Here is a 72,089-nt window from a genome sequence, read left to right as displayed (position 1 = left end):
CTAGACCCAGTCCCTTCCCACCCATTTTCTATATATAAAACTGGCCTGGCATATAATGAAAAACATTACCTGCCACCAGGGCACATAACTCTACCAGCAGCAGACGGAGGAGTTATGGGGTGCGGGCCAAAGAATGATCCAATTACACAAATAGTATTTTTACTCTGGAGAATCATTTATCATGGCACTCTATAGAGATAAATCATAGCGGCGCTTTGGTGTGAGATAAAATTCCCAGAAAACACTTGATAATGCGAGATAAAAAGCCCATCATGAAATAAGTGAATCCAGTCTTGCCGGATTCAGTGTGTATTTGTGTGTGTTTGTGCCTTTGAGTGTGCCTGTGAGTCAGTGTGTGTGTGTGTGGCAATTGTAGAACCAATTGCTGCATGTGCTGCTATGAGGTACAGTATATATAATAGAAGTAGACCTGGTTTCCCCCTTGAGATAGAGAGTAGGCTTCAGCTCAGTCAGTCCCTGGAGAATATCTGTGTCTTCTGTGCTGCTGCTGCCTCGTTCCTGATAAACAAACACACAAATGCTCAGATGCCAAAGCTGCACTCGTCAGCACCGGCCATCTATCCCACAGGAACCCTCGCAGTCACAGTCAGACTCCACTGGAAAACCAAAACCACCGGCGTTAGAACTAAATCGAACACAAACACATCAGTCATCACATTCACCCGCAATCATCTGTCTTCTCCTTTTAATGTAAACAAAGTGACATTGAGGATTTTCTGGAAACATCTGGAAATTACCGCACTCCACTGTGAAAGTTGACCGCAAGTCACTAGAGGGGGAAATAATTGCAACGCTATTACCCTCAGTTAATGGATGATGTGGCCAAATGAGAGAGAAATGACAGTAATTAGGTGAGGTGAGGTATGTCTAATGGCCGCATCTCAGCCATGTTAATGGGTCTAATGCACTGGAGGCTAATTGAGGGACCTTTGACCGCCAAATGCTCGAGTAATAAAGCTGTCTTGGTGCCCTAATCGATACTGACTGAATACATTGAAAACTGTGATTACGCGTTTTAAAATGGCGCAACCTGGGAACAAAGCCAACCTTCCCATATTTTGGCCTTTCACGGGCTGAATGGCAGATGATTTAAAGCTTTAAGTGGAGACATGCTGTCAGCGGGAAGGTGTTCTGCCTTCCTCAGCTATCAGCGTTTCAATCAAAGGCACGGCCCTCGTTTCCCCCTCACAAGGCCGCGCGCCGCCGCCCTCGCCGGCTCTGCGCCTCTTTGTCTTTCGCCCGTTCTCCCAGCAGGTAGCTGCAGCGCCCTTGGTTGAGTTACGATCATACCGCTATAATGAGCAGAAACTCAAACATGTTGAACACACATCATTCCCCGGCAGTGCTGGGGAGGGAGAGAGGGGGAAGGGGAGGAAGGGTGGGTGGGGGGGGGATTAAATATTCTGCAGCATGGTTCAGAGAGTAATGAAGCGGCTCCACAGATCCGCCACACACACCCATATCTCTGCCTAATGAATGAATGAGCCGCACCCAGCCAGAGAGGTGAAAAATGAGCCGGCGCTACGCAGCCCCTTAAGAGAAAAAATGGGATTCCTCTCCTCCGTCGCGAAAACACCCCACATCCCCACCTACTACGACTCGCCTCCTCCCCTCCTCCAGACTCTGATTCTAGTAGGGATGATTGATTAAACTCAAAACACACCCCCCTCCCTCCCCTCTAAACCCAAACCTCCAATCCTCTCCTCTGCTGCATCTCGTTTTCATTCGGTTTGTGCTGTTGCAGTGTGTTTGCGGCTTGATGCATTCACCTGCAGAGGATTTTACACGACCCGGGCACAACGCTGCGGACCGGGTAATCGCCAGTGAAATTAAGGTCTAATGACGCAGTCAAAAGGTTATTTTTTGACAGTCAGCTGACTCAGTACGTGCAGCAATGCCCCGAGTCATCAAAAAGTGCCGGCGAATAAGGCGCAGTCTCCGCCCAACATCGGGCTACTGTGGCTGTTTTTGTCAATTTCGTTTAATCAACACAATGCTAAAAAGCCTAAAGGGTAAAGTAACAGAAGCAGCCGACAGAAAGACAAAAAGGGGGGAGTTCAGCGTTTGTACGACCGTGGTCTTGAAAGTCAATGAATGCAGTGCGTCGGCCCCCCTCAGGCTCAGAGAGTGCCAAGATGCAGATCACAAGGTGCAGCTTCCCCCTCCCGGTGGCCTGCGGACGTCCCGCGTCCAGGTGGCGCGCTGCGTCTGACACAGCCTGGCACGCTCCTTCATGCAAAGCGCCGCTGCCTGGAAGCGGCTTGCGTACGTCGGGGGACAGTCGCTCAACTCTCAGAAACAGAAAAACAAACCGGTCGACCTGAAAACGGTTTTTAGCATTGATATCGGCCTTGTCATCTGGAGCTCAGGTTGACCCCCCCCCCCCCCCCCATCCCCCGCCGCCCCCCCCCCAGAAGCACATCAGTCTCCTCTATTCTCTCCCAGGGTGTGAGCCGCAATGTCAGCTGACTCACGGCAATGTTCTTATGCAGGATGAGGCTGCCGATAAGCCGGAGGGACCGCCGGGTCAGGAAACAAACACCGATGCCAACAGGATGTGAAAATCAGATGCTGATCTGCTATCACCTGAACGAATAAGTTTTTCCAACAAGGTGATATCTGTTTTAATGCACTTTTAATGCAAATCAAAACGTTCCCAGTGTCAAAAAAGCTGGGAAAAAAAAGAGACTTAGATGTAATGGTGTTTGAAAATCCGAGCCTATAAAGATTCATTTGCTTCATCTATCATCGGAAAACCTCAGGTCAGTTGTTAATATGCAGAACTTTTTTAATAAACTTTGCCTGCTGAACAAAAATCTGGAACATGTTGCTATTTTCTGTTGCCTTTGTAAGATATACAGTATATCCTGAAGAGTTTGTTTCTAAATCTACATTAACTGAGAAACTAATGTATGTATACAGTATCATGTTAACCTCAGCCCGCAGCTTTTTGATTGGCGTCGTGTAGAATTGACACATTGATCTGTGCGCGGCTTGATTGTTTTCTCACCGAGAGAACCGGAGTCCTCGGGTCGCCGTCTGCAGGACTTGAACGATCACAAGTTCACTTCGAAAGGTTAAGCCCCGGGGCTCAGAGGAGGCTCTTGGAAACCTCAGAATGTCCCTTATCAATTGTTTCATTGATCAGTATTGGGTAAGCTTACTGCATGAATAAACTGGCCTTTTACGCCAGGGTTTTAAAACTATGGGCTTTACTGTAAAATGTATATGGATGGGGGAGAGTTTGATCATTTATTTTCACTGTATGCACTGTATTGGATGTGCATCATTAGCCAAAGCTTTGTGTGGCAGCTACCACTACAGTGAAGGGAAGCTAACACAGTGTGTCGGTTCAGTCTGCAGGCATTGTATGTTGCAAAAAAAGAATTGTAAACCCTCAACAATACAGGTCTATTGAACTTTAACTACGCCTTTTATAACAAGTATCTCTCCTTTCCTCTCGCTCTCTCTCTCTCTCTCTGTGTCTCTCTGGTGCGGAGGGCATTTGATGGGATGTTTCTGTAAATTGGTTCGGGGAGTGAGTGCAGGTCACAAGTGAGGGAGATAAGGCCCGCTCACAGATGAGGCCATTTTTCACCTGAATGAGAGTGAACTTCAGGTCTGTGGTGGGATGTGCGACATGATTGGCCTGATGTGGGCTCTTTATCACCGCATGCTCCATATATGAGAGGAAACGCAGCTTCTGGACATTTATGTATCATATTTTTTTAGGACTGACTGACTGATGGAGCCAGTGATAGAACCTTGCTGAGGACTTTCTTTGTGGACTTTTCCAATCTTATTCCAGCTTGCATCAAAGGTGCCATCTCACACATTCTGATATTGAATGAATTCCCTTGATCATACTCCCATCGCACCACACATATTGAATTCTGATGATGTTATTGTGTGCTGCAAGTGAGGGGTGGCCATTATGTTTTTTTGGATGCAAATATTATTCAAATGTAACTCAATAGGGATATTACTCATTGCCCTGCTTTGAGTCAGTGTTTGGGTTGTACAAAAGATATTTTCAGGCAACTCTTAAAATCCAGAAGCTAAAATCCACATCAAAGAGCTAATCTTCATTTGTAATTTCATATAATAAGAATACCCATCTAAATAAAATATTTTAAGACTCTTGAAACATTAAACGACTCCCATTAGTTGATTAGTTAACATTACTGTTCTGAAGTATTCATTTGAGTCTTTTTGGGATATTGGCACAACTAGGTGGCATGACTTCTATACATGACAAAAAGCAAACAATCATGCTGTTATCTTGGACTGAGCAGAGGTAGATCAATACTGGAGGGTTGCAGTGGCAGGTGGGATGGCCATGAAACCGTCCCGTAACTGAAAGGTCACAGGCCCCTGCATCAGCCAATATGTGTCCATCAACAGCCATGTGTCTTTTCAAAGTGTCCTTAAGCAGGAACCCTTACCTGCTCTCTAATGGTAAGTCACTGTGGATAAGACCATTGACCATTCTTATCCAGCAACATTCATATTAAAAAAATGTATCGAAAATAAAGGAAAAAGAAAAAAAAAGTGAAAATGAATTATGCAATATCCACCGATGTCACGAAGAGAGGCCTGTCTTCCTCAAAAGAAGAAATGGTGGAAGAAAAAAGTTCATTCTCGTGCTTTGAACCTATAAACTTTGTATGCAGGGCGACAACACCCTTGGGGGAAGGACACAAATGTCCAATATCCGAATACCCAATCATAACCTCCAGCTTTACTGTGTGGCTGATGCATTTATATGACAGCTGCATCCCTCATTGTATACATAATATAGGGGTCTATAAGGGTTATGGCTGTGAGTCGCCGTAGCTCAGAGGATGAGCTGACATGCTTATCTATGCCTGGGCAGCCCTTCTCAGCAACACAATCACACTCCAATACACCCTGAATTACTCTGAACAAAACAAATGACTTTTACCACTCCAGGAGATAAGCAAAGGGGGCATGCGTGAAATAGACAAACAAACAAAAGGGAGAGTTAGAGGGAGCAGGAGAGTTAATCTTGGTCTGGGGCCGGATTAACGGCCATGCTTGCATTTTCTTGGAGAATAATTGAAGGGGTGCTGGTCCTCTGAACAACTCTATCCAAAAAGGGGGCACTTCTGGCTATGAAAGCAGCCGAGAGTCAATGAAGAGAGAAATAACTAGGAATAAAGAGGACAAGCTTTGACTGGTTGAGTCCACAACTTCATTTCATGGCCTGTGGGGGCAGCTGTGGACTTCTAAAATCTCCTTGGGACACAATGGAATAACTCCATGATGTCTTGGGACTATACACTGCATTCTCTTACAGTCTTGCTTCCCAGTCACTCAAAAGGATTTGCTTATCTATTTCCATTTCAGGAACACTGCTCATACTTCTTTGTGAATCGGGGTTCTTTAATTTAAAAAATATCCGAGTTTGGCTCAGTTTTAGGTGCCTGTCTGTCTACAACTTACTATGCACAGGAATAGACTTTCTTGGATTCCTCCCAGATTGTTAGAAGCTGTCTCTGCCCCGAGGTCCTTCAGAGGAACACTGCAGGACAACAAAATGGCGGCATCCAATCATCGCCTGCCTAGGCAGCCCCCGTTTTTTCAGTGCAACCACAGGAGGAGGCGCGCTGATTAAGATCGGGGAGTGCAGTGCCAGATCTTTCGCTCTCTCCAACCCCAAACAAACTCAAGTGCAGCTGATGGTTGTCTGCTCAAAGGAGGAAAGGAAAAGGAAAGGAAAGGAAAGGAAAGGAAAGGAGAGGAAAGGAGAGAGCGGAGAGGGAAGAATGTGAACCAATCTGACCTCGGCTGTTCTTGTTATTCTCTTCCCACTAAGCAATAAGCACAGGACGTCCAATTATTATTCATTTGTTTTGCAAGTAGAGACATTAGAGGAAGAAGAGGAGAAAATTAATTTCAATTCAAAGAAAGTAAACTGAGGCTGCACGGGCATGAAGTCAGTAGGTGCTAAATGACTGAATACTAAACACTAAGACGCTCAGATGAAAAATGATAACTGCTCAGGATTCCCTGACCCAAAAGGATATCTCGCTAACGTCATTCCTCTCTCCTGCTGTATTCCTACTCTCCCCTGCACTGTGGGACTTTGTTAAGCAGTCTCTTCATTAAGCAGCACACTTGCTGGAGCAAATCCTATTCCAATTTTATATCCCTGCATGCAACGAACGCAGGAGAAATTAATCAAGCGATGAACCGTCCGCTCACCTCCCATTCCTTTCCAGATGATGGAAAACAGAAGGAAAACAATTTTGTGTCTTCTCCTCGCCGCTGTCATAAATCAGAATGTGTGCCATGGCAAGTCACTGTCAGGCAGGTCCAGTGAGGTAATTAACACACTCATCGCCGTTTTCAACCACACCATCCCTCTTCAGGAGACACCCTTGGTTTCTGACTGGAGCGCAGCCGAAACCTAATTACAATTACCAAAACAGTGTCAACGTTCAGCACACTAAACATTTGAAAGGAGGCTTCAGCACTTGCTCACATTTGTGATGAATTGCCACACCGCCTTATTATTTAGCTCGGCATGATTAATGGGGAATTAAATAAATAAACTCGCCCTCATTGTTGTGCGCGTTGCATTCCTCTTTCTATGCGTGCCGAAAATAGGTTTGTAATACAAGATAATAAGCAGAATGAAAAATGCCCCAAATTAAAGAGCCATTGTTACGTGTGAACATGGACATTCGTTTTTTTTTTTGTGAGGAATTGAAAGCCATTTGGGAAAGGCGAGGCACAGCCAAGCGGAGGTGAGCGCTGTTGACGTCTGAACAATTGCTTGGTTGCTAATGACTGTGATTCCAGTTCCCTGGAGGACTTAATGCAGTTCAGTGTATCCAGAGACACGCGGCACCGCTGAGACGCCGGCCTTCTCCTGCGCTGCATATTTATTGATGATGCGGTCTGTTTCATGGTAAGCAATCTGGCCCCCGCTGACCTTGGTGGTGGGAACAACACACCGTTTCTGTCCACATGCTCATTTTGCGAAAGCTTTAGCACCCATCCGCCTGATTTATGAAGTCAATATCAGACCTTATACTGACTACACAGCAGGAAGCCCGCAGCACTGAATGGGAGACCTGATGCTGGCCGACATGAGATTCAATAATAGTCCTAATGCCACTAATTATGAATATTGTCGGCTAATGAGTAGATGAAATGAGAGAATTACAGTTCATCACTAATGAGTTCACCTAATTAGGTCATTAATTAACTCCCAAAGAGCTGCATTACGGGAGGAGAACTCTGCTGCATCTGCAGTTTGATGATGAGAGCCAAAAGTGGGTTGGAAAAACAGAGGGACACGCAAGAGGGGAACGCAGAGATGCGTCTGCTCGTCTCCACCCCGTCTTCAACGGGACCAAATTAAGGCGGTGATCGCACTGGGCGGGGCAGGCGGTCCAATCAAGGCCTCAGCCCCCCTCTCGCAGCATCCTGTCTTCTATCCTCACCTTAATTATCAAGGCAATGCCCCAGATGTACAGGCAATTATGCATTCAATTTCCTTTTAGATTAGGCTGCATGTAAACAATGTGCCAGGAGGTGGATGGCGTGGCCCCTTCATTTCTCATTTTAGACCCAGTGTTCATCAGCGCTTAAGATTGGTTGGCTTGCATTTAAATACTAAATATCAAGGGTAATGCACAGGGCTTTACCTCAAATGAACCCGGATCCAAGATTTGAATACCAGACTGGCGACCGCTAAGTGCTTTTTCCCTGAATACTGCTCAACTTATTCAGCATCCCAGGGGTTGCGCAGTTCAGACTGTTTCGCATGGAAACGGCTTTATTTTCCCTTTCCTAAAGCATCAGGATTCACACAGAAAATTTCACAGTAGTCATTAAAATAATGGCGCTGCTCAGACAACTGTCCACCTGCCAGTCAGGGAGCACGGTATGGAAATGAATGCTATAGACAAGTTTAGTGCTTACTTTATAGAACTCAGTCAGTCGAGAGTGAATAATTCATAAAGAAATGAAAGCATTCAATTGATTCAATCGCGATCTCAATAATATAACTCAATCCACATGAACACTGTTTCAGTGTGGCTATATTGCCTACTCTCTCTTCACAGCTACACTAAACCGCCACAACTGAATTGTTCCATAAAAGGTTCAAATAATAATCTTTTGCCCCCTCAGACAGTTCTAGTGGAAGGCCAGCTAATTGTCTAGGGACTCTGGATCGCCTCAAGGGTCAATGCTGTTCCACACTTTGTACACCATTGCACTCCCTTTAATTGAATTGCAGAAAGTGCAGTTAATTAAGCGATTAAAGCAGAGAACATGGGAGCTATTAGAGAACAAAAAGACCCCCTGATGGTGGACAGTGCAGCCACTGACCTCCTCTGGGGGAATCTGTCTCTGCCTCCACAACACTGATGATGCCGTTTGTAGGCTGCTCACACACTAGTTTGGCTTTTTATGTCTCGATAGATGAGGCACGTTGAGGCATGCATACTGCCATGGTTTCGCATAGAGCTGCACATAGACATACACAACAAAATGATCAATTGAAGTTGAAAAGCATACATTATTGAAAAGGTCATTCTGGGCTCAATTGATTTTCTAGAGATTCTTGATCCTTTAGAAATTGCATAGTCTGACCAAAATGACCTTTTTGATAATGTATGCTTCTCACTTTCAGTTTACCATTTCAACACAACATATGCTAATAACATACAGCATATTGACATGTGTTGTAAAGTAAAACTAATGCACGTGGACCCGAACTAGACACAGAGATATGTTGAAAACCATAGCCTTGCTGTCATTATCATATTATTTGTTTGCACATGCACCTTTTCTTTAATCGCAGATATAGGCCTCCTTTGCCTGCCATTAACATGTGTCTCACCAACATTAGATCATAGATCCAGACTGCTCTGTGCAGTTTATTAAAGTTCATTTTTTTCACAGTTACAACAGTTACTTCTTGCTGACATTTGGAGCCGCCACCATACAAATCTCCGGTATACACACTGAAATCTGGTTTATCTTTCCCTCGCCTGATTGCCACGTATGTCAGTTCTTCTCGTAATATAATTTCATCCTTCAAATTGGACAGTAAACACCTGCTTGATTTTTGCGCACTTACAAGTTTATTTCTGATTACATAGTTGCTATATGTGGATTGAAGACGCACTGCATTTACACTTTAATGTGACCAAATGCGTTTCAGATTAGATCTTCAACACATCTTGGGTGCATTTACACCAGGACTTTATGTGTTTCGCTCTCTCTGAGTGCAATCTGCTCACCCAGGGCGCATGTTAATGCCAGGTTTAAAAGGGGTCATTGAGCAAGACATTACGTGTGAGAGAGGAAAGTGGGCTAGCCGGGAGATTTCTGGCCTCCCTACTGCTGGAGAGGCACAGGCGTATGCACACACACACACACACACACACACACACACACACACAGTCTGTGCCCGTCGGCCTGGTGTCTGTCATCATAATGAAGTGTCTAGAGAGAGGCCGCGGTGCCATTAGACGGGCAGATGTGAGGGATGGAAGGAGTGACACCGGATGAGAATGAGGCTGGGGTGTGTGGACACCGGAGGAAGATGGTGCCGCAGTCTGGCACCGGAACAGGATCAAGCATGTGTCAGAGTTGAAAGATTACATCTGTATTCACTGTCAGCCATGGGAGCCTTCCATAGAGTGTGGGAGTGGGCGGGAGATGTCATCATACAGTAACTAGATGTAACACTGCAGCAGAGTTTTAAAGTATATCTGCTCTTATCATGACGTTTCTCAGGAGAAACGGCAAATATCGGATAGAAAGTCTTATTGTGGATGCAAATATTATAGAAAAATGTCATATTCTGAGTAAAAAGAGGAAAATCGAGTAGATATTTATGAGTTTCTTCTTAGCTTAGACTTGATGTACAAGATGAGAAATGCCATGCCGGATTCCCATTTTTTATGCTACAACACTTTTGCAACTCTCAAGCAGAGAAATGCAATTTAGTCCGACTCTGCTTGACTGTATTATAAGATGGGGAATCCCCATTTTTCAAGGCTCCATCTCGTCTCTTCTCTGATGGTGACTAATGCGACTTGCCCCTCATCCAATGCTAATTTCCCAGATGACAAATGCGCGTTTGAAACAAATTATATTTTTCACACAGTTGCCTCTGCCTGCCTCTTTAGCCGAGAGTACGGCGGCGGCTGATGCTCGCCGACTTGGCCGTGACTCGCCGGGCTTGAGTGACACCTGTATCATTCAGTGGAAAATTCTGTTTAGAATAAGGCCTGGTTTACATGTATAATTAATTAGGTTCAGCGCTCAGCCCGGGCATGGCAGGTAATCATGAATGCCAACTGCTGGTGCCTAAAGAGGAGTGACTTCGGGCCGACTGAATGAAAATAGATGCAGAGAGAAGGGTCTGGGTAGATAATGGAGTGGCTTCTTTGAAAAGAGAAACTGAAGTTAGAAAATGGGCCAGAGTTTTACGGCGCACAATAGCTTTTTTCGGGGCTCCTTCTGGCAGTCGTCCTCAACCCAAACGTCTCACATGACTGCGTTTCATAGATTAGACGCTTTCACCAGGGCTCCCGGGACGGTTTCGCCTCTCGAGCCAAGGCGTCTGAATGCGTTACGTGTGAAGGACATGTGATGAGGCCCACCTAATGAGAGAAAGGACGTGCTATTCATGTCGACTCCGAGCTCCGGCGCTCGGGCCTTGGCCTCCGTGCGACCGGGGCGATTCATTCTGCGCTCCCTGACACCTCCCCTATGACTGAGGAAGATGAAGGACTGCGTGTTGCTGCCAAACGGCCGGGGCTTGGAAGCGGTTCAGGACAGGTTCTGCCGGCGGACTGTAAAAGACTCGGGGTCAGCAGGCATGCATTAGCCTCTCGCCCACAGTCGCGCTCCAGACGGGCATAATGAAGCATCGTTTGCCCAGGCACAATCCCGGGCTTCGGCGGGGATTACTGCGGGCTTTCCGTGCGTTTTCACGGAAACGGGTAGGATTTAATAACGATGATTACCGGTTTAGTTCGGCATACAAATTTCAAAATTTGCCTTTCCCCTCAGTGTGCGTGGGATAAAAGGCCGAGTGTGTGATGTGACTCTCGATATCATCCGAGTGGGCAAATGTCTTACGGTTGTTGATAGTGGATATAAACCAAGGCTTGCATTAGAGAGGCTAAAAGCGGCATGCTCTACACACCGCTTGAGTTGCTAGAAAGTGTTTGACACACAATAGCCTTGCTGTCGACAAGCAGCTAATGGTGAGGGAGACCCGAGGGCCTAAGAGGGAGGCGCGGGCTACTAGTGCATGAGAATCCATTGTTACAACCGCTGTTGTACAAATACAGGGAAAATGTCCCACAGTTCTTTGGTCCATTTGCTGTGACAATTATTTACATCCCAGCATTTCCACTGCTTTCATCAGGGTGTGAAAAACCGCGCGTTTCCATATGAAGCCTTTTGGATAGAAACAATAGAGCTGCTTTTCTGATGGTAAGGAGGCAAAGGACGACGCGGTGGCCGGGCTCAAAGCGAAGAGGCCGAGGGCTGACGGCTACAAGGAGAAGCGGTGGGAGGTCATTTGCCCACGGCGCCCAACGCTCGCCAAAGGCCACAGAGAGCCCCGGTGCTCCTGAATAAAAGAGTCGGAGTGAACACTGCCCGGGGTTCGCCTGTGGACTTGTCCATTCCCTGGACTCTGGATTGATTTCCTTAGACACGAGTGCCTGCTGTAAACAGTTTAGCTGTTGTACTAATACGCCTCGTGCTAAAGCATGACTTTAATCATCTAGCTCCAACAAGTAAATCCCTCCTGCAAAAAGGAAATTCCCAGGTAGGTAGAAGTAATGCGATCGAGAATGCACTTATCTTTATTTTCCACCAAACAAATAGGTTAATTAGTGATCGGGGAGAGGCATGAGGGGAACATTAGATAAGAGAATCTAATTAGACGGGGTAGACTGCAATCCATGTCAACCTAAACAATGACCCCCGCCGAGTTCTATTCTGAAATGTAGCAGTACATTCAATTTCTTAATCAAGGCTAGATTATATTTTGCTCATTAACAGTGGAGTTATACAATAAAGCGAACAAGTTTTTTGGGAACAATACAAAATCCAGACAAAAGCTAATAAACAAGTGCAGCAAAGTCTTCTCTCTTTTTTTTTTTTTTATCACTGGCAATGTTATGCTGAGCCTGCCTTCTGGATCTGGAAGATTTACCACACAGTGAAGCACAGCTGAAATGAAGTTAAAAGGGGACAACATGGATCTCCTCTGCAGAGATGCCACCACATAAGTAGAGATATGCCAGAGCTGAGGGCGATATTCCACACCAGTTTCTGCTACCTTCGTTTTGAGCTATAAATTAATTTCTTTGAAAACAAGACTTGTTCAAGGTTACGGCTGCTTCTTTCATGAATAACAGACAAGTTATTAAATGACTGCAATGCCTGCGCAACAGAAAAACAGCCTACTCATAAAGGGATCGTTTGAAGTTGCATTGTGATGCTCTCTCATTGTTATTTAATGAACCCGGCTCATTTTTCCCGCAGCAAAATCCATTAAAATCAATCATTTCTTCCTCTTTTTTCTCTTGCTTTTTTGCTTTTTTTTCCCTGCAAACCAAACTTTGGTGTGGGAGATGAGAGAGAAATCTCTGAGGCTGAAAGAAAGTAAATCAACTAATCTAACCGTGGCCTTCATTCAGATCCAATTCATTACTTGAGCAGATTGGGTAGAGAGAACAGCACGTATACCAAAACGAGCCAACCAATCCACTCATCACCCACTAATAAACGCCTGTGCGTGTGTGAGAGGAGGAACCATTGAGGAGAGCTCGCATTCAAATCACAGCTGCCCGCTATCTTTGTTGTGGATGGCAAATGCCATTCGGATAAATGCTTGACACACATTGCCGTTTTAACCCAAATTACCGCCATGCCTTAGATCTCTCAATTGCCTAATTAATAAGGGGGGGAGAGTCTGAAGCCTTTCAAGTTCTGCACTTGAAACAAAGCCGGGGAGCGGCGCAGTGAATCTGTTCTTCGTTTGTGCACCTGGAGGGAGAGCTCCACTGAACTGGGTGGCAGAAGGAGAGGACGGGCCATCGGAGTGAAGCAGCCCCCCCTGCTGTTACTCCTTTCTTCAATATACCTAGCTCAATGATTCCCAGTGTGGCGTCCGAGGTTCCCAACGGTGCTGGAGGCGGTTCCAGGCGGATCCGGCAAAAGGAAGAATAGGTTAAGATAGGACAGTGAGAGAATGAATGAATACGACCGGGTCAGGCGTTCAGCTCCCCCCCACCTACTTCATAAACAGTTGGCCAACAGGCTAAACTCTCCTTTTTTAGGCGGTCGTGATATGAAAAGCTTTGGGAACCGTCTGCCCTCGCTGACAAGAGAGAGGGCAGCCTGTCAGGTGGGATTCTACCTGGTTAAACCCGTATATATATGCATGGCACTGACATAGGATTCACTTTAGGTGTGGATCCCCCCCACGGTGCGGATCAATGTCCACACCGTGGGGAAGAAGGGAATGAAAAAGGAGAGCGGAGATGAAAAGTGGGAAATGCGAGCAAGCAAAGAGAGGAAAGAAAGTAAAGGAAGAAAGAAAAAAAAATCCCAGTGGGTTTAGCAGTTTAAGAGGGTCTTTGATGTCTCACACTTTTTGCATTTTTCACTCTGTCTGTATAGTTACCTTCTACACCCAGTTCCTTTATATGCCCTGCCCACTTTATCTGAGACAGGGTACAGCGGATCCACTTGAGCTTTGCCTCAAAGAGAGAGAGACAGAGAGAGAGAGAGAGAGAGAGACTTGGGGGAAATTGAAAAGAGAATTAAAGCAACAGGAGCGAAACCACCCGGCCGCTGAAAGGGCTGAAAAGCAGCAATGTGAGAAACGGCAGGAATCAATACAGCGTTTCAACTTATCCCCCGCGTGGAGGTCCGGGGGAAGAAAAGATGACTGAGGAGCAGACAACAGTCTTAACGTGGAGGAGCGGCCGGATAATTGACGGGAAAAGAGCGCGGCCATCTAATTCTATTATGGGATGGTTTCCGCTGCAGACTGCTGTGTTTCGCAGGCAGTATCAAGGGAGAGGGGTGAAAGAGGAAAAACTCATCTTTCAAGGTGAATTGATCAAAGGAATACAGAAGGCCACTAAAAAAAAAAAACTTTTTCCGACAAGTTCTTAGACATAAAATAAGTTAGCATACAAGCTGCTGAGTTATAGGAGAAAACCCCCTTTTTTGCAGGCTGTTAGGATTTGGGTGAAATGTTAAAATTTAATCCTTGACAGTGTGTGTCAGTGTAACACCATGACAGGTATCATCCCTATAGCATAAAGTAGGGATCATTACATTATTACATAAAGTAGGCCTCGTGTGAACCAGACACAACCATAGAGTGGTGACAAAGTGGTGACAAAGTGTCATACAGAGAGACTTGCAGTGACAGAGCCTCTCTCTCTCTCTCTCTCACACACACACACACACATTCTCTCTCTCTCTCTCTCTCTCTCACCACCCTCACATCTTTCATTCGCTCCCTTCCATGCACAGCAAATGAATCCATAAGCACCATGTTGGAGCGCAGTGCCATTTTCTGCTGTCACCATCGTTTTATTCCCCCGTTAATATCCCCCCCCCCCCCCCCCCCCCCCCCCTCTCTCTGTACCCCTCTCTCTCTCTCTCTCTCTCACTCCCGCAGGCCTCGGTCGCCACATGAGCTCCACAAGCGTAATATCCACCCGCTCCTGTCATACTGCCTGGCATTTCATCCCCAACGTGGGGCAGGCAGGTATGGGCTGTAATTGAAATTCTGAACAGTAAAAGTGAGTGTGTCTGTCCATCTTTCTGTGTGTGCGTATGTGTATTGTTATATATACACACACCTTTACGTCAAATATGTGCATGTGAGTGCCTGCGTGGGTGTGTATTTGTATATGCGTGTGTGTGTGTGTGTGTGATGAATCCATCCCCACTCCCAGGCACAGGCACTCTATCCTAATAAGCCGGCTGAAACGTACAGTATGTTGACAAATATATGCGGCACCTCTATGGGTCATGCTGCTGACCTGGCTGGTAATGAGGAAAGAAAAGCATAGGGGACGAGACAGGGAGAGGACGGCTCTCAGCTCCAGCAGCCGGGCTGTGCTTCACACGGGAGCGAAAGAGAGGAGAGGAGCTCACATATTCCCCAGAATTCAACGGATGCAAACCTTTAGTCCCGTTCTAGAGTCTTTGGATGCAAAATGAGCAGTTAAGGGGAAAATGTGAATGGGGGAATTTTGCAGATGCGGTAGATTTGTGAGTTTAAGTCAGACACAGATTCAGCTTGATTGGTGAAAAAAAAGTGTGTCCTTGTTAGTGTTGGGCTCATTACTCAAAAAGGTAAGAATCAGAATCAGATTGGTTGGTGCAGTGCAATACACAGGCATTTAGACAGACAAACAAGCAGCAATCACGCTTTAAGGTATTACATAATTCAAAGGTAATTTCATTGCTTTAGTTATTATTCCCTGGGAGCAGTCATTTGTTACACTACTTTTTCACTACTTAAAATTGGCGATTGCATCCTCTCTTGCCTTGAAAAATCAGATTAAGTTATTTGCTTGTGTGTGTTTGTGTGTGCTTGTGTTATGTGTCCTTCTGTGTGAAAATCAACCAGTGTTGATGTCTAATGCTGTTTTTATCCTTTTGCTCGATAAAATCAAAGTAGTGAGACTCAGTGAGCATACATTTTTTCTGCCAATTCATCTACCCCAGCTAAATGTGTGAGAGGACGACAACTAATTATGATTAAAATGAAACGTGGAGGAATATGGCATTTGAATAAGTCAACTTCAATCTGATGACAGTGGAGGTGATAACAAAAGGTACGGCCTATCTTTGTGATTGGTAACTGCAACATTATTACTGACATTGAAACAGTTATTCATTACACTACTCATGAATGGGAAAAGGAATAATAGTGTATCAGAGTGCATCAGAGTAAGACACTGCCACTCTGCTCAACACTGGCTCTTGTTCTCTTGCAGTGGATCTTATTCTAACCACAGGACCACAGGACCTTCCCCGCTCCCTATCTGCAGATGGGGGCGACACCTTTAGGCTTCTGCTGCTCCTCTTACACACAGAGAGTGTGTAAGGGTGTTAAAAGCATGAGCTGGCTTTTAAAAGCGTCCGAACCTGACCTTGAAGCCATTAATGCACTAATTTGACTGATAAACCCCCCCCCCCCCCCCCCCCCCCCCTCGGGGCTCGTTATCTTCCCTCATTCCTTATCGGCCCCTGCCCACCTGATTGTTTTACAGCAGCTGGAGGTGTTGGAGGTGGAGAAGCAGGAGGTGGGACGAGGAGGAGAGAAGAAGCTTTAAATAGAAGCATGGAGTGAGTGGCCACAGTTATCGGTTCGCTGCACGCCGGCTGATTCCACAAGGTGCACCTTCCTCGCCATATTAGGATGGAGTAAGGATGGTCACCGTGGAAACGGTAGGTGACCACTTGGGCACACTTGTTGCTAATTCAAGACCGAGGTGTGCGAAGCTCTTAACTTGGTTCGCCATGAACTTGTCACTGGAGAGTGCCTATATTGGGTCACAAAGTGGTCTGTTATCTGGTGTGTGTGTGTGTGTGTGCGTGCGTGTGAAAGTGTGTGTGTATGTGTGTGGGGGGCTCAACGGCACAGTGCTGCCTGACAGACTTCCCTAATTGAAGGACCAGGAGGAGGAGAAAGGGAAGACAGATGCCACCGCCCACACGGTCACGCAGATGAGATATCGTCTGCCGATCATCATGGGAGCTGGGTTGGATGTGTGTGTGTGTGTGTGTGTGTGTGTGTGTGTGTGCAGAGATAGCAGGTTGCCATAGTGTATGATAAAAAAATCTCTTTTCTACCTCAAACGAAATCTCTCTCTCTCTCGCTCAGTGTCTCAGTCTCTCTCCCAGGAGGTGGAGGGGTAATTGGTGTTAAAAATAGTCTATTCTATAGTAGGTCACTATATCACACGCTGCTGCCTTAAATAATGCATAAATAAAGCCTGAAAAGGACTTCTAAAGACTCTATTATGGGTCACAGCGGTGGCCTAAATAAATCTCTCATCAGTTGGTCTACATTCACATGCCTGCTAATTGACTAATATTATAGTGGAAAGTCATAACGGCAAACACTTCCCATATACATAATGAGCGGATCTGTTATTGCAAACAACATTAAGGCTGTTCAGTAAGTGAATTGGTATGGCTCTGCTTGCTGGTTGTGTGTATATACCACACTCACTGTTCCTGTTTCACATTATTTCCCTCCAGACTTCCTTGTAAAGAAACCAAAAAACGATTTGCTGGCTGAATTTACACCAATATTGCCAGTCATGCACCACAAAATGCAAGTCAGTCAGTATAAAGTCAAGCACACAGGTTAAAGGTAAGAATAGAAAACCGCTCGCAGGCTTGGCTGCTTGTCAAGTGTGCTTCACACTGAGGTGAAAATGGCGGCGCTAAATGTTTTGAAGGTCACGCCTTCAAAACAATAAGCATTAGCAGTCAGAAACTGCGCGGCCGTAGAGTGCAAGGTCGGGCGCGGAGCATTTGTAGGCTAAAGCCCCATTTTATGGGGAGATGTCCTCGCATAGAGATGTCATCGCATAGTTGGGAGGTCAGTGATGAGTACAGACATAGCAAGAGGTGAGATGTGAATTATGAGAATGCCCTCCGGCCTGAACAGCGAAGGCCCAGAGCGAAGAAGCACACATGAAAAATAAATCTCTATACTATACAATTATCTATTTATTTGACTTTGTCAAGGCATAGAAAGACATCACTCCATCTATTGTGTTGTATCTTTGTACACCACTTATTTTTCAGGCACAATCCACTCTATACCTACGCAGTAAGTCACCTAGTTGTGTTGTTTTTTTTTTTACCTCAAACCCTCCTTTCGTTTGATTTCATTTGACCAGTGAAAGCAGCTTTGATTGAATCCCAGCCTCCCGCTTTTGAAGTGCATATGCTCAATTTCCATTCCATTATTGCTGTCGTCCGACGCTGACGCCACCTCTGCAGCTCTCCTGACACGCCGCTCCATTCAGGATGCGTCGGGCCGGTGAAGTAGCTCGACTCTCAAGTGCCCCTCGTCGCCTGCTCGCCGCGTAGCGCTGCAGTCGGAGACAAAAGAGCTCGGTGTAGAGTGCGGGCAGACAATACGAGCTGACATCTGCTTTTAGCATCGGTGCCATCCGCAGTGTTTACAGTGTGAATAAAGAAAAGGGCATATATACTGGGGATAGAAATGAACACTCTGCGTGTTATGTGCTGATTTCTTTCTCTCTCTATCTGTCTGTGTCTCTTTCTCTCTCTCTGCCCGTCTTCTCCTCTGAGGACACTTGAGCACGGCTATTGATCAGCAGGCAGTCTGACAGTTCAGCCCAGGCCATTAAGATTTGTGGGTGTAAACACTGTAGTAGACAGACGATCCCGCTCGTTCCTGTTGCAATAATCAGTTCCAGGCACAACTAATGGCTTTCTGTAATACAGTACAGCAAGACGGCATCAAAGTTTCTGCAGATGGACTCACTGACAATAACACAAATAAATATGGCAAGGCATTCAGACACACACACACACACACAAACACACACACACATGCACAATCACATTCAAACACACAGTCATGCACTGATGCATTTTCAATTCCACAAACACACAGCAATAACAAACAAAGTAATCAAACTGTGTAACATGAAAAACGCTGTTTTCCATTTTCCTAGTCGACGCTCTGTGATTGAAATGTCCCTTTAGAGGCATCTAACTGTTGACTTGACTCCCTCGGGCAGCTGCTCCTCTCAGAGGAAAAGACAGGCTGAACCATTTGCATAGCTGAGCCCATGTATGGAAATCAGCACTAATGTGGGAACGAATGCTCGTTTCTCAGCCGAGCAGAGAGCGTTGTTAGCAGGGACTGCCAATGGCGCAGGGAATAAAGAAGTAAGGGAAATGTACAAATTAAAGACCTTGTGAATGGCATCCTTACCTCCTGGATTTGATGCATTTCCTCTTGAAACAGGATGTTGGGACAGGACATAATGCAGTGAGGGATCATTCAAAAGTCTAAACCAATGGAATATGAGGGAGAGAAAGGCAGTTTTATTTAATGGGAGGGGTGCAGAGGGGTGGGATTGTTCATAAATCTAATGATTTGATTGGTTGGAAAATTTATATTTACACCTACTAGTGCAGCATGAGGTCACCATGAAAGATACTGTTTTCCAAGAAGTAAAAGTAATGGAAGTTAATTTCATGGGGACTGTAAGTTGCACAACCTCTCTGTCTTCTATATGTGAATTGTTACACTGATGGATTGCAGTTTTTGGTATCAAAATGGAAGCGAAATATATAGCTACTAAATGACCATGCGTAAAGGATGTCAACCTTATGACATCACTCCGCCCATCCCACAGTGCAACGTGCACCATGCAGCATTTCAGGTAAATTTATTTGGTTGTGTTTGTAAATCCCGTTCAGCACTCCATTTAGAAAAACTAGAGCATTCAGATTCCATTGGAACCAAGTGAAAAAACATTTACAAATAGGTTCTGGTGGCAGATTGAACAAGACACGGTGAAAAAGTACCAAATTATTGTCATCCAGATGCCTTGCTGATAAACCCGCTGATTAGCATATAAAATAAGAGGCTGCTCTAATTTATGGTCTGAGGAAGTTATTTTCCTGTGTGATGTGGCAGGTATAGCTTAATTAACAAGCAAAGCCTGTTCATTTGATGACATTTGCTCAGCTGCACCTTCTCCTGGGCCAAAGTGCCCATAGTTTGCTCTGAACACTTAGAGTTGGTGACACTCTGAATATTATATCCAGGGAATTCTGACAGTGTTTCTCAATTAAAAAAAATCCAGCTTGATGCCAGAGTGTGCCATGGCACTTGGAGCACAAATTTATGCAATGAGCCCACCATTTGTTTGCTTTGCAACAAGGGACAGGATAGAAAAAAAAATCCTAGTATCAAATCAGGAAGCTGTTAGATATGCACACGTTCAACTGGATACCATCAGTACCTGTTTGGTTACATACAGTATATGTAGAATTTCAGAGTGGTGGTAGTCCTATCTATAGAAAGCTGCAGCTAATCCCTTCAGGCATCAGCCACTCATAAGACACTCCCACTGTTACCTACGAAGAAGTTAAAAATTTGTTTCCCCAAGCGTCATCCTTGCTGATATGATCGCTCACATGGTCACAGGGATTCTACAATATGCGCATGAGATTAAGTCTGTCAGATATGTGACTAGACTAATTCATAATACATCTTTGCTATGGCTCTATGAATAATATTGAGGCACTGAAGCATACTGAAACAGTTTCCATTTAATCCTTTCTATTTGATTCATTAGGGGATAAGCTTTGCAGCACTACTGAGTAGAGGAACAATAAAACCACCAGCCATGATGAAGCAGGCTGAGGCTAGCAGGCTCCAGCCATGCCAGGCACTTAGTTATGCACCCATATGGAGAGGCATTTGTTGGTTGTTTTTCCCCTCATCACCCTGGGGCACGTTAGCATTAGCTAAACGCCTTGAAAGCAAATACTGACACCTCCCCATGCCAGTGCTGGGGCTCACATATGCGCTCCGAGAAGAGCCAGCTGGAGGGGAAAAACAGAGGGAGGCAATAAAAGAGGGAGAGCGGGATGGAGGGGTGGAGGGAAGGAGGGAGACGTGTGTCAGGTTATTGCCTTGGACACCAAGGAGCTTTAGCCAGGATGCTATGGTAACCAGATGGACTTGCTGTGAGGCATATTTCATATTTCACACCACACCGTCCTGTTTGTTAGGCACTACTCTGGAAATGACAGGGCATACACAACACACAGGGCACACCTGTGAGTGTGTGTGTGTGTGGACTGCGTACGCACAGCCTCAAACTGAACTCGGCCTCACCACAAACCATATGTGAGCTTCAAGCCCATCTCCCAGAGGAAAACAAACACAAATGGCAACAAAAGTCTGACACAAATGTTACCTGGATTTTTTCACTGGCACACTTTCCAATAACTACCAAGAATATCTCTTTCCGTGTGTTCCTCTCACTGATACTGACTCACCTCTGACTGGCTGACTGCGGTCTCAGTCTTGCCAACTTACCTGCGGCTCCATGTCCAGGTGGAGCGATGACGTGTCAGATGCCCAGCTCCTCCGCACCACAGTGAGAGACCTCTACCTCTCCGAGACACTTGGCAGGCCCGCATCTCTCAGACTCCCCTATGTCTCCAGACCTCTTAGCTAGGGATAAAAGCAGCCTTTCTGGGTTGGTTTCAGACGCTTCCCCCCTGCCTGTTTTCACTTGGCTGGTTCCACTGTTTACCACTCACATAGTCAAGTAATACAGGCAGGCTGGTGGCCAAGACACTGATCGCTAATGAGGGCTAGGACTTGGACTTACCCAAATTCTAGCTCTCCCGCTGGGGATCACTGCAGGCAGCCTCTCAGCTCTACCTCACAATCCTTACTATACTGTATTTCCATTCAAATCCCCTTTACTTTTCGGTCTAACCCTAACCCTTTTTTTCTCTCTCTCCCGCAGTGAGAGATTGAATATTATATCATTGTTGGTTGTCCTAACAATGCAAATTCCCTTGTTATGTGATCTGTCAGTGCTAACTCTAGGCTTCACAGAGAGACTGGAGCTAAGCACAGTAAGTGGCAAAATGGAGCCATAGAGTCAAAACAGCCATTTCTGTCAGCATGTTAGATTAGCAAGCTCTGAGATGATGCAATTTGAAAATGTAAGTGATATTATCACGCTACATTTGCTGACAGTTCGGCACAATGGGGGAAAATGCATATGGTGAGTGGCATGTTCCTCCTCACTTTGAAGAGAGGTTCTGTAGCACTGCTTCCTCTCACCATATGCTCCGACAGCTCAGTGCCATCCTGCAGGAGCCACCTCAGCCCTGCAACTCTGGAGACGTAGCTGACATAATAGCCCACAGTCACAAATGACACAAAAACCCAAATGAGACAGAAAAGCTACTGCAACAGCTTCTGGCTACAGAGGATTTGTGTGTGTGTGTGTGTGTGTGTGTGTGTGTAATGCTTTCACTAGGGTCCTAATATCTCCAAAAGAACAGAAAACTCAAAAGTAGCATCTTTTCAAGACTGTTTTCTGAACTTCAACGGCAATGAGCCATGCGTTGTGTTGGGGGGACGGTTATAATTAGTGTGCCTACAATGTAAAGGACTTACATAATAATCAGAGAACTCACAGTCACTCCTTTATAATACATTGACCATTTCACCTTTTGCAAAAGACATGTCTCCAAAGTAATAAACCAAGATTATTCTGATTCTTTTTTCTTTCCAAAGCTAATTGCCTCTCGACTAAACCTTGAGTCATAATGCATTGAAGCCACAGAGTTATAACACTATAATTGCAACATTTACCGACCAGACCCGCACGAACACACTATATCTTTTCTAAGCTAATGGAATGGCATACTTAGAGAGCCGCCTCTCAACAGCGTGGATGGATTGTACTTCAAGTGAAAATGTGGTGAAGTGCATGCAGAATCGCGGGGAAAGCAGAAGTACTTTTGTACCGCTGTAGACAAATGGATTTTTTTTTTTAAAAGTTACAGGGTGAAAGACAGATGTGAGTGAGGTTAAAAGAAGAAAATGAGAAAAAAGAGGTTGATAGAGGTAGTGAAGCGCACTGAAGCGAGGGTTAAGACAGATGACGTTAAATCATTCTCAGTGACCAGTGCTTTAACTCAATGTCCCTTTTGTCTCTCTCCTGAGCATAGTTAAGGCCCAGTGCATGACCTGCTCTTAAAAGGTTTTCATAACCAACTTAGAGGGTCAGCCATTGAAAAATGATAAAGAGAGCTGTTTTACTGTCAGCAGGGAGTAATGCCTGGACAATCAATAGGAATACCATCAACCATCTGCACACCGCCCTGTATCGATGTCAATTGTACTTCACTGGATGAAGATTGCACGGAATTGCGCGCCCCAAAGTGTTAAACCGTAAGAGCTGGCCATCGACAGCTAAAAAGCCCAGCTAAAAACAGGTTAATGTGACTAAAGTGTAGCTTAATGGACTTTCAGTGATAAATGGAAAGAGAATGGAGGATTTAAACCCCCATGGGTCAGCGAAAGACGCTTGGGCTTGGGTGAGGAAGGCTCGAGATTCATCATGGGACGTCGGCAAGGAACGACAAGGAGAGGCCATCAGGATCACTAGGGACCGGGTTCCCATGCGTTTGGGTGCAATGCTATATGGGCGTCTAGGGAAATCATGTGTGCATACCACAGCTATCTGACTCACCAACCTACACTGGCCTGGAAATTTCCATCCCCCTACGCACAAGTGAGTGATCTCCCCCTTAACAACCAAGACGTGGATCAAGGGAAACCGTAATGGAAGTGGTGGAAGCTGTACAGAACCTTGAACAAGCAAATTTCACCCGAGGCTGAAAATCCACATCCCATCAGAAAAAAAACCAAAAAAACAAAACAAAAGGATTACATGTGTCTGTTTCATAACGAGGATGTTTGGGAGCGTGTGTGTGTGTGTGTGTGTGTGTGCATGTGTGTGTGCGTGTGCGTGTGCATTTGCTGTTGCATTTTTGTCTGATTTGAGATCGGATCCAGACTGGACAGATGCAGATGCAGAGCGAGAGAGAGAACCAGAGAGAGGGAGAAGGCTCCGAGGCTCAGATGAAGAGCCTCTGTGCGGAGGCCAGGTGGCAGATTGCTGGAGTTGGGAGATGAAAGCAGGAGAACATTACTGATCTACTGTACAGTACACTGCTGGAGGAGATGGATAGCTCCCCTCTCGTCTATTTTCTCCCTCTGTCTCTCTCTTCTCCGTGCCCGGGAGCGGGTGATGCATCAGGGTCAGGCATGGTTGAGTGCTGGGAGGATCAGAGCGGGCCGGCGCCCACTCACCGAGGCCTGAGACACACGAGGAGGTCGGGGAAGAATCTGGAAAGAGAGAGAGAGACGGGGGGGATAGATATAACGAGGGAGGAAACAAGAAAACAAATGGGAGGCGACTTATAAACCAGAAACAGACGCAGATGAAGGAAGAAATGTCCAAAAGATACGTCCAAAAGAAAATCACCAAGGATGCAAGGACGGAGCGGCGCGCCAACCGCCGCGCTGTGCCTGGTGCTCATGCATCTTTTAGCTCATCTTTCATAGGGTAAGCATGATGCAGAGGTATGGAATATTTATCAAGGTGGGTGAAGTCTGACATGGAGCCCACTGGGCTGTGTAACGGGTTTCCACAGGAGCATAACAGCCCATACCGATGTTACACCTTTTCCCAGAGAGAGCGCTCCAGCCCAACCCCGCGCTCTGCTGCAGGACATCACGACGCCCGCCTCACCTGCAATCATATGCATACATTTGCATACCCATTCCACCCTCATCTTGCATAATCCAATAACAGAAGAATGATGGGGGGGGGGGGGGCTTCACATTAGGGCATCAGCAGTCCTCTGTCAAGAGAAAAGTTTAAGGTGCGCGATCCATTTGCATTGCTGATGAGCTGCAGGGCATCTGGCCAGGCAGGTAGTTCATATTTTGTTTATGAGCGCGCATGTCGTAACTTCTCCCCCGGGTTCCAGCTGCTCCAGCTGCTGCTCGGCTCGCTTTCTCTCTCTCTCTCCACCTCTCTCTCTCCTTATCATTCAGTCTTGACATGACCAGAGTTCCTTCTCTCCCTCTCAATCATGCCTCTGCCATGACAGGTTCTCCCTCTCTCTTTCTCTCTATATATATGTGTATGCGAAATGACAGGGGGTTTCAAACAGGATATCACCTTCCTAGCATACTCAATGAGGCGACGGAAACTTACAGTAAAAGTTTTGGCCGCTGTTTGGAAAGGTTAGATAGTCTTTATTTTCTCCTTGCACTGAAGAATCGGCTCCTGGCTCATTTTTCCCCTATCTTCAAACTGAGAGTTGAGAAGGCATTGTATAAACTAATGAAATGCACGAACCTTCCTCACTGACTGACAAGTCTGGCAGCCCCGAGGTCGGACCACAGGGCCCGTCCTCTCCTGGTGACATCACACCACCACAGTGTGTACTGTCTCCCGGGAGCAGCCATAAGACAAAGGAAGAGAAGGTGGAAAAGATTTAGCGGGAGAGATTAAAATCTCTGAGGCACGGCAAGAAAACGACCCCTTTGCCGTTCAATTTAACCAAGCTCGGCGGGAGACTTTATTATTTATATTCTTATTTACAGCGGCTTTGACATTTTTATCTCCATTCCCACCGGCCAGGCACAGTCAGTGCAACGCTTTGACCTTGGAGGGAAGAATTCTCCCCAACTAACTTTTTCTATCTCGAATCACAACCACTTTGCAATCTGTTTTCGTGATGCTAAGACAAAAGCGCGGCCCGCCGTCCTCGGGTGTGCTCTGCATTCCGTGCATTCTGATGAAAGGAGAGCGGCTTATTACACAGCTGAATGGCTAAAACGTCACATTGTCGTGGCGGCGTGGCGTTTCAAAGGGCACACGGAAGGACGGTGCGCGGAAGAGATGAGCATCGCCATTGTCCCCTCCATTGTGTGCCTGGGCTATTGTCATGAGTTGCTAATTAGTAAATAAGAGCTGTTGACACGCCACTGCACAGCGCTAATGAACACAAGAGCTGTTAAGCCACAGGAGACGCAGTCACAGCTATATTGTGGAGGTGGGTGGTGAAATAGCAAAATGGCTGGTGTGGTGTGTGTGTGAGAGAGAGATGATGAACATACGTGCATGCAGATCTCATCTGACTGCATATTAAAACAAGGAATGTAATTTCTTCTTATAATACTGTAACACACGTATGAGCTTTATAAAAAAAGCTTGAGGGACTCACAAGACGGACGTCCTCCCAGAGCTACAAGACAGTGGAGACGTGACTTTAGAGAAACAGCGCTGATTGAGACAATAACTTCTAAGCCGTGCCCGCTGGCACCGCGGCAGCAGTGAACGCCCCTCGGGGACGGAGGGCGGATGGTATTGGGGACAGGGAGGGGTGAGGAGGGAGGGGAGGCGGGTAGATAGGGAATCTGTCAGGTATAGAAGAGAAGCAAAACAATGGGGCGGAATGAGGAACAGGGCTGCCTGGGAGTTGACAGAAAGACATCAGTCCTTGGTGACAAGGACAGAAACCCTTATCAATGAGCTGCACTCTGCAGGGCCAGCAGAGGCAGGAGGGGGGGGGGCTCAGAGCTCCGAAGAGTTTGCTTTCCACTGATGGAAAACCACCAAAGACTCTGGCGCGGCTCAACAGTATGGATTTATTCTGGAGCTGTACTTTCTTCCAAACGCTCACCTTAGGCTGTGTTCACACGCAGCGTTTTTTTTGGTCAAACACGGGGAGTGGCCGCAAGGCGCACAAAAGGCGGTCGCTCTCAAGGAAGCGCTGTGCCCGGCAGCTTTTTTGGCGGAGCGCTTTCAAAAGTTGAGGAATATGTGACAACCCTGTATTGTCTGCTCCAAGTGCTAACCAGCTAAGTTAGTTAGCGAGCTAGCTAGCTTTCGATGAAGAAACTACGAACTGCAAGACATTTTTCAGTTAAGCTGCAGAACTAAATATGAATACAAGGGTTCTGTATTTTATAAGCCTACACCGGCTTTTTGTACTGAACCTGGCAATAGGTGATATTTTGTGCCGATATTCAACATGCTTGACTATTTGCATGCCAAAAGATACAAATATTCAGTGTCTCCTGTTGGCAGGGTGGAAAAGCCTCTGAAATATAACATTTCTACTATTATATGACGCTCAAGCTCTCCACCAATATCCATTCAAATTAAATTCTTTTAGGTAACTTATTATCAGTTAATGTGCTCATCCCATGCCCCATGTGGTTAAATAGCAAAGGTATGTACTATCTATCACCAGAGATGGATTGTTCCCATACAAATTCCATTAATGATTGCTTTGTGTGATTGCTTTGAATGATTGCGTGGCTTTTATTTTATTTTATCAAAGACAAGCTTTGTTGGTGGATGAACCTCCATCATATTGGAGGTAGACAACATGGCTTGCCAATATTAGATTTTTAGTCGCAGGCCCTAAAGGCACTAAAACTCTAAAATGAAATGAAATCTTTTAGATGGGGTAGCAGCTGTTTAAGGCAGAGTGACCTACCTCACCTATTCAATGGTAGGGGAAAATCTGGAACACATTACTGGCTTTAAATGAATAATTAATTTAAAAAGTGGTCAGGGAGGAACCTCCATCATATCAGCAGTGGACAAAACGGGCTGATATCCAATATTTAATAAAAGGCCAATTTCAGACAAACCTTTATATTGGTCTAACCGAAACTTTGTGACTTCCTCATAATGTGACAAAGTGCAAAGAAAAACCACAGGCCTAAATTCATAATTGCAAGTCATTTAAGAGATGTTGTCTCAGGTTAATGAGGTTACATGTGAAAACGACCTCCAGATCTTCTCCGTCCTAGTTGTTGATGACAGGGGTGGGAGGGGTGTTGGAACCCCAAGTCACGCTGCTCCATGCTGGGCATGATCAGTATTCAGGACAGGCCCTTGGCCACTAAACTGAGGACCAGTCAGACAGTGTCAGTAATCTGCTGTGAAAGCTGCGGCCTATGAAGGAAACATCTCAAGCGTTCAGCCGGCGACGCCTGTCTGCTCTTTTTGCTAAAGTCAATCTCCCGCTTGACTCTCTCCTCCTGCTCTGGCGGCTACATGTGTGTGTGAGGGCTGTAAAGATACATATGCAGGCCCACCCACATAAACACACGCACACACAGAAAATTCAGTGAGTCATCGATGCGGGGCTTGTGCCCACAGGGCTGCCAGTGTGAAGGGGCAGGTGGATGCTGGGAAGGGGCTTCAGTTGCTCTGGCTGACAAATGTCCCCTCTCTTTCAAGCTCCTGTGAGCAGGTGATTGATCAAGCTGAGGAGGGCACCGGGGCTTCTTCTAGGGACAATAACACATAGAGGGAGGGAGAGAGAGAGAGAGAGAGAGAGAGAGAGAGAGAGAGAGAGAGAGGCCTGGGGACAAATTTGGTGACATTTCCACTATAGAGACACATCGTTTCCCCAGTTTCATTTAACTCAGAGATGAATGATGGTCACCATTCCCTTTGAGCGCTAAAGCTTTAATCTATACATTGGTCAGATGGTGTGGAGGGGCTAAACTGTTGTTCGCTTTGTAACTGAACAATATATCTGCAAACAAAGAAGCGATACCTAGCTGCCTATCTTGCTTGGAAGCTCCTTTTTTTAATCGAGCCTAGTTTACAGTTTCACATGACATCAAACTACGTGACCCACTAATGTATGATAGTCTCTTTAAAGAAGCATCTATTTATAACCTTTGCCCATCAACAGGCATGACCATGATCGAAACATGGCTGAAAATCACAGCGATTTGCAGGATGTCACGCTTGGCCAGTGTCTAAAGGGAGCCAGACGTGCCTTCCCCCTCTTTACACTCCAACAAAAACCCCCCTGGCCACCAGCGGGCTGCACAAACTGCTCAATCAGCTGTAAAATCAGTCAAACTGGTGCGAGTCAGGTAATGACAGCGTACGGGAAGAACAGTGAGAGCGAAACAAAAGGCGCCTGAATGGGGCATTCAACCCTGTACTGCAACTCAGGCAGAAACGCGGTCTTGGGAGGAGTGTGCATGTCAACATCCCACCTCCTCTACACAGTTGTGCGTGTCTTTTGGCTGTGTGTTAAGTTTTATGATTGCAGGAACCCATCTGTTCCCGCGTATGATGCCTACTGTAACTGCCATGCTGTTTACACAAAGGAGGCCATGCGTCCATAAAACAATAACAGTAAATAAATTGCGCGCCACCTGGATTGTGTATTGATGGATTATTATTTGAAGGTTTAATTCCCCAAGCGGTATTTACGGCAGAGTAAAGCACGTTGTTTGTCACTTCTGCGGTTTTTTCCAGGTGTCAGCTGCCACACGATGGGATGGTGGGTCTGAAATGAATGAATTAGTCGGTGTGTATGAGCATGTCAGAGATGGAGACAGCAGGAGAGAGAAACATACAAAGACAAACATACATACGTACGGAGACAGAAAGTACAAACCGTGACCGAGAGCAAAGAGAGTGAATGCAGCCCGGACTGAAAGGGAGAGTGTGTGTGTGTGCGAGTGTGTGAGATGTTGGCTGACAGAGTGTGTCGGTGACACCCATGGGAGACTGGGAAGACAGCTGGATGGAGTGGAGACTACGGTCTTACATTCACAGCACAGCAAGGACCAGTTGGCCAGCTCACACACACACACACACACACACACACTTAGACACACAGGCATGCGTGCACACACACACACACACATGCACAAGTATAACAGCAAACACATGTAAGCTGAGGGAAAGCTATAGGATTGGAAAGAGACTGAAGTACAAGTTACATACAGTAGTACTCAATACAATACAGTACCATAGTGAAAACAGATAGGTAGTGGTAGCTATTGAAATACCTTCCAGCCCGTTGGCTTGCTTTTCATGGCTTCTCAAGTCAAAGAAGTGCAGGAGAAAGAAAATGAAAAGATGAAAAAGACAGAAATGGACAGATAGAGCAAAGAGGAAAAGGAATTGGAGAAAGAAAATAAAACGAGAGGCAGATTCCAACATGAAAGAGGCAGAACGTCACACCGCATTATGTTGGATATAGATTGAAGAGGACGTGCATACCAATATTCTACACCGAAAGACCGCCTGCCCTGGAGGTGTGCAGGGCCTCTGCAGTCCTGACAAAACTCCACACCTGCAAATGAAACCGGCAGCTCACCTTCCCCTCACTCGTCATGAGGATGTCAAGAGCAATTTCCCCAACAATTGCTTTTATTTTTGGAAACGAGTCAAACTGAGGCTGATTGCTGCCTCTTTATCCTCCTCGGTATGCACTGCTTTTCATCAGGAGACTTGGACAGACTTATAGTAATGCAATCTGATGAGGGCTACGGTGTGTGTTCAGAAGCACACACACACACACACACACACACACCTTCTCGTCTAGAGACACATTCCATTACAGTGTGTGAAAAATTACAGGAGCTTACAGAGCCTGTTGCAGCCTTGTGTGATATCTGGCCGGTCGGACAAGGGCACTTTGCCACTTCCCTCCTCCTCCCGTGTATCTAATTAGCGGCGGCCGGTCCCTGCGGCGGCGACTATGAGGCGGTCGCACAATTCTCATTAATCCTCTGGTCCTCTTGCAGACTTAACAGACCCAGCAGGGTCACAGGTCGGCCGCTGATAGCAGATGCGCAAACACACGCGCACGCACGCTCAAATAGCATCTGGCCGCCCACTGTGTGTGTGTGTGGGCGGGCAGGCGAGGTGAGTCAGGCCCGTTCAGAGTGTGTGCGCCATGCAGACTCAGTGAGCTGCCCGGTTGTTTCCAGCGTCTGCATCGTCCGGCTGACCGGCAGCCCACTTGTTTGCGGTAAACGGCCCTCACAGGAGGTATACGGACTAAATAAACGGCTGACAGGGAGCAGACGCATTATAACATAGAAGCGGTTTCGTTCCAAAATGAAATTTCCATCATTTGAAAAATGTGTCTGCTCTGACAAAACGGCTTGCTGGCAGGAAAGGAAAGCTCATAACTGAATATTACTGAAACTAGATATCCCTTTTCTTGTATAACAGCCGCATCTCAGAGGATGTAATCATCTGTGTTTTTTGAAATACTGTGCAATAAACATCAAGACAAGTACCTCCCACCCCCGCTCCCCCTCAAAGTGAATATATAGTTTTTTGCAGCAAAAACCCTTGTTATGTTGACTAGACAATCCAAAGAATCCTCAGATCATATCTGTCAATATCTTGGCCACCGGCCAAACACTCAAAGTCCAGCACTCACTGGCGTGGAGGCAATAATGGATAGATAAGCGGTGAGTGAACACTCAACCAGAAGCATAATTCAGGTATAAATCTCTGGTTTATGGGTCGATGGAATGGTGTTTTCCTGGGTGGGGCGTCCATAAAAGGGAGGCTGCAGAATGAGAATCGAGGCAAATATCTGATTCTGTGAAGCAGAGACTGAGCTGGAGGGCTATGGTGAGACAGTCGCTCTGCTCAGAAGCTGCTGTGTCCTGGGTACTGCATAGAGAGAGAGGGTGGGGTGGGGTGGGGGTTTAGACAGACAGGAGGGGGTGGGGGGCTATGAAATGACTGCTGACAGCAAGATAGAGAGTGAAAGTATAGATGGAGCGAAAAATAAAATGGCCAGAAAGAATGGAGAAGGACAAAATTGCAGAAGCACGGCTGCGATATGGCCAGAATATACTGAGCAGAAGGCAGTATTTTTTTTTTATTATTACTGACGCTGACCGTGTGTGTGTGTGTGTGTGTGCATCTGTGTGAGCAGAGCCCGCGGCTGTACCCGCTGAGAACAGTTAGACTGGGAATCAGACGGCTTGTTTGGAGACAGATCAGCGCAGGCCGGGGAGAGCGATGTTTATGTAGGAACGCTATCTGCAGCACATGTTTACGCTCGGCACACAACATGAGAGCAATTTTCTCGCACAAAGCAATCATAAAGTGACAGTGTGCTTTGATTAATCACTCCGTAATGTTTGCCATTTCGACTGCTCATGCCTAAAAATACCATCTATAGCCTCACGAGCGGCGGCGAGAGGGATAGAGACGCAGAAGAAGAGCAGATGGTGGCTATGCGTGCAGAAGTCTGTGTGTGTGTGTGTGTGTGTTTATGACCAAGATTCCTGAATAGGGTCACAAGTGCATGGATTGCATTATTAAAAACTTGTCGCATTACCACCTGTCGCACCGCCACATCTGTTAAGTATGTGTTCTCTGCTCAATCGATAATTAGAGAACAATCAACAAATATCATAAGCATTAGTATGTGTTCGAGTGAAGCATTTACGCCCAAATCCGCATTCAAACAGCTTTAATTTGGATTTTTTGGTGTTGCTGATGAGCTCAACTGCTTTTAAAGCTTTTAACTAAACGCTTAATCATTTCCATAGAGCAGATAATGAAAATATTCTAAGTTTTTATATTATCTTTCATATCACGCCACTTTGGGGGTTGCCCGGCCTTCCACAATGGCAGCAGGATTCCAATCCAGGACCAGATTATAAACATGTCGATATAATATGAATTTTTAAAAAAAAGCAAATATAGCGTAGATTGGTCCCAGTACTGTAAAATGCCTTAATCAATTATACATGAGCGCTGTCGCCAGGCTCACTCACAAGTCCTAAGCCCTTTTCTCTCACCACAGATTCAAAGCGTGCTCACTGGCAGCCGGGTCTGTCCGTGTGTGTTGTGTCTGACAGAAGGATGATGTCATGCCTGTGCAACCAAATCGTAGGTAGCCTGTGGCCATTGTTTCATTTGATTAAACTGACAGGTCAAGTTCACGGTCGAAACAAAAGCCCAATAATATATTTTTTTTGTTGTTTTTTTTTTTTTTCTGCTAGGACCCCGTCAAAGAGCCCTGTGGGACTCCGCACCCCACTTTGAGAATTACTGACCTGCATAACGGCTCATTGTCTCTGTATTGAATGTATACTGTAGTCGTTTATCTAAATCAGCTTCTACTGCTAAATGCCAAAGATATACAGCTATAGAATTCCCTTATTCCCTCTTATACTCTGTCACCGGTTCTCTGCTGTCATAAACACCATGAAGCAAGCTCTTCTCTCCCCATCTCAAAAGCACCATACAGTTCAGTATAAGTGCTATTTTGTATAGGGTGTGGAAAATGTCCCTTTAATGCTTGATTTAATATGTGCAACATTATGGGCTGGCGGCCTGGACAAAGATGTCTTAAGACGGTCCCTAGAGAAATATAACAGTCACCAAATGAGATAAATGTTAGCGCTAATAAAAGTCTAAGCACCTTCTTCTCTTCTTTATTATCTGATAACACTGAGCCAAACCATTTTTCTGGAGGGGAAAAAAAAAAAAGCAATGTCAAACTTGCTCTCATGCTGTGAAAAATGGAGAAGAAATCAGCCGTGAGTTCATTAAAGTTTTGAAGAGTGCGAACAAGATATCGCAAAATTGAAATGAAATAGCAGGAGCGAAATAAAAGTCGACTTTTAGAGCTCCCGATAAAAATATATAAACATATCTGCTGTTTTCGTTGCCTGTTATACCACCAGCTTACCTCACTTCTGACGGTTCACTTGCAAGGAAATTGGCTACTATTTTGGGTTTGTTATCTGGCGCTGACAGTGGAGCATGAAGACTTGCCACGCGGAAGAAGACTCAAGCTGAAGAAGCTCACAAACTCCACAAAAGAACTCAAGACGAGACAGTAGTTAAAAGAGCCAAGACTGGACTCAAAGAAATCAAAGAAGTGCATTAGCTGCACTTGCCATTTATGTCTATACAAGTGTGTAGGTGGATGTGTTGTGTGTATGGTGCATAATGGCATCCTCTGTTGTTCTTGTTGTCAGCTCTGTTACCAACTTCAACCTTATTAACTTCAAACCACACACATGACCAAGTGAGTTTGCTTTTTTTTTTCCGGGACATTCGAGTTAATATCTGTCAAAACAACAGCGCAGTTTCACTGTTGTTTCACTTTTTTTCATAAACTCGTTCCTGCTGAGAGGAGACATACGCAACCAGGACCAATCATCTGGTACAACATCCTAATAAGCCAGGCATATCAAGATTAAAAAAAAGGATATTTAGGGATTTTTGACACCAGACTTTGACTTAGCTGGGGAGAAGTGAATTCACACAAACCATTTCTACAGCCCAAACTTCAAGTTTTGAGAAGTTGTGGTTTCCAACTTCTGTTGTAATGCCACTGATAATGGATCCCAGTGGGCTCACTCATCTCCCTGTAGCTGACAAAAGATTCTTCTAAACAATGCATATGGTGGGCCCTTGGTCATTTCTAGTGTTACGGGGCATGAATTAATGAGTAAAGCATAGCAAACCTTACAAATGACCGACCATCCAACACAAGAGTTGTTTATAGAAAATTCTGCCGTCTGTGTTTGGGGAAATTAAGTGTCCCAGCTCTGTTGAGATCTATTAATAATGTCAACTTTGCTTTCTCATATCTTGAACTTTGGCCATTAAAAATCGTCTAGATGGGAACTTTAACTCCAGCTGAGAATAATAATAACAAAAAAAAAGAACAACATCTGAAATAGACCTTTACTCCAGGTATTCCTGGTTTATCAGTGTGTTTTATCACACATCTAAATGAATTCCCTCTGTGCAACCAGCTGTCTTGTCTTTAACACTTTACAACAGCTTTACACCTGCTGTCCTTGATCAAGGGCTCTAAAAATGCAAGAATGCTGGCTATTGTGTGTGTACATTATGTGTGTACATGTGTGTACACATGACAACTTTTCAAATCTTCAGAAAACACACTTCTTCCCCGTTGACAACAAACTCTTGGTGAAACCGAACCCATGCCGGGTTCAAATAATCCATTAATGCATCCATCTCCATGGCGACAGAGCCTGAAGCCGCTATATCAAGGACATCCTACAATATATACAACCCTCATATAGAGCTATGAGGAGCCAAAAAGAAAAAAAAACACTGGCTTCCAGCTAAAAGGCCAGCAATTTCTAGCAAGGATGGGATCAGGGGCTGTCTCACTTTCAAACCCTCTCTCCTCTCCGTCCCTGAATCCTGGGGTAAAGGAGGAAATTGTGTGATCGCCTCTAGCCATGAATGATTCAACAGCTCACACTTACTCAGGTTTCTGAGTTTGTGCTACTTGCAGACAGCCTGGGGAGGAAGGAGGCCTCGCTATGCTCCGTTTTTTCTGTCATTAAAATGTCTGCAAACGCTTCCGCCTTTGAGACGCATTTGCCTCGACTTGATGAGTTCACGGACAACAAGTCTGAAACACCTCGCTCATTATTGGCTGAAATTGCTCCCTCGACTCATTTGCAGCCTTGAAGAGGCTTCGCTGCATGTATACCTGCAGTTATGAGCAGTCATGAGAAGCTGCATTCCAGATAATGTAATCCCCCGCACCGTCCAGGCATGGAGATTAATCTGTCAGTCCTCTCTATATTAACCAGCATCTCGATGTGCAAGGGAGATGCTATGAACGGAGACTGAGCCGCCTCTTCGCCTCCCGCCCGCAGTGTAGGAGTCAAGGTCCCGGGGCAGAGCATCCCGGCATTCCCTCTCTCTCACCTCGAAGCTCGGCCTCCTCCCATGGGGGCCTTTAAGCCGTGAGCGCTCTCCAATGCCACCGCCGATGCTGCTTCTGCTGCTGGCACCGGGTAGATAAAGAACATTTTGGTATGCTGGCCGGACAGGAGATGACGGAGAGAAGAGCAGGAGGAGGAGGAGAACAGCCGTCACTGTCCAAGATGCGATGTCGTCACCAGCTCTACAACAAGCTTGCATACTCCTTGATTTTCCAACTTGGACTGTGCCACTCTTTTGGTCTTCTTCCCCTGTGTTTCTTTTTTTTTAAAATTTTAGGTTGTTCCCTCACCACTGGGCAGAAAATCCATTCCTGGGCAGAGGCGCCATTGTCCATCAAACACTCGATAAGTTACACTGGCATGCAGGAGGGAACTTATTGACCATTGGAGCTGAGATAGCTACAGCACCGGTTTTATTTATGCTCCTCGGCGTGTGCTGCTCCCTCTGGTGCAACCTTTCCAGGTTTATTGTATTGCTCCTGGTTCGGGCGGAGCGAGGCTGGAGTGCAGGGTGTGAGGTAGAGGCGCTCACACACACACACACACACTCCTAAACTCCTAAACTCAACTCGCATCAAAGAATCAGATAGTTTGGGGGTGGATAAACAGATAAGTGGAGGCAAGCGTTAGAGGAAAGAGAAGAGAAAAGAGAAAGAAAGCTTAAAGGTTTAGCGCAGCTTTATATATCTATATTTTCTGTGTGCGTAAGAGAGAGCGCTCTCCTTTAAAGTGAGTACGCCAGGGAGTAAGAGAGACATTCTCTTTCTGTAACTTACTTCCCTAATATGAGCTGTTTTGAGATCTTTTAGGCTCAGATGCCAGTTTTTTGAGCTGTCACTGCGCATCATCAATTGAAATATCCAGCTTACAAGACTAAGCAAATGTGAGTCGAGGCAGGAGCCTTGGGGAGATGAAAGAGCCATATTTCCATTTTTGTGGCAGTCTTAGCTTGAAATTGCTCATAGCCGCCAGAAGGGAAGGCAGTCCAGATGGTTCCTGATGCAGCTTTTTGTTTAACAGCAGGCAGGTATAACTTTAGCATCTGAAGGGGGAGGATGCCTCAGACCGGTGGTGATTGGTGGAACACCTCCCAAAAGTCTGCCAGAAGAAGTTACCAGCCAGCACCATAAAATGAGTTTGGAGGGCCATAAAAATTACTTTAGATTTTACGTTTTTTTCTTATTTTCTTCTTATCTTCTTCTCAATTTCTACTAGAAATACAGCTATCCAGCAAAGCTAAAAACTAGACTAGACACCTAAACACACATTCATACAGCACAGTACATATTCCCACTGCAGCAGCTCCAGGACTTCCTTGCCTTGGCGTAGATGTGCAGACCTGCTGATTCTTTTATGAATGTCCCTCCACAGGAAAGGCCTTTACCTAATGGCCTCCCTTGTCTTTGAACTGCGCCGGCGTCTGACTTCTACATTTTATGTCAGGTTTATGCACATAATCCCCCGCTGACGAACTAATGGATGAGACGGTATCTCTCTCCGCCCGGCCTGATGGGCTGTCTTCAAATGAGCCGCCCGGACTAAGCCAGCAGGTTGGTGAAATAAAGATAATGGGCATTCTCTCCTCGCCGCTCGGCTTAATTGCCAGATGTCTGATGACCCCCTGACAGGTCCGCTTCCCCTTCCCCTCCCCTGCTGGACTGGCTGAGGAGAGGATGAACTGTTGCTTTACATAGTGGAGCGGAGTTTGTCCAGCAGATAAGATGATATTGACCCTTCTGGAGCTCAAAATAGGGAACGTAGGTGTAAAGAAATAGGCGGTTCCTATTTATAAGCAGACTGTGTGCTGTTTTGGCTGCCTCACTACAGTGATAAATCTAGCGGGGCTCTCAACAGCAGTATGGAGAATCCCGATGCCTTGCTGCGAGCCGTGAATGCGTCCACGCGGTGGATGTGCTCCTCAGCACGGAAAATGAATCATTCAAATAGAGGAGGGGCTTAATTTAAGTGTTTCAAAGCTAATTCTCCTTTTGTTCTTCGGAGGGATGCGATTGAAACTGTATCAAATGCTGTTGCTAGGAGACGCCAGTCATGGTCCAGAGATGGGAAGCAGGGGAAGTAAGCGATGAGTTCTGGCACTGACTTCAGACCGGTCTCACTGGCGGTGTGACTGAAGCAAAGGGAAAGATTTGATGGATGGGAAAAGAGTGACACAGAGAGAGTATGCGGAACAAGGCAATGTGAAAAATTTAGTAATGCGAAGAAGTAATAAAAATAATGATAATAAACTGATTCAAATACCACAGTGGCTGTTTATTATCGCCCTTTGTTGCTCCACATAAACAGCGCTCTACCTTTGGAATTTGAACTTCAGCAACCCCGACAAGCATCTCCTCCCTTGATGCACCTCCTCCCAATAAATCCTTCATATGCGGCAATCAAATAAGCATGAATTATTCAGTGTTGCCAAACAACTCACACATAATCATTTAATGAGTTTCTCCCTATCTCTTTATGCTCTGATATACTTGGGCGAAGATAACTTCCGTGAGAAAAGTTGGCCAGTTTGTCTTTGAACACGAATGCGTCACTTATCTGGAGTCGAGGCGCCTTGATCGCTGGGTTGCTAGATGGATGGATTTCCCCCTGTTTTTAATGAAAAGCAAACAGAGATTAATGGAATTATGAGATTAGTAGGATCGCCAAACTGTAAACATTCGAGACAATTACTTTGTTAAGAAGCAGCTCCAGCGTCTGTCTAAACATTAGCCGACCAGCGACGGTGTGGCTTTCCCTTCCAGCGCTCGTCTCATTTATCACACACCGACTGGTGCAGATGCTGGGAGAAAATAGAAGAAAATACACTTATCTCCACCGCTCCATATATCATAACCAAACAAAAACATGACAAGATGTTCCGCAGCAGTGCTTTAGCTTTTGGTCTTCTGCGGAAAAAGAACAAAACAAAAACAAAGACCCGATCCTTAGACTCTTAGAACCTCAAAACGCGACGAGGGGAAATTCAGACCAGAGTCACCAGAGTCCAGTAAATATTCTCCGGTTATAGTATGAATTCAATGCATTCATACAAATTCCATGCATATTTTCCAGCTGGATAATAATTGGTTGGTAAACATGAGTGTGCTATGTGCAGTTTACTGATTTCTGGGTTTTGAAATTCAAAAATTTCAAATACTTGCCTCTTGCAGCCATTTGGAGCCACCGACATGCAAAGTTGCCTAGTGCTGCTTTCAATTATCTGATGCCAGAAGCTTTATAATTGAATGATACATTGGGGACAGGAGCGGCAGAGAGTGCAGTGGATTCTTCTTTGGTTACAGCCTTGTTTGCGAGGGGGTTGTGTAATGAATGGGGTGGGAAACTGTGCCACACAGCTGAGAGAGCAACTCTACCTGCTTCCTTCCCCGAGGGGAGACTTCAGATGTTTCAGGAAAAACCTTCTTCCGCTCCACTAACTCAAAATCAAAGCGGCGCAGCAAAAAAGACCAAAAAAAAATCCCCTCAAAAAAACGGTGTATTCAAAAACAAACATGAATACAAGAGGTGGAGCAGTGAGGAGGCCACCGCTAACATTACATCAGGATCCTGAATTAATGGTAAATGGTACAGGTTTTTTTTGACAAAGGCACTAGTTCTCTAAGCGGTTGGAGAACGCGGCTGCTAATTAAGTGGAAGTGTCAGGGATGCCGCCGCTCCTTCACTCTCAAGTAGGCGCCAAACACTGTTCTGCGTCAGCCGCTGCCTCGCTCCACTCGGAGACAGCAGCAGAGCAACTCGGTGACACACATCAGTGGAGAACAGGGGGGAGAGAGGGAGAGGCAGGGAGGGAGGGAGGGAGGGAATCAGATGTTGTGTAATACCTTTTCCACAGAGTCGGCTTTACTGTGGCGGTATATTGTTCCAGCCAGATAAAGCATTCTCCCACTTTCTCCTCGCCGCCGCTGGGATTTTACAGCCGTACGAGGGATCTCACCACTGAGGGTTGTATAAAAGGAACGTCACGGGTCAAGTCGTTTTGATGGAGAATGCTCCTCAAGGTCAGTGTGAGGGAAGACCTCCAGTGTGCATCAGCAGCAGATAAAGAGATTCGCTTAAGTGGCTACATCTCAATGTGCGGCCCTCAAGAGATATGTGCATGTGCAAAGGTTAACAAAACACATTACACACCTATTACATACAGTAATCTGATGTAAGGCAGCCAGTAATGTAGTGGAGAGTAAACTATATCCTCCAGATCATCAAAGGGCATCACTCCATTATTATATATTCCATTAACTCCACTTTAATAAATAAAAACATTCATTTATGCTATCCCAGCATGCATTGGGCAGAAGGCAGGGGAACACCCCGGATAGGTCACCAGGATCCTTCTGTGACTTTGAACCTTCATACTGGGAGTTGACACCCATATGCCTTTCATCCATATGGGTGCAAGCTATAGTGCACCCATCCATGTTAGGTCTAAAAGGGCAAAAATAATGATCAGCATACTGAAATTACAGTTAAAATTCACTACTATTATGCTGCAGAAAATGCAGCACTAATTGCCCGTGATCTGTCAAAACAAATTAGCGTTTAGCTGGAATTTGGTGTATTTATTTACCAAATCACATTAAGTCATGTAAGTGCCTCAATGTAATAGCAACATCAAAAGAAAAAAATCCAAATCGGCCATATTGCACCAACCCTATATATTCATTTTTTTTTTTTTTTACAAAATTTCACCTTTGCAAATGTGTCAATGACCATGTTGATAAAGGTTATAAGAGTGAATAAGCAACTGAAAATAGTTGATGATTGTTCATAATAAGCTTCTTTACTTTATGAGTAGTTTTATTACTGCATTCTAAACGATTCTCTCCATTGTTGGCCAATGGCCATGGGTGCCAGACACCCACGGTACCCATTCAAACTCCGCTCATGCCTGAGGGGCTTTCCTTAACCCGCTGTCCTTGGCAGAGAATAACAAACTTCATCAGTCAGTCAGTCAGGTATCCCCCCCAGTAACTTATTAGATTACCCAGTAATTGCTTATGTAAAATGAATTCTAATTCAATATAATAGCGAGGCTTTATTTAGCATTTAATTAACGCGGCTGTGCTCGCAGAACGTCACGCCGCCCGCTCCTCTGATGATGTATTAGGGCTGGGTTCTGCTTTTATGGTCGGCCCGGCTGATTTATGACTTAGATAGCGCTGTCCAAACACATCTTACACTTTTTCCATGAAACATTCTTTTTTTTCCAACATCTTAAACCTTTATCTCATTAATTTTGTTCGGATCCCTTATCTTATTGGTGTCAAATAAAGTAATATTAATAGATGAGAAGTTGTGATAGTTTCAACAAAGTAATTCATAAAGACCTTTATACTGTAAGGTGCTGATAATGTAACAGCAGAAGAAATGTTAGAGACAAAAACTTCCCCGTTAATATCCTTAAACTTTACATTTTGATCACAGATTCGGATTAATAACCCACTATTTTACTTAAATGCCACTGCTGACATCATGTTCATTATTTAATATCCTAAATATCAGGCAACGCACAGTTTATACAGTCGAACACAACTGCATGATCCCTAGAAATAATTTCTAGAAGGGTGGCAAGTGAGAGCTCCTCGACTCTTTTCCTCAAGTGATGTCATTGACCGCAACATACACAACGCAGCTTATTTTCTTTTTTGCAGATAACAGATTATAAATCCTGTATTTTTCAGAGCCGCAACAGACTCAATGGGCGCAGTGAGAATGCATCATATATCTACTTAACTTCCCTTTCAGACAAACTGTATTGGGGGATTTGAGAGAGAGCATTCTAGGTAAGGATTTCTCATTTCTTACATCTGAAGGGTGATACTGAAGCTACAGTATGAGGGGGGGCGGGGGCGATAAGAGGAAGGACGGGAAATACTTTATCAGCATTTACAATGGAAAGTACATACCGCGCTCAGAGATGAACACATAGATGCATTCCTAATTGGTCCAGGGAAGACACCAGGGGTCTCTGCACCTAGCGGAGAGCTATTCAATCGCGCCGACGCTGAGATGATGGATGCACATGCTGGCGCTGAAGATAAAACACACACAAGAGGATGTGGGTGAGACAGAGAGAGGGAGAGTCAAGAGAGTGAGAGCGGTGATAGACAATGTTTTGGGGCAGAAACAGAGATAAGGTAATGGCGGCATATCTCAGGAAACACATTTAATAGTAAGAAATAGTGAGTGAGAGCGGTCCCTTGGCTGTTGAAGAGTACATCAACACTCTGACTTGCAATGCCATTTCTGTTCCCTACCATGTTAATCATAACCTTAATAATTGTAACTTTAATTGCATAGCATTCTAATTAAAACTTCATTTAGAAAGGGCTTCACGACTAAGACATAACAAGGCAAAAATAAACCTATGAATGATGCAAGCAACCCTTGGACCAATCAGCAACAAGGTGCATCATCCCTCCAAGTCTCACCAAAACTGGACTAGTGGTGTAACACTTATGGTCTTTCAAAGTTTGAAAGTTTGACCTTTAATTTTTAATCAGGCCAGTCAGTGTAATTTTTAAATGCCAGAACACGGTGCCAAAATGGATCACCAGTTCAAGTTTTGTCAAAATCGAAGCAGCGGTTTCCGAAATGTCATGTTCGAGGTTTAAAATTTTAACCTTTAATTATAGCGCCCTCATCAGGCCTATCAGTGTAATTATTTAAATACCAGAATGCGCTGACAAGATGCATCATCCCTCCAAGGGTTTGTCAAAATCAGACCAGTCTGAGATATCACATTGACAGATGGATGGATTCAGCCTGATCCATACTCCCCCTCCATCCCAAAATTTAATCAGGTGGAGGACAACCATAAGGATGGGAGCGGCATCCTTGGTTAGGGAAAGAGATGGCGGAACCAATATAGTGGAACGAGTCTCTCTTGTCCCCCCAGAATTAGAGCTGGAGAGACAAAGACGGCTGTCAGATTCAGAGTGTTAAAAGACGTCAGCGAGCGGAAGGCAACAGGAGGCGTTTTCAGGGTCTCCGCTGTAATATAAAACACAAAACACAGAGCGAAGATCTGACAGCAAGCAGGTTAGCTGTGACTCAGCTGCGAGCTCAGCCCGGATTTACCACCGAAATCCAGCTAACAAAGCCATATTAGTTCCCGATTAGCTCAGACATCACAACACGCAGCGCTGCCGGCTTGACATGGAGCGCATGTCCGTTTGCTCTCCAGAGGAACTACACACGGCAGCAGGACTGACCGACAAAAACATTTCAGGGTTAAAGATGGACCGTTTCCCAGGACATAAGAAAAACAAAACAAGAAGTGATCTGGTCGGCAACAGAGTATTTCAGTCCTTGAAAAAGACAATATACCTCCACAATAATGGAATCTCAGAAACTAAAAAAGAAAAAAAAAAGACAGATTGTGAGAGGGTGATCTAACCCTGTGTCCTGTTATGACATAAAAACAAGAAAACCACCGTGCTTTCTGACTAAAAGCTCCCAGCATTTTTTCCCACAAAAGAGGGGCAGACGGAGAACTAAGGCTGCATGCTCAGAGAATTGGATTGCATCCTCAAAAGCCCTTTGAACCTCTCTCTCTCCTCGCACATACGCACAGTTATAAAAGAAAACAAAACAGAGCCCAGGGCCTTCGCAGAAACAAGAATGCTCGTGTATTGGAGGGGAGTGCAGATGAGACTGGCAAGCCAGAAGAAGAAGAAACCCAACGATTCAGTTTGTCACTGTTCTTAACTGTTCCATTCAGAGGCCATTGATCAGATAGTGGATTTCCCAGACTCATGGTGCTCCATTTCACTAAAGTACCAGTAACTGGAAATTCAGTCCTTGGGGGAATGCAGAAGGAAATGCGGTTACAGCCATTCTAGTTCAATAGGACACTGGTTACTGAAGGCAATCAAGGACTACATAACCATATGCACACTGCTGCATGAAAAGACATACAAAAGCCAAGGTGAAATAGTTCTAATAAATGCAAGGGTCAATTGAGACATGTTTCTACTAGACTTTGCAGTATCTGACCATTGTTGGCATACTGGTGCGCAGAAATCACAGTATTAACTCCAGCGGTGATCGTACTTCATCAAGAAGGGTGAAGCAGCTAATGTGTAAAAGCAATTTTATGGCCTAATGAATGGCCCTCAGTAATGGTTCCCTCTGGGCCGCTGTTGTTTTAACAGCCTATAGTGGAGAATATTCAAAGCCCCGAAGAGTGCGGCTTTACAGGCTACTTTCAGCTATAGTGCCTAGGCGAGTGTAGAGGCTGGGAATAATTAAAATGTATGAGACTGGGGATAAAACACGGTATTCAATCAAAGACGAGAAATATTCGAATTCAAAGGAGGAACAGATGGGCTATGCAATAAACCCAATCCTGCGTATCTCCACATGTTTTTTTGCATCCTTTTGATTTCACTTTTTAGTCTGAAATGAAGAGCTGAAAGAGAAGAGAATGGAAGGACAGAGGAAAAAGGAAAGGAGGAGAAGAAGAAAGGCATGTAGGTATAGGTGGATACGTACACACACACACACACACGCACACACACAGTATGGTTATGATGGAAGGTCAGCATACTGTAAGTAGTCATTGTGTTGGAAGAGACTGCACCTCGTCACCTCAGCCACTGGACCACCACACCTTCATTCCTTTCTCCTCTCTGCCCTTTCTCCTCCATATTAGTTTTGGCCCATCTATTCACTGCCTATCACCTTTGAATGAGATGAATGAAAGTGCACGCATTAAGTCGATGATGTGAGCACCCGACTATTCCATTACGCCAGAGTTGTTTTCTCCCTCTCTGTCTCTGCCATAATTTCCCTAAGCACTCGATGCGCCTTGTGCTTTGTTTGTCATCATCATTTCTGACATTTCTCTTGCATTGCATTTATTTGCCAATTGCAAATAGTAACATCTTTCAGAGTTCTGCTTCAATTCCATTGGTGTCATTTTAGATTACACTATTCGCCGTCTTTTTCTGCTCCAGACAGCTTCCTTAATAAATCCATGGTCACATTTGTGGTGGGTAAACACACTGGTCTGTTTACAGCTGTGATTTCACAACAGAGCGGTAGCATGCTGCGCAACCCCTTTCTATAAATAATCCAAACGTGAGTTGTAGATCATAAATATATTCCTGAAGTTAGTAATTGCAAAGGTTTACACAAACAAGCCAGTGAATTCAATTATGCTTTATTAAGAGCTAGCTTTATTAACGCCGATGAATATTTCATTGCGGTTTTCCATTAGTGAACACTATACAGAGATCCAAGTAATCTGCTTAACTAGAGCGTAAAAGTCTTGAAACTGGTTGAGAGACAGCTTCGGTGTTTAACGCTCTTGAGGCTCCCAGCATCCTGCGCGGCTCTATCTAATAAATCAGTTAAATTAGCGTACAGTAGATGACAGAGGGAGGCTGGTGACGGACAGCTGAACTAACACAGCTCACATACCTCCTATGGATTACAGCACTGAGGAGAGGAATGTGCTGTGAAACCGCTCTTTGATGGTGTCAGAGAGGACACGAATGGACGGCCAGATAAACTGACATCTATTAAAGCCAGTTTATAGACTTACAGCACCGTGTCTGTGACAGCTACTGAACCTCATGGCGTTTTTTGCAGAAAAAGACGATGCCTGGGATATGCTGCCAAGGTACATGTTTGCAAAAGAAACAAGGCAACATGGCAAAACTCACTCAAAGATGATCATTTACTGTATAACCTATTGCATAGCGCATGTTGAAAATGTCTGGTCTATTTTGCTGCATAATGCATATTTCTTTCTAAATTTAACTCCAGTGGCACAGTCTGAAATGTCAGTGCACCCAGTGTGCCCGCATCATTATGGCGCATTGTTTGTGTGAAGCTAGACAATTTGGAATCGGAACAAGACAGTCGCATTGCCAGACATTTAAAGGGAAAATCCAGCCTGAAAAGATCAGGGGCGGTTGAGTCTAGATTTGTGAGCGTAAGCCGGGCCTTTTCATACGGACGGTGCAAGACAGCTGCTCCATTCACCGTGAAAGGGACGCTGACTGTGGACACACTGACAGTCCCCACCCAGGGTGTTTTTATGGGGATATGGGCACGTTTTATGGGTCGTAGCTGTTAGCAGTATAATGAAATGGAGGTCATTTTGATTTAAAAGCTCAAACAAACATTTTATTAGTCCGTGAGGTCCGTCTCAAATTCATTGCCAATGGAAGAGCTGCTGGTTATGTGTCTTGATGACATTGAAGATTAGACACTTGGTACTCAGGCGTTCATGCTGTAAATACCTGTGCTAGATAATAGGAATATTATATTTGAATTCTGTTTTAAGGGGGCGCTGTTCCTCTTTTAACCTCCATCTGAATCACATCAGGCCCTAGTCCAGTATCGGCCCCATTGAGGCGGCACTCGTATAATTTGATTGTTGAGCCTGCCAGCCCTATTGAGCGGACCTGGACGCTCCTGGTGGGGAGATTACAAGTAACCCCAGGGCAAGACCTCACAGATCAATGCTTCCGATTCTCGCGGCTTCATAATTTGCCAGCCAAGTGATCAAGAGAAGTGATCCGAAACATTATCACGTTCTGACGTCCGGCCCGAGCGAAATTCAATATCGATTCCTCATACGGGACGCTGCGGTGTGCGCGTGTTTACACGAGGGCGCTGGTGTTCACCACATGCACACTTCACACCGACATCAGTCTTGTTAATGGAAGTCTACAGGACTCTGGTTGTGTGTATTGATGGGCATAGAATATAAACAAGGAGTGCTGCAGCATTATAGATTGCCATTTGAATTCAAGACAATTCATCACAACCATAAATATTATTAATACCCATTCTCTCTCTCACACACACACATAAACTGTGCTACAAAGTCAGAACAAAGTAGATAGAACTTATGCATTAACAGCTCATTATTTGGAAATGTGCTGCAGTGTTTCAGCTTGTTGTTCAGCAGCAAGCTGAGGGTTTTGGAACACCTTCAGAGATTTAATACTGTAATCAATAAACCTTTCAGTTCTTTCCAGTCCTTTCTCTCAGACACCACTCTTGTAAATAACAGGTGACAGAGATGCTACAGGAGGAGTTGACAAAAGCAGGTTTGTACACAGAAGCAAACAGAGGCTAACTGCTGGTTTTCAACTTTTACTTTGACAGCACACTCAGATCATTTGAAATGTTCTCATTGGAAAGGGCAGTGTAAGTTCAAATGGAAGGGAAAGAAAGTAGAGAGGCATGTAACGGTGTAGTATGAGCTAGAAAGAAGCCCATGCACTGCATAAGACATTAATAGTTAAGCGACCAGGACGCTTATAGTACACTTCACCTCCTAATGCACTTTTCGAGATAAAATCACAGCCTTGTCCTTGTGTGAAGTCAGGATTTATTTACAGAGGACACTATATAGACAAATCCAATAGATATCATTTAAACATGTACAAAGATATTTAATAATAAAATGTGACTTGGTTATGCTGGATGGTTTTAATTGTGTTGCTTTAGATATTTTCCATGTATCAAAAATCTGATTGGATTTTCATAGCTCTGCTTTGATAACACCAAAACTTCACATTCCTAATTGTAGCTCTAAAGAAACTGAATGGTGATTTGCAACACATTTGGTGTATCGATACCTTCAATACCTCTTCAGATCTTAGCTTGGTTGCACACTTTTTTTTCCGCTTAAAAGAACAACCGCCCAACCAATCAAGTCACAATCAATAAACCGCGTTGTGTGCACTGGACAACAAATGAGCTTTTCTGTCCTTCCTTTTCCTCCACAAAAGCGGTCCATAATATCACTGTGTCTTTTGCTCTTTTGTTCCCATTATTCTTGAGCAATAAAACGAGCATATTATTTTCCCGTGCGCAGGGGAAAAAGTACACGCCATTAATCAACTCAAACCGTGCGCCTTAATCACGCTGCTGCTGCTCGTGCGCCACTGTGATAGCAGCTGTCACAACGGGACGGCACGCATGGGTAGATTCCCATCAGCCCCCTCTCTGCAGCCGCCCCGCTGTAGCGGAACGACCATCCCCACTCCCAACTTCATGTTCAGAAAAACACAGGCAAAAGTTAAGACTCGGTGCCACGTGTCATGTAAGGACTCCCAAAATGTATAAAAACACTCAAATACAGACAACAATGTAAATAAGAGCCAAAGCAAGAAACATGGTGAGAATAACTCTTACGGCGTTTACTTTAATAACGCAAACTCTTATAAAAATGCATTTAGATGTGCTGAGGCTGTTTCACCCAAGGCCTCGGAGTAACAGACTGGCAGGTGGAGACATCAATTATAAACGTGGACCAGTGTCAGGTTTGTAGTTAGGACCCAAAAGTGGAACACACCAGGCAGAGGCGGGGGTAAAAGTTCAAGGGTTTTTACTGAGCCGAAAACCAAAGTCCAAATCCAAGTCAGAACCAGATAATCCAAATCAAGCAAGGCAACAGTACAGAAACAGTGAGCTGAGACAGAATCCAGTAGGCAGGCAAAAAGGTCGGAACAGGCATACACCATCTAGCTAACGATAAGTGGAGACAGGTGTGCTTTGATGGGCTGGCAGAAGATTGGCTGGTAGATGGTGCAGAGGAGGCGGAGACAAGGCGGAACAGGTGAGAGCAGGAAACAGGTAAACCAATCATTGGAGCTGAAGCAGGAGGGGCTGGATGTATGGGAACTGGACACAGACACACAGAGCAGAAAACAAGACAGGCAAAAGGCAAACACAAAATGAACTGAATATGCAAAAGAGAAAATCAATGGACCTCGGCTGGATTCCTGACAGACTGGGATCGGTGTGTTTTCCCCACACTCTGCGAGAATAAATGTGAGTTAAAGCACTTAGATGGACTCCTCCACTCGTTTTATTCCGCGCTTCACAAGCCAAGCGGGAACCCGGTCACGGCTGATTGGTATGCACGCACGCGTCCCCTCCATTTTTTCCTCGCCCTTCACGGCGAGTGGCACAATGAAAGCCCGCTTGGTAAACGCTAAAAATGCATTAATGTGATATTATCCGCCCTCCCCACAATAGACAGTGACCCGCGGGGAGACGCGGGCCCCGATATGACAATATCGCCCGGTGCGGAAATGTCTCCGAGTAATTGAATCATGTCTTACAGTGTGTACTCGGGCTTTTGTTCTGCGCCGTGCGAAAATCCGTTTAATGGTTCGGAACAATGTTAATGCGTTTACGGCGGCGGGCGGCGAGGGGGCCGGTGACCCGTCAGACGCTCCCGGAGGAGGAGGTGAGGCTTCCAGGTGACGCAGCAGGGGTCCCGGGGCCAGGGAGAGCGGTTAAACAGCAATTACAAAATGTCATGTGTGTGTGCCTGAGCATACGTGCGTAGCCATGAATAAAAACAGAGTCAATAATGTATTTTTTAACATGATAGAATAGCTGCACAGCAAAATACACACAGACGCTAGAGACTCTGCCCTTGTGTCCTTGTTAGTGTTCTCATGCCCTTGTTTGCTGGAAAGGCAACCAATGAGAATCAAGGGAATAAGGGAGGATCCTGGATGACACAAATCATCCACTTCACAATGTACTGATTCAACACAGAAGCCGTCCCAGTTATAGATTTATTATACCAAATTGTCTACAGAGAGGTCAAACAGTCATTTGTTCCTAGTGGATTTTTGCCTGACTTAGTATAGAAACATGTATGTATGTGCTGTTTGGTTTGTGTGTGTCCTGTTTGCGTATGGTTCTATGTTTTTTCCATTGTTTCTGTAAAAATACATTTTCCAGAGTGGGAATAATAAAATACTACTACTGCTACTAATACATGATGATGTGATGAAGCTAAAATACTATGACAAACCCGGGTAGCTGAACTGCAGAGCCATGAGAACAGACATTCACTGCACTACTGTAAAGTCTTTACTTCTATACTGCAGACAGTAATAAGACTTTCATTTTCCTACAGGAATGTATGTGCCTTTCATTATCACAAAGAACGTGCTCGAGTGGTCACCCTGTTTTCACATGGGAAACACAGCATGGGCAATATGAGGAACTTTTGAAGCAGACGGCAGAAAAGTGAGGACCAAAGGAATTTTAATCAGGCAGAGAACATGCTGCTGTTTAGCTTTTATTCAGCCCGGCAGAGCTATTGATGCAAAAGCACTAAATCTCGCCCATAATTACTCCCTGCATTCTTATCGCCACAAACTAGAGGAGAGAATAAGGGAGGGGGGGAGAAGAAGAGAGAAAGAAAAACTCAGCAGGCTCACTTTTCATCAGCTCAGTCAATCATATAGATTGATGCATTGCTGTAGCAGCACTGCAATAAACCGTGACTCACCCAACCTGGGATGTAGCATCCAGAAATAATGACAGACACTGGCCATGGGACTTGTTAAGCAGGGACAGCTGGGCTACTAAAATGTGGCACCGGTCCTCGCTGGCTTGACTTTAAAGGTTCATTCTGCCGTGCTGCTGCTTGTAAAGGAGCGACGGCCCCGGCAGCATTAAGGAGGCTGCCTTCGACGGGTATGTTTAGCTGAGAGGAGCGGCCCGCGGGAAGAGTGGCTTGTCACTGAAATGAGATGTGCATTTCTAATTGCGCTGTAAGATCCTGCTCTGGAAGGCGAGGTTTGTCAAGTGTAAGTATAGCGAAGCGGGGACTCGCAGATCGGAGCACATCACGGCCACCAGGCTTTGTTCAGAGGCTAATGGCGCTCTCTGGATCACGACCATTTTCCTTTCTAACTCGCTAAATGAGACCTGAGAGGAACGGTGAGTGGGCGGATGTAAAAAAAAAAAAAAGTCCACACGTTAAGATTAGATAAGACCCAGTGTTGACTCCTTTTGTTAAGCAAACTTATCATAAGCTCCACAAAGTCGCTGCTCTTCCTCCGTTATCATGGCTAAATCTCTGGCAAGAAAAACAAACGATACCCAAGGATGAAACGTGTGAAGATGAAGTGTAGAAAAACAGCAAAACAACTTATAATTGGAAAAAAAAACAACTCTGTATTTATTGTGGAAATTTGCGGTAAGGTGGGCTTTCGCGCCTTACCACCTTCGCTTCACGGAGGAAAATGGAGATGCAAAAGGTAGACAAGAGGTGTGGAATCAACATACCGTAGCATTTATTTACGGTGCGGTGGAAAGAGCGATATTAGAATTCATTCCGGGGCTTCGGAGATAGCATGGGAGATGAGGAGTGATTAGCATCTGCTCCTGGGTGCTTTGTACTGTGGTGTTTTGAGAGAGAGAGAGAGAGAGAGAGAGAGAGAGAGAGAGATCAGGCATATTACTTCTTGAACTGGAGAGGGTTTTCCCCTTGCAAGCCGGTTGACTCCAGCATGCTCGGGACATTTTAATAACAGCCTCACACTCAGGTGGGAGCACTGCAGGCTAATTGAAGTGATGTTATTTAAGAGGCTCCCTGGATTGAATTCAAATGGGAGGCAGCGTAATTTAACACATTGTGGTTGTGCGAAATAACATGGCGCTCAATGAGTCAGCTGGAGGGTGAAACATGGCGGGTGGAAGGTCTGTGCAATGACACATTATTTAGCGCAAACAGAGGCATAGGTAGGTAAATATGCGTCTAATCTCATATTCACTCAGTAGTTTGCCCGCCTCACCCACTCCGTTTGCATGTTTGGCTGCTGAATGTGTGTGTTTGGTAAGCAACGTATGATCGCTGCAGCACAGCAACATCATATGCACTAATAAGTGTTGTGAAATTAATCAATGCATGTGGATGTTTTGGGATTTTTTTGGCACTTAGTAATGGCAGTTGCAAATTCACTTTGAATCCTTATTATTTACCACAGCGTTTAGGGAGTGGCCATTTTCGAAAACACCATAAGTTGGCATTTGATCAAGTGGTGAGTAGCGGCGTGGCTCATTTGAGATTGGACCGTCTACAACAAACAAACAAACAAACAAACAAACAAACAAGCAAAACCACTATGCGGCACACACCATATGCACATACACACAGCAACACAGCATGCAAACAGACACAGCATGCAAACAGACACAGCAATGACCTTGTTGGCCCTTTCTGACACTGTTACAAAGATACACTGCGGTGGAGGGGGGGGGTGGGGGGGGTGGAAGGTCACCAGATATGAAAAGTTAGTCCAGAACCGGCTGTTTCGCAGCACCAGAGAGCAAAGCAAATAAGTGGCTGATAAACTGTAGAGCCAACAGCCAGCCGCCTCACATGGCATTATAAAGGACAACCAGAACAAACAAAGATGTAACACCTATAAACATGGAGTATAATAAACAGAACTGGTTTACTGGCTGAATAGGCATGAGGTTTATTTCTCGACGGCCCAACAGTAATAAGTCTTTTTTCCCAGTATTGTTGAATTCAGTACAAAGAGATAAAGACAGAGGAACGTGTTGAATCGTGAAATGATGGAATGGGAAAGCGCCTGAGCAAGCAGGTTCAGCCTGTTATTTGCTTTTTATTTATTTATTTTTTGCTAGTCAATCAAGAATGTTGTCTAATGAATAATGCAAGCTGTTTTGCTTTTGACCAATGTAAATGTGAGAAAACTCGGATTGGAGAAATAGTATTGACTTGTTTGGCTCACGAAACCCTTGGAGCGTGCTTCTAAAAGTGTCCAGTGTTTTGCGGTGTCAATGAAAGTGAACTTGATCGATTAGCATTACCTGCTCCAAGCGTCTGAAGTATTGGACTTGACTCGTCTCTTTGAGGAGTTTGCTGAGTAGGCATAATGAAATCTGTGTGTCTCGTTATCTTCGCTCGCCGGTCCCAGAGCAAACATAACTCCTGTATAAGTTTACAGCCATTTTAAACATTGATATATGGGGGCCTTCACTTCACACTTAAAGAGCCGCTATACAAGCTCATTAAGAGCCAATGTTTCTGTTTTTATTACGGCAGGAGTTGTTACTGTCCCATGGCCTGTGTTACTGCCTTGCATTGTACTGCACTGCAGCTCAACATACACTGTATTGCTTATACCATAAAGGTGAGTATGAAGAAGAAAGAAAACAGAAAAAATGAAGAGGCAATAAAGAAGAAAGAAGAAGAGGAGAAGGAATGGGAAGAGAAACAGGGGATGTAGAAGAGGGAGAAGGAAGAGGAAGAAGAAGAAAGAGAACAGGAAGGAAGAAAGGGGGAAGGAGGAGGAAGGGACAAAGGAGAGGAAAAGGCAGGGGAAGAAGAAAGAAGCAGAAAAGACAAAAGCAGAAATACCACTCGACTATGTAGCAGAAAATAATAACAGACGGCTTGAAAGTCCACTAATCACTTCAAATTGAAGCCAAAAACAGCAACTGCTTTTCTGGCTCTTTACAGTCCATTCATCAAATTCAGAAATCATACTGAAGTCCAGAAAAAAATCAATATTACCATAGTGACAGCAATAACAAGCTAACCATCCAGCGCAAGTTAAAAAATGAGTCTTTAATTGTGTTTGCTAATTGTATTTCTTTTGGCAAGTTGTCTCAAATATCAGAAGCACCGCTTGGAAATGATGAAATCGATTCTGTCTGCTCTAGACGATAGCTCTGTCTGCATCACATGCTTCACCTGCTGTCTTTCTGCTGGCCTGCTTGAAGCCCAGTAAGAAGGGTTTGTGGTTTGCATTGTTGGAGTTTGTCAAAGTAAACAAGCATTTTCAAGCAAGTACCATATTTGAGGTAGCTGCCTAAACAAATGCTCTGATGATTTTTTGTCTTGAACACAACGTTATGTTAGATGCTGTATCCCAATAATATGCTGAAAGACAAACAGCTTGCATGAGCGGCGTTTGCCTGCTGTCTAAGTAATTAATATTCTACTGACAAAAGTTTTGTTTGTAAGCAGCTGTACTGTTGGCTCAGTCATTGTCTGGGAGACACCTAGCTGGATATGGAGCCACTTTGCTGGTATGTACTGAGTGTTGTTAACTTTTGGAGGCCATTTGCCTTGTGTCTGCCTGTCTGCCTTTGGCCCAAAGCCGTGGCAGCTGCTGCTAACTCCGCCTTATCTTTCCGTGCAACCGACCTGGCTTCTCGACACACATGGCTACCTTTACAGAGAGTTTTATATCAGGTTAAAGGTGGAGCTGGTGCAGGTTTCTGTGTAAAGACGTAAAACTGGAGAAGATTAAAATAGCCCGGCTCTGACCCACCTCATGACCTATGGAGAAAAGCAGCAGAAAAGTCCGACCTGACCCGCCATTTGTACTGTGTGAAGTAAAGCCGGAGAAATGTCAGTGCAAGTGCCATGGTAACCATCCATGTGTAGCCTATTTTTAATGATATCACCCAACAGTCATCCACGAGACGAGCCCGGATAAGTGCTGTTCTGTCTTGTATAGAGAGATCGGTATCCACCGTGATCCACTCAGCAGCACTTTATTTTAATAAAATCTCAACTTTTAAAATTGGTTCTCGCTGCTTGCTGCTGCCCTGCACAATATATTTCGGTGGAAGAAGTGTGAGGATAGCTGGCTAATCAATTCTAAAAGTTGAAGTTTTATTGAAATATGTGCTGCTTGGTGGCTCATATGAATGCTGAAACAAACAGTGGCTCCAAACAATTCAGAAAAGGTCTCCAGTCATATTTTGAGGATAGTGCACTTTTACCAATAAGCAAAGCAGCAATAAATTGCCAGATTTTGGAGGTTGGAGGTTGACACTCTCTCCATACAAGAGAACGGTACGTATTGGTTCCACTGCAAGATAAGCAATTACTGTTTCGTTAGATGTGTTTTTCCCTTCCATTGAGTAAAGATAATGATACCAGGTACAAGGTGGATAAAGAACACCTGTGGAAATTCATCATGATTAATTCTATCTAACTCTGCAATGACATTTACCCAGGACATCTGTGGCTCATGTTAACTAACCAGAGTAGAACCAAAATCAGTGTTTTTATAGTGATATTGAATTCACTCTAGTTTTACAAATTAGGGCTGTTTATTACAGATTTGTCTTAACATTAACTAGTTGAATACATTCAGTGCCAAGGACAGGATTATGCAGAAGCTTGCCTCTACATGCACTGAAATCCATCTTCCTAATGGCACATAATCTTAATCATAATCATCCATATGGGGAGGCATAGATGAATTTAAATGAGCTATTCTGACTACAACTTCTTGTACAAAATAAAATATTTAATTATATTTCTACATTGAAGATTTGTCCTTATCCCATTGATTTATATTGAGGTAGGTGGAGTTTCAAGTTGTTCTGCAGCCAGACAGTGAGAACCATCTTGATTTTGCATCGATTTTGCAAAAATCAAGGCCACTTTTAAAGGTAATCAATAAAATCGTCTGTGAAATCATGATGTATTGGTTAATAACAGCATTTTTGATTGAATTAACATATTCACACGTTTACTTCTTAAGAGTTAGACCACTTTTACCAACATCCAGTCATTGCTAATGTCTTCTCATTGCTACATCCATCCCATCTGCCCGCCATACCAGTGTTTTTTTTTTTTTTTTTTACCAAAGTCAGCACTTGGCTGTCTGCCAGGCGGCACTCCACACCTCAGCCTCTTTTATTTCCCTCTCCCAAGGACTTGAGGATCAACTGTGAAAGAGCGATGATGAACTCCTGCAATACTCCTACAGTTTGCCTTCCATGTCTCCGAGAGAGGGAGATCGTAATAATAACTTCTTTTTACCCCCCCTCCAAGGCAAACTTATTCACAGGTACAACAAATAGGATCCACTCTCTGCGCCCTATTTCATTCTGCCCTTGTTCTTTAGATGTGATTAGTAACCAGAACAAGCTGGAAACAGAGACAACAAACCTCAGCACATTACACTGAAATGAGAAGTCATCCACTCAGGTGAAGCACTACTCTCAGCAGCAGGGAGGACATCAAATCCCCCAAACTTTTAACAAGGCTAACTACAAAACACAATGATTAGTACTTACTGTTCAGGGCAATAGGAAATAAGATTAGCATCTACACACACCTTGTTATTACCTCTAATGCTTTCTCTCACAGGGAGGGCATGTATCTCGCAGATGCAGAGCTATACCAGTAAGCTTTTCAGTCTCCCTTTACTTAAAAATACTATCTATCCTCTGAGGTTTTGTAGTCCCATCCATGTCAGTGCCACTGTGTAAACCCACTCAGTGATCCAGGACAGAAGATTGGACTGCTAACCCCCTTGACTATTAAACCACCCCAGGAGTAATGAGCAGATGAAATAGCCAGCATTAAAACCTCGTCATAAATATAAAATAGAGAGCTTGACCATCTCCCTGATTCCTAATTAATTGTGCCGCATAATTTCCCTTTAGATTTGCTCGCCGACACTTAATGTTGCCGCTCAAATTTACGGCGTAATTAGTGTAAAATAGAAGGAGCGCCCATCCCTCTTCCGTCCTCTGGTGGGTTCTTATTACCCTCATCACAGCAGGTGATTTAAACTCCACGCCAAGTGCCGGCACTTCTCAGCATCCATTCTTCAATTACACCACCGCCGTCCATATTGCAAAACCGTGACCATAAAAAACCAACACTGCTCTCTAAGCTGGAAGCAACACGTAATCAGCGGGATAGACAAAAATATACACTGTATTTTTCCCAGACATCACCTGAAAAGGTTAGAGCCACTGCTATAATTAAAACAGTGAGGTGGGGTTATTTCAACCAAATCTCATCTCCAGTATGTTCTCTGGGTGTGGGGAAATGGCTCCTCTAGATGTTCTCTTCAGAGAAAGACAGACATCATGGATTCCCCATCATGAGAGGTTTCGCAGTCTGGCAGGGATCAATCTCATCTCTCCTTTCTCCACGGAGTTCCTTCTACATTCCCTGAGAAGAAATTCCAATTTCCCTCATGCTGTCTTGCTCCGCTTCGCACAATCAATTGCAATTCTTTATTATGTAGAGACAAAGGGACCTCACGCCTGGCTGAAAATCTTTGATCGAGCACTATTTTCCTCCACAGTCCTTACGAATCTGCACCATAAGGATATGGACCACCTTCTCCTCTTCCTCCATCCTCTCTTTCCCCTACTCCGTCATTCTCCACCTCATTTTTCCCCTCCATCGCGTGTGGTTACCTTGGCTGATGAAGCTCATCGCGGGTCAGATTTGATTAAAAGAGCGAGGGGATTTGTGCCGACCGAAATCTCATTTTCTCAACCCAGCTATGCACACTGGCCATTTCACAAAAAAATGCTGTGGAGTGCCAATTTCTATTTGTGGCTGGTTGTTGTCCGCACAATACGAGAGTACAGTGCATGCAAGCAAACAAAGGTTTTCTCATAAAAAAAGCATTTGCATTTTTATGAGTCACGCTATCTGTCTGTCATTCCCCATGAAATCGCTCTAAATTTGGCAGCGTAACTTAATGACACACTAGGAGACAAATTCAAGTGTTTATACCCAACTCCTGTTTCAAAAAATATCTGCAGTATTTTTTTTTTTTCTAAAAAGTTCCTTTAAGATCTATGCACTAAATAATTCAGAGAGAGAAACTTTTCCAGAACACGGATCCTATACTGCAGCTGCTTCTTGTACACATTTTGTAAGGAGACAATTTCTCTACATAAAGTTTTAGAGCAATTTTCCCTTCTGAAACTTTTGCAACGTTGCCACAGAGTTTGTTTTTACTCTAATCATCTCTAACTGGTAATTAGACAATGTTCTTGTCACTGTGGGCACATAACTTACAGAGCTCCTCGTGGGCCTTGCTCTTTCTCTGAATTACACTTCTTGGGGTAGTTGTTGTAATTTTCAGTTGTCTCCACATGAAATGGCACAGCCTTATCTGAGCGGGAGACAATTTAAAACGTTAAAGACAGAAGGGGATAAAACAGAAGAATAAAGGGAGGGAGAAGAGACACAGAGACAAACAAAGACATTTAACATCCCCTCTCTGCATGCAAAGGCATACTTTCCATTACGGACACAAGACCTGCCATGAATTGGGAGGAATTTAGACACGCAAGATGAGTGTCTCAGATGAGCAACAGGGCCAAATTGCCTGTTACGTGCATTTTTATAACAGAGCAACTGTCCCAGTGAGTCACCGCACTGCAGAGCCTGTGCTGTAGGCCAGGTATTTACAGGCCACAGTGACCTCCGCACGGACACAAAAGCAGCGTCCCCTCCTAGTCCCTTGAATGCAGTCACAGATAGAAGCACCATCTAAAAAGGACTTGAATATCTTCAACAGGACAGGCCCGGTCCAAATCCAAAACAAAGGTCCATGTATCCAAGACAGATATTATTCTCTCTTTATTCTAACAGCAAGGTGATGGTTGGGAGACCTCCAGGTTAAGGGATGCATGACCACAGATGACTGCCATATGAGCTGAAAGGTGGCAACAGCAAAGTACTGCATGCCTACACACTTGTCTATTCAAGAGAATACAAGACAGCCACCGCAAATATTTGTTGGAAATGTTTCTCTCACATTCTCTAAGCAAGAAACGCTCCTAGCAATTCCCAGCTGTGGCCAAGATATTTGTACATATACTTTCTTGAAATTCTTGTTGCCATTGCTACTGCTGCAGTAGTGGAGATGGTGGTGTGTGTTTGCATGGATATACTATGTTGTCTGTTTGTCTATGTGTGTGTATGTATGAGTAGGCTATTTTAGATTTTTTACCTTTTTCTGACCTCTAAACCCCCCCTCCCCCATTTCCTCTGTACCGCTGAAATGACCCCTCTTGGGAGACGGGGGCTGGATCCCTGGGGGAAGGTTTGGGTCCCTGTGTCCTGACGCAGAGAGAGGCAAATCCTGCGAGTCTACATTTTCTAAAAAAAATAATAAAACAAAAGACGAGTCTGGAAAAGGAAACACACGCTCTGCTAAAGCTCTAGGAAGAAGACAGGTTGAGGATGTGGGTTTTTATTCTCGAGTGTCACCATTAGTGACATATTTATGTATGCTACATCCTCTAGCAGTGGTTTTGATGCTTTGTCCGCCAATGCACTAATGCCATCACTTCAGTTAATTACCCTCAATTAAGACGCTATAAAAGAATTGCAAAGAATTGCTAATGAGCTAATTTGGAAACGCAGAAAAATTCAAAAGGAGATCCTAGATTGAGGGCAATTAACCCCAAGCATGATGTAAGCCTCTTCACTCCGCTATCCCTTTCTTTATACGGAGAGCAAACGTGAGCTTAAAGTGAAAATCCCCCCTAAAATACTAGACAGCTCAATCAATATTTGCAGATTAATATCTGCTCCACTGACCCTGAGTAGGAGATCAACCCTGTAGACTCAGAATGCTTATGCTTTCACAAGAATGATATTTCTTTAGATTGCTGACAGTTGTAAACCTGGAAAATGTGTCCATTTATTAGTAAAATCACCTTTGCTCCTGTCACTGTGTCCACAGATTGGTCTCCCATTCATTGTCATGAAGCAGCTTGATCAGAGAGCAATCTCGGAACCCATCGTCTATCGGTCTGACGACGATTAGACTCTGGGGGCGACAGCCAATATTTCGGGGTTCCCGGTGTAGCCAGCGGACATCCGGGCCAGACTTCCTCTTCCGTGCGGCGGTCATTGTTTACAGTCCGATTAACAACTTGAGACGCGAGAATGGAGTTGGAGTTGAGAGACGATGTCTCATATGCAGATATCTGTTTATAGAGATTAGCCACAATGTCGTCTGGACCTAAAACACCTACAAAAAGTATCGATGTTTGTGCATTGTGTGGAGAAACGTTCAACTCGTCGCGTCTCAAGTTGCTAATCGGACTGTAAACAATGACCGGCGCATGGAAGCGGAAGTCTTGGCCCGGATGTCTGCTGGCTACACCGGAAACCCCGAAATATCGGCCGTCGCCCCCAGAGTCTAATCGTCGTCAGACCGATAGACGATGGGTTCCGAGATTGGATCAGAGAGAGGTACACATGACCCCAAATCTAAGATGAACTGTCCTATATCATCAGATAAACTTGATGTGACTGGTCTTAGGGCTGGTTTTTATGAGAGATGGCACTTAAGTCATTAAAGTAGAAAAAAGAGTACAGTAAAACGGAGTGAATGCACTAAGAGGGATAGAGGAGTAGAGGCAGACTTCACAGGGATTCCCTGTTGTGTCCATCAGAAGGTTTGGATACTGCTGAAGTGGTAGATTTGCCATTTGCCTAATGGCACTGCCAAACACAAAGACTAATAGCTCAGCAAAACATAGTAGAGAGCAGCAGGCAGGTGACCAGGCTCTTGTGAAACACACTTTAAAATGCTGATGCACACAGAACTGTTCCTATGCTCGTTATTGTGCCAAACTCTAAACAGGTGTGCAGAATTAGCATGCAGAGGGAACAAGGGCTGAAAAGCGACAGCATCAACTTTCTGAAATTAACTCTTGAGTAATGAAAATTGTCTCTCCTCTATTAAGAACGCAAACACATGAGGACACTGTTTCTTTTGCACTGACGTGTAAGAGAAATTAATTACCTTCCACATCAAATTTGCTGTGACAGTTGCTTGGCTGTTTCCCTGGTTTGCAGGTACACCGCCTTCCCCTTACTTTCTATTGATTTGTGCATATTGTGTTGCTTCTCCTTCCCTCTCCTACTTTCTCTCGCTGCCTTTTGTTCTGGTCGTCCACAGAGGATTGTGAGCCCAGCTTGTCAGTGACTTGCCAGGCCCGATTAAGACAAAGTGTTTCTGCTGTAGCTCATTTACCTGATATCACCGCAGACCCCCATAATTTTGGGGCAGGGACTCACCACATGGCGGAAAAGAGATAGATTCACCTGTTCTATAAGAGGATATGATAGTGTTGTTCCTTCTAATCCCATTTCTTCAGTGAGGTCAGGATGCAGCAGCTGCGGTGCAGTTCCCAAGGAGTAGGATATTTTGGTGCCTTGCTCAAGGCTGCTTTGGTAATGTCAGCATCAGCCACCGGCTAACACTCAACACGTGCTCCTTATGAGTCGAGGTGCAGTCTGAGATCCTCAGGCAGGAGCCTCTTGGCTAGCCCAAGACAGGCTGAAGAAAGACCAAATGTAATCGGTGAAAACCAAAGGTCACTGGGAGTTTACTGTTCAGGCTCCTAGGCTTTGCAAATTAGCCCTGTCTGAAGAGTGGATTAAATACAAACACTCAGAGGCAGAAGTAATGTATTGGTTGAGATAAAATGGACACAGGTTTTTGCAAGTTAACTAACTGGCAAACTAGAATCAGAAAGAAGAGAAAGAATTGCAATGAATTTTTTTATTCATTCACGACCCCTTCATGGTCTTAGAAGGTCAGCTAGCACTAGATGGCATTGTTTTCAGTTAGTAGCAAGAGCGCTAGACTTCATAAAATTACTTACCTCCTGTGTTACTCTTTACTTACTTTTTCAATACAGCAGACCGGTAATGTGTCATCAAAAGAAAACCCTCATTTCCATCCTCTCTTTTGGGGGAAATACAAGGCAATAAATCACTAGGACTGTAGACTGAAGTTGTGTGGCGAGTCCCTGGATCACCACAGTTTACCGATTACCAATGTACATGGGGAAAATCTAATTACTGACCTCCTCTGATCACACTAAGAGAAGGCTTTAGTCCATTTGGGTACTCTGAATATTGACAGGCCCAAGCTACTGTAAGAGTGTCAACATTCACTAGTAGCATCAATAACAGAACAGTTACCCAACACTAAAATGAAATGGAACATTTCACTGGCAGCAGATGCAACAAAATGTCAGGTATGTTAATTCAGCTGATAGTATGAAGTGGAGATTCAGTCTGGTAGGAGTGAATGTGTAAGTAGGGAATCTGGCTGCTTAGCAGGGTCACTGCACCACTTCTCTGCCAGGAGACTGAAGGGACATGCTTAATTAATTATTACATTAAATTAAGCTTTTGAATGTAGCAGAAGCACTTAATTGCAGACAAAGTTGTGAACTAATGATATGACCTTATGCCCTACAATAAAGTTTCAATATGCAGACAGATCTGGCAGGGTATAGATGGCATTTTAAAATGTCATTTAATATTGCGATCGCAGCGCTTGGCTTCAGTCTGATATTACCTAGCCAGGAAAAGTGTGGTTCTTTGGCTCCGCCCACTGAGGTTTAACTCAGCCAATGAGATTATTTTTTCCTCCAGAGCAGCTCTGCCTCTGAGAAATGTTTGTATAACTAAACCTTCAATCTTGTGAACATCACCTCTAATATATTTTTATAGACAGACTCTTTATTTACCTATTCCCATTGTATTTGCCTGATGTTTACCGTTTTAAGGGTTATTTTTAGATCTGTTATTGTTTATCATATTGGCTTTTATTTATTAAGGTTTTATTGTCTGTAAAGCACTTTGTAACTTATTATCACTGAAGGGATCAACGTACCAGTCTTCCTACATCTGATCTATCCTCTCTGACTTGCCTCCCCACCTTGTTACTCACAACTACACTACACAATCTATTGGTCTGAAATCTGTAGGCAGCAGAAACCCACTATTTTGACAGGGCCTACATGCTGGAATTTAAAGTCACACTCAAATGAAAAATGACTTTTTCACCTTTTCAGCTCATTCTGACTGTCATACCTATGTGACAATTTATGCCAAGAAAATGACAAAAAAAAATATTTTATTGTATTTTTATATCAAAAGCTTGTTACTTTTACTTCCTGGGAAACAGAAAATCTTTAGTGGTGACTTCATCGTGTACCAGGAGGCATACATAAAAATTCCAACCAATAACATCATCACATATTTTTGAACAATCCCGCCCCTCTGCCCTTCACATCAAATAAAAAAGCCTCTCTCTCCCTAACTGTCTCCCATTGGTTTACACTTTTTAATGATCCCTACCTGCGTTATGTCCCGCCCCAATATCCTGTTTCAATAAGAAATACATCACATTAAGGAAGCAAGATGCCCTCAAAATGCTGTTTCATTGTGACTTTAACCAAGAAGCTAATGGCGGCCGTGTTTATCTTGTTGTAGGATCAATCTTCTTATGGAGTTACAGAGTGGCACCATATTAGAGAAGTGCATGATCTGACATGAAACATCCAGAAGATCATTACCTCTCTCCGTTTAATAGAGTGGTACTTTGGTTTTTTCAGCAAGAGCAACTTCAAGTCTCTCAGGGGCTGTCCACATTGACTGATAGTCCCATGATCAATAAGTGCTCAGTAATCTCCAACACTTCCTATTGACTATGGGGAGCATTTGAAGTGCTTAAACACAGAGTGCTCGGCTCAGCTCAGCTCATTCCCACAGTCTGCCAGAAACTTGGGTGTCATGACTGATGACCAACTAACCTTTAAGGAACATGTGGCTTCTGTTGCTCGGTCATGCCGATTTGCCCTGTACAACATCAGGAAGATCAGACCCTACCTGTCTGAACATGCAGCACAACTTCTTAAGAAAAGGCTAAAGACCCAGCTCTTTAGTGAACACCTTCTCACCTGATGGATTGTGATGGCAAAAAAAAAAAACTCTTTATCTGCCTCTATGCACTGCCTCGTAGCACCTATGTCCTGTTGGACCAGAACTTAGCTTTATGGCACTTAATCTTGTTGTTCTCTCCTGAATAGATCTTTGCTTGTGTTGTATAAAAATCTCATATGTATGTCGCTTTGGATAAAAGCGTCTGCCAAATGGGAAATTGTAATTGTAATTGTAAGAGTGTGGTGATAAACTACTGTCGCTCAGGATGATAGCAGCTGCTTTAGGGCTCTGAAGACACTTCCTCCTCCTCAGGCAATCCACAAACTCAGGTAAAGAGGGAGAGATACCACTGGGTCACTATGATGTCAATCAATGGAGGACACTTTAAAAACAAGAAGATCTGTGCTGTCTCAAGGGTCAGATACACACGATTTTATATACACACTGTACATGGCTTTTGATGTATTTTCCATGTGCAGGATAGTGCATTAGATGACTCTTTGTTCAGTGTGGCTCTTTGAAACCTCCTAATTTGGCAATAGTAAGTCCATTAAAAGCCGGGGTTTTCCTTCGCCTGCCTGTCAGCTAATTGCAAGGCACTCAAGCCAACCTCTCAGGCTCTCCTGTTCATCAGCGACACACACGCGCACACGCAGCACACGACCCGCCCATGGCCATTCCAGCCCACCTGTTTACAGCGGTAGGCTGGACACACACGCTCATCTGTATGCTGTGGGCATACAGTGCATATGAGTAATGAGCAGTGCGTGTGTGTGCGTGCGTGCGCGGGCCATGAGTCATGTGTCACAGATGTGTTGTGTATAGGAATAGCTATGGCATGTGGTGGGTGTTTTGACTGTCACCCAGCATGGGTTTTGGCTCTATCTGGTCGTCAGATGGGATTTGGTAATGAGAATAGTCAGGACTTACGATGGTACTAATAACATATATCTCCCATTAGCTGGAGCATTTACATCAGCCATTACATTTGTTTGGCTAAGTCCAAAATCAGGGAAAATGTGTTATGTGGAAGTTATAATGATACTGTAAACTGCGCATGGCATCTGTCACTATTTGACGATAGCCTCTCTTCTGTGTCTTATTTGGTTTATCTTTTTCTTTGCTGGCCCATCCTATTTTATATGCAACCTGTCCACATTTCAGCATGCCAATTTATACTAGTCATTGTTACGCAAGCCACATTGTTAAATAATTTTAAGTACAGTACGTACACATTTCCCACATTTCCGCTGCCACTTGATAAATCTTAATTGACAGCTGAGGTTGAGGATGGCACCATTCAAACTATGTCTAATGGCTGCTTTCCCAATTTGAAAACACATGAAAGTCTTAACAGTGACGGCGTGAAATCTGAATTGTCTTTTCTTGGAGTGATAGCTTTGTCAAGCTGAGGAGGGAGGGGGAGAGGCAGACGAGAAACTACAATAACAGCGCTTTTTCTGGGAGCAGGTGAGCACATTCATTAAAACGAAGGCGGTTTTAGAATTACCTGTCCATCAATATGTTAAGCGGACCTGGAGGAAGAGAGGGCTGATCGTGTCTGGTGTATGAAGCCTGCTCCAACTTCTCTCCTTGTTGGCAGCCAGCTGACCTGCACACACACACACACACACACACACACACACACACAGAGAGAGAGGGGGAGAAAGAGAGAGAAAGGAAACAGCAGGTCTTAGAGTGACTGACTTCCCCAGTAGATGTCAGTAGAACATTCCCATCCTTAGTTTTTCCATAACAATCTTCGCTGTAGCAGGTAAAAAAAAAAGAAAAAAAAGAATACTAATTATTAACAAATAACATAAATCACTGTAAACCAAATGCTAGAAGCCATTTTTACATGTACACAAATGTGACAATAGGATGTAACCAGCTTGATCATACAGGCACTCTCCTTTTAAAACAAATGTTATGCAGGCAGATTTCAATCAGCGCCAATCAATTACGGATTCCTCCTGATAAAACGAGTCATTCACCTTTAGGATTTGTCGAGAGAGAGAGAGAGGGAGAGGGAGAGAGAGAGTGTTAGTTAAGGTGACGAAGAGCAGGTCTTGGCTCTCAGATAATCAGCAGGCGCCAGACATTTGGACAATATAAACAAACAGGCTGAATACGCAGCTCGAGCGCCGTTATCTTCCGCCACCCGGCCCGGATTGAGTTCATGCACTGCAAAAACAACATCTAGCTTACGTCATTCAATCTAGTAATGAGTGTTAAAGTCTTATTTGTCTTAAAATAGTGGAGTCTGCTCCGTGGGGTTGAGACGGTTTCACTCGTTTCTGATGCAAATCAACTTGTTTTCTTGGGTCAAATGCCGCTTTTCTGATACTAGTGGAGTGATTGAAAGTATTCAAGTGAAGCTTAGTGGGAAACAAGTTGATTTATCTCACATCACATAGCTGATAGTTTTAAGACTGAATATGAACCTATATTTTTTTGCAGTGTGCCTTCTTTGACAGGAGAAGATTGAGTTTGATGAGGTTTGCTCCCTGCATGCGTTTAATCCGATGTCTCAGACTGGCTGCTCTTAGCGACTTTCTCTCCAAACTTGCGCTCTCCGCGGTGCTGAAAGCAGCAAACCGCGTGCGCAAGCGTTCCGCGGTGCCATTTCGCAACTTGTTTCTCACTTTACAGAAGTTGTTTCTGTCATTTATAACGCATGGAAATGAGCTGAACTTTCCCTGAATGGAAGGACATACCATTATTTCGGAAACTTGAGGCAAGGTTACACTGCAAAAAATGTCCATGTCCAAGTCGTTTAGTCTCATGTTCAGTCTTAAAATCTTATTCTTCTTCCTATAAGTGAAAAAAACACTACCATTGGGGCTGAGAGTTCCGCGTATTCCATATGTATTTTCATTTGTTCTAGAGAATTTTCTAGATTTTCTATGTTGAAATAAGGCAGAATAAGACAGAACACTCCCACTAGTGTAAAGAAAATGCCATTTCATTCAAGAAAATGAATGAACAAATTGATTTGCACTAGAAATAAGTGGAATTTCTCATCTCACTGGCAGACGTTTTCCACTTGCTTTAAGACAAATCAGAGGTAAAGACTCAATACCAAACTACATGTGGCAAGATGGATTTTTTTTTTCGATTAGAGATTCTGTCTTTTTTTTTTTATCTCGTGATAAATAAGATTAACTGTTCATAAACGATTACCGATGATTTTCCGAATCTACAAGCAAATAACGAGTGGGGATTAACGCAGGCAACCGTCGTTTCAACCTTCAACGAAATTCCAGCCCACTTCATTATAGCGTTTCTTCTCCTTTCTCCTTATATTAGAGTCTCTCTCTCTCTCTCTCTCTCTCTCTCCCTCTCTTTCTCTCTCTCTCTCTCTCACACACACACACACACACACACACACACACACACACACACACACACACACACTTTCTCTCCACCCTCCCCACTTTCACCCGTGCAGCCGAGGAGCTGTTCGTCTCCAAAGCCTGACTCCAGAAGCATGTCCTCAGACGTGCAGCTATGGTGTGATGAAGCGGACCAACTAACGCCAAAAGACGCCACCAGAAAAACAGCATGACAGCCTGAAAGCAGGTAAGCGAATATCCGAACAGTCATTTTCCCTCATGTATGTTTCTTTGGATAAGCCAAACTCGACATTTCCATCTCCATCTTACAGTTTATAGCTATTTACCTGACGCTCTTATCCGGAGCGCTTGTCCTTCCAGTGAGTGAGCGGGCAGCGGGGCTCAGTAGACTGTCTTGCTCAAGGACACTTCGTCAGGAGATACTGCTTGTTGTGATCGAACCTGAGACCTCCATGGTACCCTGTCTCCGTATAACCGCGAGGCTGCTTACACTGCCAAGTCGACACCTGCAGTAGTAACCGTGCGCGGCGCGTAAAAACCCGAAATATGGTGGAATCTCTCAAGTGTGTTTTATTTATCAAGCTTCCAGAGACTTCAAAATAGATTTTCGTCAACCAAGGTGAGAAATAGTGCGTAATTTTGTGCGCAAGAAGGTTAAAATATCTTATATTCATGATTGACTATTATACTAGATTTGATGTCACTGGGAATCGGCTGAACTAACGCTTGGAAAACGACGGAATCGACTGCTGGAATCGCTTGTCATGATGAGCAGAAGGAGAGGGAAATGTTTTGTGCTTGATCCATAGTTGCCTGTGCCATGGCGCATCAGCTCTATAGAAAAGGGCGCAGAGCATAACTTTGTGTTCTGGGGACCGACGGTTATTTGAGTAGTTTTTTAATAGCCCACAGCTAAAACAATCATCATTTAAAACAAAGTCAGTATTAAGTCATCAGCTGTTGCCTTATGATAAGATTTCTTTTGTCAACGGATTATGTCCAGCAGCCTCGCACTACATTGCGCGCTATGTTACACCTCACCACAGTCTCATCAATCATCAGCGCAATAAACATTGTTGCACTCTTCCCTCTCATGATTTAATGTCGTTTCCCAACACTATTTTCCTTTCTTTAAACCAAAGTGTTACCACTAATGCATGCGCGCATGGAATATGTTTTGGATAAAGGCGTCCTCCAAATGGCAGATGTTTTGTTACATTCATGCTTTCATGCAGTTGGTTTCATTTTTCCACGTGTCCAAAATAACTGGATCCAAGCAAATCGCCACAGCATTACCTTCCCTCGCTGGATCTTTCCTTTACACTGAACGGTACCTATGAGCATGCACGAATTTGGCAATGTGGTACCAAGAGATGCAGATCTATGGGAGGCTATGATGTGGCTGCCCAGCGGCAGTTTTCTCTCGTTTGTCTCATCCATTCGTTCAGCCCTTCTTGATGACAGTGCATGTGCTTGATCGTCACGCAAGGGTGCAAAATATATGTTTTACCGTGCTATGTGAGTCCAATGTTGTAAGTAGTGTTTACGCATTGAGATCCACTGTGATGTTGTGTGGAATGAGATGGCAATCCGCGTTGCAGCAATAGTCTACGTGCGTAAAAGCGCAACGCAAGAAGCAGCATAGAGTTTAGACGGGAGCTTTGAGTCGGATTATGTTGTTCTGAGTCTCATTTAACAGAAAACACGTTTTAAAGACACAGTGGAGCTCACATGGAAGATTAAATCCAATTCATGCTTTGAATGTCATGCAATGTCTCTCTCACTCAATGACTCAAAAAATCCATGAGGCTACTCATTGTTACTCATTTCAAGGAGAATATTACTTCACTCTTACTGGAAGCGGTAATCTGTCACACTGCTTTTCCGATACATCCCCAGAATTGGAGACTGCATCCTCTCTCACCTTCAAAAATCTCAGTCACCGCTCCTATGCGCCTCTGTGGGAATGATCAGGGAAACCAAATAACGTTGATGTCCAATCCTCTTCTTATCCTTTGGCTCGATAAAACCAATGTAGTCGGAATATCTCCACCTGGAGAAAGCAAACTTTTCTGCCATTCCTCATCCAATCTGAGAGGGCGACGATGATGGATGGAGGTATGATCTATAGTTTTGGATAATTCAACTTCCATCTGATATTTAGAGAGTGATAGCAAGAGTAACGACTTTTTAAATTGGTAACTGTAATGTTATTACTGAAATTGCAATGGTAATCCGTTACAGTACTCGTTGCTGGGTAAAGTAATCAGACTACTATCTGAGTCTGCACTGAAGAAATAAGGGGAGCCAGAAATGAATACAAAAAACCATTGGTGTGGATTTGGCAGTGCACCAAAGCAGAGTGTGTGTAGGCTATATAATTAATTGCTGAAAGAATATATAATCAAGGAGAGTTGTTCTTTGGATATTTAGTGGGTGGGTCACAGAATAACACTGCAGATACACAGTGCACCTGTAGCACTAACCATTACGCAGGGACTCGTTCTTTATTTTGCATTGTGTGTTGTGCAGCTGTGTATGAATACGCGCGCTGGTTTGACCTTGATTAAGTCGCTGGCGGTAATTGGTTTTGTTTGACGAGATGGCAGGTTAACAAAAAACGACCAGTGCCGCCCTGGTATCTATTGTTGTTGTTGTTCTCCGTGCCTGTATCTGGAGGTCGATGCTGTTTTTATTCTTGCACATTCATGCAAACTTCCTCCGAGGAATGTGATTTGGTGTCTCGCCAAATAAAGAGAGCAGGCTTTGCTATTTGCTCACTGGATAAAGTTGTGATTTATCACTCGCCCCCATGCTCGCCATTGTCTTAAAATAGGGCCATAGTGGAACAATTAAACACTGGGGGTCCTGGAATCACTTGGCAGTATAAACAGGGAAGTGGTGGAGGGTAAATCCACCTAACCCAGCCTTTATTTGTGGAATAGTGTTTATCCTTATTTAGGCTGATATAAATCTTTCTGATCCAAATTCAGAATACTCATAGTAAGTATCAAACTGATGTGAGTTATGTGAGGATTGGGTCTTTTAAGAAGAAAAACATAATTGTGGTGCTTTTATGAAAATAGAATTGCTTTTTTGTTAAAAAATTGGTGGATGTTTGCCATATGTTGATCATGACTGGAGTTCATACTTTACCCACCTTTTTATTTACCACTACATCACTGACTAGTAGGGAACCACTTGAACCAAAGCATTACTGAAGAACCATCCGTTCATCTTTAGATATTGATATAGATTTTTTTAATAGCCCATCATATTTTCACATGGGACAATAACAGCGCTGCAAAAAAACATTTAGGGTTCTTAAATCATTTGGTGCTATTACAGAACGCCTTGAGCCACTGCAGTGTCGAAGAACAATTTACTTAGATGTGAGCAAATGGCTCAAATAGCAAAGAAGTGAATAATAACAGTCACATTTAGCACCATTTAGCCCATAAAGAACCTCGGAATAATCATGTTTTAATGTGAAAGATTGTAGATTATGACAAAACTGACACAACAGTCCATCTTCTTACAGTTTTGGCACATTCTGATTACTGAAACAGGAGCCATTTGACTCCATGACCTACATCCTCTGTTGCAACTAAACAATTTCCTCAGTGTCACTAGATGTAGGAAATATGTTCTTAATTGCCTCTGGCTTCAGTCCAGCAGTGTTATAGCGACTGATGCACAGCGTTTTATTGACTTTTTACATCCGTACAAGATACAAGGGTCTTAAAATGCACAGGGCTGGATGCCAGTGGGCTATTCCTGGGCAGAGTGTCACCAAATGAACACATTCCCATCTGATTTCATGATCAATTTACAGACTCACTTGTTGCTGTTTTCTTCCACCTCTCATCCTGTATGACATCATGGCGTTTAATGGATGAGGTTTGGATGCAGAGTGACTAAATGGTTATTTGATGGGCTTTTTCATTTTCTGCGATCCCACTGAGGTTTACTGAGGTCAGACATGTGGCTCCATTACTTTTACTGTCCCTCCCTAACTCTATTGATATAACATTAGAGATGCAGATACTATAGAGTGTGCATAATTTTTACCAGAGGTGCTGATGGGCTTGACTGTGATTGTAAATGGTGGCGTGCATCGATTGCAATATTATTCTGCTTGGCCAGCTATTATGCATGAATATTGGCTATTGACATGTAGGTTAACGCAGATGAGAGTAAAGAGAAGTGTGTGTGTGTGTGTGTGTGTGTGTGTGTGTGTGTGTGTGTGTGTGTGTATTGGGAGGGGGGTTGTGATAAGAAGAGTACCTGTTAACCACTAAGGAGGGAGTATAGTATTTCCAGTTATTATAAAATAGATAGCTGTAGTTCATGTGACTGAATTGTAAAGCTTAGCACCTCCTGTGGTGAAGACAAGACATGGGTAGTATGATCCACACACTGACTGTTTGTTGTAGTCTTTCAAGTTGAAATGACAGGTGACCTATAGAAACTGTGGCTATAAAAATGTGTATGATATTATGATGTTTATAATACCTAAAATGTATATGCATACATACACATTCATGAATAAACACTACTCACACTCTCTTGCTCATTCACACATTCACATTCTCTCATGGATTGGATGAGAGAGAGAGAGAGAGAGAGAGAGAGACTCATGCCAACATCCCTACCTACCATGAATGCACATTTTATACGTATTCCTAAATCCGTGTTTCTGGCAGTGGTGGAAACGGTGTTAGAGGCGAGGTTGCTTTTGTAAAAAGTTAAATTTAGCAGGTGGGGTGCCTGCTGCCATGGACATAAGCGTCTCGGTTGTAGAGCGGCTGCACAGTGCACATTAGTGAATCTGTGGAGCTGGCACACACAGAAAGGAATGTCTAATTATCACGCTTTCAACCGCAGCAGGCTCCTCCATTTGCACTGAGCTCCTGCTCTAATCGCTTTCTTTTTCTATCATTACACACTTATTTATTTTATTCTTATGCAATTAAAATGTTATTTTTGCTCGGCGCGGATAAGCCGAGAAGTCCGTGCAGCGGTGGCTGGCTGCTGAAGGAAGGTGGTCTAATTGAGCTGAAACAGAAGAATGGCACTGCTAATCTCTGGAAACGTTGTAGAAGATGATGAGAGGAGATTTCTATGGAGGTGTTTTACACCACAATGAACAGGCACAAGTGTGTGTGTGTGTGTGTGTGTGTGTGTGTGTGTGTGTGTACATTTGCATGTGCGTGTTCATCAATAGACCTGAAGGCTGTGCCAGTCAGAAGATTGACAGGATGAAGATGTATTTGACACTGTATAGGACTGTGGAGATGCAACCTGCTCAGAATACATGCATCTAAATGTAATGTGTAAATTATGCTTGAGTGTTCATGCAGTATATTGTATCATCATTCACAGCATGTAGATCTCCAGATGCTGACAAACACCGGATCCTCTATACACTGGACAGTTGGCACTGGGCGAGTGTGGAGCTTTACAATATGAAGTGCCACTAAACCGCCACACGAAGTGGCATTGATTGGAAAGGATGGGAGGAGGGAGATTCCTGCTTTAGATCATTATCTAGCAGACAGAGAGAGTTAGATGAAACAAACCAGTGTAATTGCATTTGTAACAAAGACTCTGAATCAATGGACTAAGCAATACTTACAGCTTCGTGTCAGCATATTTCATCAACATACAAATGGATGCAGTGGCCCTGTAATTGCTCATAAAATCTGATGCTGTGAAATCAGTTCAGCAGCTGTCTGAGATATTGTGGAATACAGCAGTAAAAAACCTGCAAAGATACAATGTATTCGACCATCTGAATATTGGATATATACACATTTGAAGAATTTGACCTCTAGATGCATAAGAGAAGATCATAAGAACCTTTGGACCTTTCTCAACCCATCCTAAGATAAGAAATAGGTCTGTTTCACTCTGGTATTACAAATATAATGTTCAGCAGTTGATGGAAAACTCAGATAATACGTTTCACTGTGCAAAAAAAAATATTTTCAGTCCAGTAAGGCAACAAGGTCAGTAGTTGGGTGCCATGTTTCAATAGGGGGTGCCATACAACAATTATAGATCGGTGTCTTCAGGGAATACACTGACTAACCATATAAACACTGTACATGACCTGGACAGTAAATGGTTTGCAACAGTTTTCATTTTTCTCATGTGAGGAAATAACTTTTCAAGTGGGCTAGTGTCATCCAAAACGGGTCAT

This window comes from Centroberyx affinis, unplaced genomic scaffold (assembly GCF_046629955.1).
Source record: "Centroberyx affinis isolate AG114_WGS23_722 - 3 ecotype Tasmania unplaced genomic scaffold, CSIRO-AGI_Caff_v1 ptg001531l_1, whole genome shotgun sequence".
Taxonomy (NCBI): Eukaryota; Metazoa; Chordata; class Actinopteri; order Beryciformes; family Berycidae; genus Centroberyx; species Centroberyx affinis.
This window is presented reverse-complemented; position numbering follows the sequence as displayed.